The following is a 71,832-nucleotide window of genomic DNA, read 5'->3' as shown; positions in this document are numbered from 1 at the left end:
CTGTCTCCATTCCTTTCCCCACTCCCATTGCATATGCAGTTGCTGGAGAGTCAGCAATGCAGCATTTTCTCAGTTTGATGGTTGAGAAAAATTAATTTTTTGGAGAGAAGGTTTGATTTTTGGCTCATAAATGTCCTTCAATGAGAAATGCAAAGTAAACCTTCTCCCCTGTGCCTCGCTGTTGCTTAGCCTGTGTGTAGCATCTGTTGCACCTCTGTGTTTCTAGCTATATAATCTCTGTACACTCAAACACAGAAACTAGCTTTAGGATATGCTAACTTGTGAACAAACCCAAGAAAAGCTAGGAAATTCAAAGTTAATGACACTGTTCCAGATAAGCTGTGAGCCAAATTTTCAATGGGCCTTCTTACCTGCATTTGTGGTATTTGCAACCATATCTGTTTGGGCATACAGCAGCTGTGTGTGTGTCCACATGCATGCATAAGAAAAAGAAATGTCCTTAAAACAAAACCCAGAATTTGAATCCCAGGAAACTTTGGAAGTTTTCAAAATCTGGTCCCAGATCTTGTTTTGAATGTTGCAAATGTCCCCCATCTTTGTAATGGGCCAGCTCAAAAACTGGGTATGAAACCATACTGAATTTGAGGGTGTTCAAAGTCCATGTTGGAATGCAAATTTTGCAGTTTGTGCACATCTGACAAAGAACTGAGGTTGCAGACGTCACAAACTCAGTCCAGAGAAGGCCTTTGGAGACTATGGCGCTGAGATGGAAGAGTGGAGCACCAGCCCAAAGTTGAATTTCCCAATAATTGGGAAAGGACTTTAACGTTATTTAAATGTAGATTTTGTATGTGAATTTCCTTGCTGGCTCATTTTCTTAACATTAATTTCTAAACAAACAAAAAATGTCAAGGAAATTAATGAAAAACATATTGTTTAACCCAGAGAGCCATTGCAGGTACTTAGGCAAATCATGTAATGAATCAGGTACATAAAAAATATTTTTAAAGCAGCTTCATGGATTCAGGTATCTTCAGCAGGGTCATTTCTATTTGCAGGGTAAATAGGGATATTTATACATTTAAAAAAAATGATTTTTACCCTACCAGTCAATTAGAAACAAAAAAAATACATCAAAATATTTAAATAGCATTAAAATTTCTAGCATAATTGGAACAAATGGGGAAATCTAAAGTCAGGGCTGAAACATCAGCTTTACATCCTGCTGGAATGACTCGGTGGCAGCAAGACTCTTGTCTACAGCAAGAATTTGCTCTGATTTTAGCCATGCTTCAAGCAAAGGGAAGCCGTGCCAGTGCAAATCATGGCTCTTCATGTCTACACTTCAGGTTCAGTGGCTGGGATCAGGGTAAATTCCCAGTGCAGTCAAGACTGGTGAGCCATAGTCTGCCCTGAGATGTATACCAGGCAAAGTCAGTGACAAATAGACACACACTTCGAAGATAGAATTTGGCCCTACGATTTTGAATGACTTGGCTTTCAGTTTGGTCAGAAACCTAATGTCGTTTAAACAAAGCTTTTAACTTGAGCATGTTGTTGTGTTTAGTTGGAAATTTGATGGAAAAAGGTCAACAGAATTTCTTAAGAGTCATACTACTTAAACTATTTAAATATGCTAATTAAAATGTAAGAAGTGTAATATTTACCCAAGAGAGAAGAGAGTTGCTCCACATCTTTCTTACATCCCTGAATGAAGATTTTTGAATTATTTGTGGTGTTTACACTCACTACTCCATGATCCCTGTGTTTTCAGCTGTCCAAACAGCATTAGTGCTCTTCCTGAACCAAGCAGAGACGGTGCTTTTCAGAAATGTCAGCTATTTCCAACACCCCACAAAGAGGTTGAGTGCCCTACCCTGCAGAGATACTGTTGTCCCAGAGAAGACCATAACTAAGGATTAGAAGGGACCTCCAGGGTAATGGAGTCCAGTCCCCATCACTGCAGACAACCACATAATATAATCCCTTTCATAAACATATCAAGCTCCAGTTTAAAACCAATTAGGCTTCTTGCCCTCACTACTTCCTGGTGACTGGAGACAAGGTCTAGGAGTAGAAGCAGGTTATCAGATGGAGCTCCAAGGAGCTAATATATGAAAGATCGAGTGGTGAGGTGGGGATCGCTATCTCAAAGAGTTTGTTCCTCTCTAGATATGATTATACCCAATCCTACCAGCAGTGACTTTTGCCTCGGCTTCGTCAAGGTATTTCTTGAGGGAAAAAAGTAGTGTGTCTTTGGAATTTATCAAACATCAGGCACATCCAAAAAAAGTTATTGGGGTAGAATGCACACATTCCCCCCCACAAAGGCTCCAACCTGTTCTCCATCAACCACTCCATTCCAACACTGGCGACTGGGGTTGTTGTACTTATGAAGCATGCGGCAGCCCAAAGCCTGCTCCAGTTGAGCACGGAAATGACACGTGTGGGACTGTATAATGTGCCTGGCAGACCAGGAATGCTCCTACTGCATATTTAAAATAAATAATAGCAATGCATTGTACAATGTAAAGTCAAGCCCTTATGTATATATGTAATTATAGAGAGAGTTAATACAATGGCCTCATCTTATTCTAGTGAGATCATGGTTTGACAGGTACCATATGCAGAGCCTACATGCTAATAATACAACTACTGTTTAATTCTATTCTTCACAAAGGCCTGGAACAGATCCTTAAGGCACATTATGCTCAGTAACTGCAAAACTCCAGATCTATACGTATAATTCTCATTTGTCAGCTATAAAATAAATGTTCTTCAAAAAAACCCAAAAAACCTACCTAAGGGTTTGCAAAAACAGTACCAGGCTTCTATTCTCTGCAAGCTGCTGATTTATCCAAGCTTCTGCAGTCTCATGCAGTTTTGAAAGTTGGATTTTCCCTTTCCCATAGAGGCTGAAGTATGCTTTATATAGGAACAGCTCAATTCCGTGCTCTTGGAGGCAGGCCTGTAAACTGTGGGCCCTGCACAGTTGGAGTTATTGTACCCTAAATGGGACTTTCATTCTTAGGGAAAAGCAGGCACTATTTGCAAAGAAGGGCAGCTTTAGCTTTCAGCCGGGACTTCCCTTTGGACAAAGTCCTATAAAATGTAACACAGAATTCTGTCTTTCCTATAGGTTCCTTTGTTTTGTTTTTTAACCATCCTATAAAGTTCCAAGGATACAAATTCTCTACTATGTTCTGACACAGGTCTAAAACCCTATGGCTAGGCTAGCTTGTTCTATTAAACCCTGTAGGACTTCTGCATAAGTGTTCCCATCAGCCTTGCCTGCGGAGTAGCCCAAGGAATGCATTGAGTGAGCACATCTCCTCCGAGTGTGCTGGCCACACTACCTGCTCCATCCAGCACCTCCCACTTTTAAGCACAACCTCACTCCCTCTGTAATCCTCCCCGAATTGACTTTCCACTGCACCTGGGTTGTAGTGGCAGCCAGTTAAAGCCAGAGCCATATTACTCTCCCTTTGCCTTCTCTCTCGGGTCAATAGCTTTCATTTTATACACTTCATTTAACAAAAATGAAACACGGAAATCAGATACAAAACCTCTTGCACAAGGCAGAGACATAACGGTAACGTGATGGACGTTCAAATGGAAACCAACTCCTCTACATCTTGGTCCCGTTCTTGTGGGGCTAATTTTATTACTCAATGGTGAGAAAGGAGAACTTTTGCCTTTACAGTCAACCTCCCTGACTTCTCCACTTCATATCACAACCTGAACATTATTTAAAATGTCAGGGGGTGGGTTGGTGATTGTTTTTTTTTTTAAAAGAATATAAATACATAGGAATCTTTACTGTATCTAGTGTTTGATTCTCCACTGGCACTATATTGCTTGCCTTATATTATGGTTAGAGGGAAAGGACATATGCAATACTTTGATACAATAGTAACCAAGCTCAGATTTTAGATATCAGCCAGAGTCACTTGCGGCCTCCCTCCTATCAGATGAACCAAGGAGGGGCAGAGAGTTCATTTTCAACATATGAATGTGCTTTCCAGACGATGTCATATACCGTACTCTCGATTTTGCCTGCTAGTGCATGCTGTCTGAGATGAGTAGAAATCGATACCCTCATGTCTGTATCTGAAATAGAATTTAAAACAGTAATTGCAAAACATTTCTTTTAAAAACCAAACATGCTGTCAGTTATACATTGTATAGGGTGTCAAAAGTTCATTAACAACCCAATGGGTTTTTTAGGTAACACTAATATACCAAGTGTCTTTGATACCGTGATCAGTGTATTTATGTCTGGTATGACATGCATAAATTCTGGTTCTACTACATGTGACTCTGAGGGGTGCATACATGTGACATGTGCAGCCGCTGGTGAAGAGGTCTGTAGAAATATGCCTATGGAAAAAAGAATGGTGGTTGGCTGTGCATGAAATCTTGTGGATTTCATGCAGGCAGTGATAACAGGAGCATGCTAAAGAGGGAATAGGGGAATACCCCATCTGGAGGGCTGTGGAAAGCTTAGAGGAGGAGGGATACTGGGGTACATATGTTAAAGAGCTGAGGCCTCCACTTTAGTGGATGCAACTTGAAACCACTGAACTGGCAGCTGCATATTTTTTGCCTGTCCAATTCACTGTGGGAGGAGATGAGAGCGCTCTAATGTCACCACTAGCTCATTGGGTAATGGGGACCACAGGTATTTATACCCTTGTGCCTACAGTTCAATTGTGGGTGCAAAAACGAGAGTACAAACTTTTTGAATGAAAATTGGGCCAATGGGAAGAGAGGCCACCCTTGAAAAGTTGTTTCTACCATGCAGTTGATCCTTTTTCTACCTGGTCTTGCAAGGTGCTGAACGCCCTCAACGCCCACTAAATGGCTGGATGCTATTTCCCGCAGAGCATCACAGTACCCCTTCCAGAGAGTGTCCTTAACATTTTACCAGGCTCCTTAATGCTCAGTCCCTGCTGCATTATTTCTTCGCTAGTGTGATTCTAGTCCCTGTTTGTGCCCACCGGGCCCCTTGCCGTCAGTGTTCCTAGTCCAGACCATGTACAAAGGAAGCTACTGCCTTAGCAGGGCTGCAACCCTATTCTTGAGTTTTGTCACGTGACTACACCCCACAGTAACCCTTGCAATCTCGTATAGATCAGTTCGTGGATCGGTGTTTGCTTTTCGTCAGCTGTTGCTTTTTCACCCCATGGAGCCATCTGGGGGTCCAAAATGTCCCTCGTTTGTTTAGATGGAGCCATTTTGCCCATCTCTTCAGCACCCAACATGCTGCAGATCATGATCAAACAATGTGAGAACTGGTCTCCTGAGCTCAGAGAAAGAGCCTGTGGTCCCTAGCAGTGTGGCTGCTTCTGCTCCCCGAGTGCAAGTGGAGGCTTTTTAGTGCACCCAGTATTGCTCAATCTCCCAGAAGTTGCACGTCCGTGGCCATGCGCACCAGGAACCAGCTTGATAGCCAGGCTGGGTGGATAGCACAAGCTATGCTATTTTCAAAAGAGGCTAGCAAGCATGCTCCAGCTGCACAGGGAAGCATTTTGCCTGCTCCTAAGTCTCCATAGTCATAGCACCAGATTCATCCTTGCAGTCGCAACTTCTCCCCTCATTCCCGGTGAAACCGGGGCTAGCCGCGACATGATTCAGTGCAAAGCTCAGGCAGAGTTTCGTTCCAAGCTGGGCCTGTTTTTCAGGTGCTGGGGCAGGGCTGATGGTTTCGGGTAGGAACCATGCTGGTCTCTACAGTCTGGATGGTTCTGATCTGAAACCAGGTGAAAACGTGGTGGCAGCGGTTGAGTTTCACTTGGAAATTCAGGTACATTTGAAATTAAGTTGAAACTTGGGGAACAATCTCCCCTTCTGTCCACCGAACAAGTCTGAACCCAGCCTGGCTAATTTCTCACTGCTCTAGCATGCAGTGGACACTGTCTATTACAGGATAAGTAGTTTTTTTACTGTAGTGTTTTAAAACTGACAAATACCCTGACTAACCCGCCCTTTGGTGTGTGTAACGCATCTCCGTCTGTGCCTGATCCACACAGGGGACCAATCTGCTATAGCTGCCAGCTGGAAGGCTTTGTCCTTTAGTTCAAGCTGTAGCTCTGGATGTTCCAGTTCAATCCCTGGTGATGACGGTCATTACAACTCCTCCTGGTGTTTGGGCTCTTCTGAGCCAGCCAATGAGCAAGCACCGTCCCTTTCACTGGCTTAGCATCTGTTCTGGAGATTGAGATCCTCTGTTCTAGGACCAGAATGTGGAATATTCCATGATGGTTACTCTAACAACTACCTTACCCTCTTCCCCAAGATTTAAGCAGAACATTCTCTGCTGGTTACACAGCTTCCAAAGTGATGCACTGGGTGGAGAATCTGAAGTTTTCAGAAATAAAAAATATAACTGATCATTTACAGGGGGGGTTATGATGTCCCTTGTTTTGATCTAACAGCAGGTTTTTAAATAGTTGCCATTACTGAGGTGTGTATAAAATTGTTTGGGAGATTAAATAAATTATTCTTATAAATGTTTCATTCTTTTCCCAGTAATTCAAATATGCGGACTTCACTATACAGTACTTCAACAGTAATGCCCCATATACTAAAACGATACTCCTGTGTCATCAGTAAAGGCATTGTATTTATGAGATTTCTGGTTAGTATCACTTTGGCACAGTAGCTCTCTGAAGCACACAAGAACTGCACATTACATGCCAATTGCTGATAGATATTGTTATATGTAATTAGCCTGTATGTGTTCAATAGACACCAAATATAAAGTGTTACCTGCCTATTTTGTGATGTTACTCAAAGTACCAGGAGGGAGGAAAAATCCTCATTTGTTAAGAGATACACTGCATTTGAATGCTTCTAAACATATTTTACCAGAAAGCAAAGATAAGTGAAACTGTTTCTGGAGTGTTAATTTTTTTGAAATACCCAAAATACTGTATTTCTATATATTCTTCATTGTTATTCATCTGAGCTGTAAATACTGTACAGATCAAATGATGTATTAAGTATCTCGGTCATGAACTGCAAGATAAAAGGACAACATAGCTTTGGCTGCAAAAGGTGGGGTGTGTGTGCTTGTACACACATGTAGATACATACATGTATCTATATTTATGTGTGTGTATACATATACACTGCATGCTTTGAAGCAGAAAAATGCATATAAGATTAAAAGAAAGCATGTTATTTTCTCATCTGAGGATGGAGAGTAACTATGTCAAACCAAAAGGAAACACTATTTTGATAAAATTTATATCAAAATGGAAAACTACTCTGATTTGTAACAGGACTGACACAGATTCACATCCCAACTAGGAAGTCTAATTCGAAAGGAATCACATCCCATTTAGAAATTAAAAACCCACCATAATATATTTGATTTGGTTTGGGTTTTTTTAAAGCAAATCTATTAGATCGACCTGTGCCAATTCTGCATCCAAAACTTGCCACAACCAAGGTCAATAGCCAACCTCCCATTGACGCCAATGGGAATAGAAGATCCCTTAGAGGGGGCCAGTTTCAGACATAGCTGTCTACATGGGCAAAACTTCTTGATATGGGCTCAATCTTTACTAAAACAAAGTGTCAATTTCCGAGATTCATGAGAAAAAATGTCTTATGTCCCCATGGATCTCAGCAGTTGACTCCCATTGACTTCAATGGGTCATGAATCTTGCCCTTAACTTTGGTTTCTACATATGAACTTCAGTGCCTAAATTTAAGCACCCATTTTTTAAAACCTTGGTCTAGTAACTGCACAAACACCAATCTCTGAAGGCTGAGATGAATAGAGCAATGAATTTTGAGCAGTTAAGGACCTAATTTTCCAGGTGGCTCGGTACCCTGGCCTCCAGTCTGAATCCATAGAAGCCATCATGTCTCAGTACATAGGATAATCAGCCCCTGTGGTTTTATTAATCTTTTAAAGTGTTGCCAACACTCTTGGCCCTTGTAGTATTTGTCTTTCTTCCAAAGACTTAAAGTAAAAATAAAATACCTGAAGAAGAAGAATTAAGATTTCCAACCTAAGACATAGCTGAATGAATTGTAATTGCATTTCTTCTTTGGCAGGAAATCTGTCTCTCAGCAGATGGTTTGCAGCAGACTTAGGTACTACTGAAGTCCCACATAAGTCCTCAACGTAGGGGCAGATGACTTTGCTCATGTAGATTGCCATAGTTCCATTGTAAAGCTCTGACAGTTTGTACCTGCAGAGGGTCTGTCCGAATAGGGTTTAACTGGATGATCGACAGCACATAGACTTTGTGCTGGTTCTCTGCAAAGAGATGAATTTCACCTTGCCCCAGGGTTTTGACTGGGTGATAGTCAGTGTATTCCCTCTCAAGCATGGTTATAAAATTTCACAGACACTCAACTAAGCATTAAAGTCTGGTTGTCCTTTAGAAAGCAAAGACAGCTGCTTTGCTTCCTTTCATTTGCTCTGTTGCCTTGGCTTTTTTGCACTTTTGTTCCAGCTCCAAAGAATATTTCATAATGCCTTTCGTACGTTTTAAACATTTTGTATGTATTGAATGGTAAACACTTCTCTTGTAATATAGCAAATTGACTTTTTTTTGTGAATGTGTAATTTCCTCTGTACATTTTGATCATGGATTTTGTGCACGGTACATTTTATAGGGATAGATTCCAAGGGAATGACCTATAGTTTTCTATTAGAATAGCTACGATATAAAATTACACAATCACTGATCATTTTACACTATTACCACTGAAGAGCGATGTAGCACAGACTTTTACATGGAAACACTGAGCATGAAACAATGTGTACCTTCATGTGGACGAGAGACAGCTAAGAAGATGTATATGTGTGAAATTTTTTTTAAAAAGAAATAGTTGCAATCTTAAGGGAAACGGAGGAAAGCTTTTTTTTTTTCTATTGTCTCAAAGCATCACAATGGACAACTTGCATCCAGTAAAAATGCCAGAGACTTAACCTTTGTGAGATGAAATACACATTTATTTTTCTTTGCACTTCTCCTGCAGTTCACTTTGTTTCTTTTATTTAAAACTGCTATGTGGGCAAACGTGTATTATTAACAAGAAACGCAGAAGAGAGGCCAGTTACTGGGGTGGTGAGAGACCAAACACCAAGCTAGACAAAGGCTTCTCTTTCTGATGGGCAAAATCAAGCTCAGGAGATTTCCAAGTTCATGGGTTCTTGAACTCTAAAGAGATTGCTCCATTGGAGCCCTTTCAAAACAATGATTTCCTTCTGTGAGAAGGCACAGAGCATCAATCATTTCCTGACAGATAAGGGATTTGACTGAGAGACAAAGGAACAATGTATAAGGGCCATATCGCTCTTATAAATAGTGGAGGCGAGTAACATCTGAAAAAGGGAGGATCACAGCCAGTTTACAGAACTGGGAAAAAGTCATATGAGTTATAATCTTAAGAGTTATAATCTTTACCAAGCATAAGCCCTAAACAAAAATGTATCCTGGTTTTCAACAACTTTGTTATGCTGTTGGGTTCTGTCCTAGAGTGACAGGCTTTTCCACAGCCAGATTGGTTGAAATAACATTGACATCATTTTGCAAAACCAAAAAATCTTTTATATTGTACCTTTTAAAGAGATGTGTGTTAGAACCCAAGGGTTCTCTCCCCCCTGGAAAAGAAAAACAGCAAAATGTGCTAATGAGATGATTTTATACCTCATAGAGACCACCCCCACTGAGAACAACCGAGGTGCTGGTTGCTGAATGGGTTGGGAAATCTGGCTGGTTTTAATGTTGTGAAGTTAAAAACCAGTTCCTGACACAAGTTTGGATCTCAGAGGGGAGCATTTTCAAAACACCTAAGTGACTTGGGACTCTGAAGTGACTCAGGCACATAAGAGCATAAGTCTCATTAAAAATCAACATGATTTAGGTTCCTAAATTCCGTGTTTTTGAAAATGATGCCCCTCGCCTGAGAAATACTTAGACTCCTAAATTGCTTAACTGACTTTGGTAACATTACCCTAGGGGATAGAAACTGAAGTGTCAATAGTTTTTCTGAAGCACTTTTATTTCAGAGCAGGCAAACTTAACTCTTGATCTGCAAAAGGACTGCAAAGCATTTTTCAGGCCTTAATAACAGATCCAAGGGCCTGCTCCGGGCAGAATATTTCCGTGTACTATTTTTAGCAGCTTTTAATTTTAAGACTAAAGACTACCTTGAACAACACAACAGGCTATCCTTCTCGAGCACCATCCATCACAGGATCTCGTAGAGCTTTGCACACACGATCTAGTAGGTAAAGATTATGTCCATTTACATGGCAGCAATGTCATGCCCTGGGTCTATTCCATCCAGAACTTTATAACAACAAAATACACTGTCCCCAATGAATTCTTTCCAAATTGACCCCAGTGCATTCTGGGACAGTATTGTGGAAGCTTAACGCTGTGTGTAAACTCAAGCAGTACAGACATGAAATTCAGAGCTCTTAGTTATGTTTCTTACTACAGTGTCTGTAATAGAAAAAACCATTGGCATGGGCTAGGGTGACTCAGGACCAGGAGAAAGTGGGTGGGGGCTCCATTGAAGTCAGTGGCAAAGCTGTTGATTACAATGGGGTCAGGAATTCACCCAGTAGGTTCAGAGTGCAATACACCATGGGGATTCCAGCTGGTGGAGCTGTATCGAGGGGACTATTATCCATTGGTGCAAGTTAGAGCAGTCTTCAAGCTCTAACTTGCAATAGGGCACAGTGGTAGAAAGTCACCTGGACTGGCCTCCCCCTTCTGGTCTACTGAGCCCTGCTCTGACATGCCCTGAGATCCAATTCTCTGTGCACATAAATACAGACATCCGGGCAGCTCTGTACACTGGAGATTCAAGCTGAGGGGCCAGAAGCACAGGATTCTGCCCCGAAAGCTGAAGAACTGTTATCCAGGTTACTGTACATACCAGCAGAGGGCAGCAAAGCATATTCATACTTCCAGTACATGGAGGGGAAGTTATGGTTCAACCAGTTCTACTTACACCCTTCTGCAGGCTTTTCCAGGGTAACTTACATTGCAGGACATGAGAATTTATTTTTTAAAAGGCAGATTCCTGGAAATCACCACACCTGGCAACTTTGCTGAAGCTCGCATGGTCAGAAAGCCAAAGGTGAGACTAGGCATGGCTGACTAATGTAAATATTGCAATTTCTGGTCAGTTTCCTCAAGAGACTCAATGCTCTCCCACCGAGGACAAGGCAGAAAGACAGACCACTCCCCATCGGTGTGTGGAACTGCACGTAATGCTAACTGAAAATAAGGTGCTGGCTTCTGAAAATAAGATAGTGTTAAGGTGAGATTTTCAAACTAGTTAGGTCTGCACTTACGCACACAAAATGCCCAGCTATCTTATGCATATATTTAATGTGGTTGCACACACAGAGCAGGTAACTGTAGGCAAAAATAGGTAACTAGCCACATTTGCAGTTCCTCAGTTCCCATACACAGCCACAACAATCCCAAGTGCAAATGACCTGTGCACAAAATCAGTTTCTGAAGGTTCAAATCAGGTTCACAGACCAAAAACTGTTGAAATAACAGACTTTACCATCTGATTTGGGAAAACATATTTCTATTCAGAGAAGCAGAGGCTTAAATCAATTGGGATTTAAGCGTGATCTTAAAGCATAGCACGTGCTTAAGTGCTTTCCTGAATTACAGTTTATTCTATGTACAGTTTTGAGATTAGGAATGTGCATATGAATGATAGTGCATGAATTTCTCCTAGATATGGTGAAGGTTATTGCCAAAGTCAGAGGCTATTCAAAGGACAATTTAGAGACTTACGCAACCTTGCAAAAATAAAAGATTCAGTGAGTCATAGAACATGAAATTACCACACTCCCTGCCATACATGGAAGTCATCCACAAGCTCCTTGAATCACTTGCCCTTGATACATTGCTCTTATAGTACAAAGCAGTGAATGCATTCAGAAGATTTTTTTTAAATATAAGCAACATACTAACTGGGTTATGCTGTGAACCACTGATTTGGTGCCAAGGAAATTTAAGAAGAAACAAAACAAAACTTTTTGGGAGCATCTTTTGAAAATCAGGAATTTTTCAGCTTCAATTCAGTTAGTCCCAGTCCCAGCAGAACCAACAGCAATTCCCCGTTGTCTACATCAGTTAATTATACATTCGCTGATTAATTTATTTAACGGATCTTTTTAGATGCATTGACACAGTTTACTCCTCCAAGTAAGTGCCACAGTAATACACATAATAATAAAAATGGCTCCTTTTGCTTCACACTCTCTCTCTCCTTCCTCCGCAGATAATCAAAGGCCAAAGTAGCTCAGCCGTTCCTAAACAAACCCTTCACCATTCCGTTGTTTACCCAGTGAGGAAATCAGACACATTCTCAAGCTGCAAGAGTCAGCCACCAAGAATGCCCCCTAGATGGCAGAGCTAACTCGTGGCAAAGGGAACGCTGGTGCAAGAGACAGAAGTCTCTTGTGCTGCTAGACAGATCCATGCTTTTGGGCTTGCACCGTTTACAGGAGCTGGGGCTTCAAAAGCCGATTGATTAAATAATAAAAAAATATATATCCTGTTTTATTTGTTTTAACATAGTTAGCCGGCAACAAAATCAAGCCATTCCTATGCCATTAAATGGTTGTTTGAGCTATCTCCAGGGGCTTTCCTTACCCTGTTTGGGGATGGGAAGCATTATTCACGGCAAAGTCAGAACCCCACCAGCATGCAAACTCAGGATCTGAAAGCATTTGCTTCCTCTTCTGATTTTTATTTTTATCAGCTCAGAAGAATCCAGAAAGCCACCTGGCCCTGCTCAATAATTTAAATTAAATGACCAAATTGCCAAACTCAAATGGATTTCCTTGGGAATTACACAGCCCACTCGTACCTTAGAATTAATGTTTGCGTGGGAGATAATGACAAGATCATAAAGAGAGGATTACTTGTGAATTCGGATTGCACATAAATTGCAGGAACAGATGAATCCTTAAGGAGCCAAGAACCTGAATTTCACAAATGCATCATTTTTAATAAAGGAGGAAACAAAAGATAGTCTCTGATGCTGATTTCTCATTTACATCAAGGGGCTGGAGTTAAACGGGAGGTTTTTCAAAGAGATATCAGCTTCATGCAGAGTAAGCAGTGGTTTATACTATGATTTTTTGCCTTGATATAAATGCTGCGAGGGAAGTCACTATATTCTTGCTTTAAATTACCGGTAAACATCAAAAACATCTGCAGTATGTAACTACACCCTGTTACTCTTTTGCTACTTACACATTCAGAAAAACAGCCTGAACCTGGCAAAAAGGCACAAATAGAGAAAAAAACCTGATTCCCTAAAAGGAATGCAGTTTTTGCATTAAAAACAATCAATATTCCCTCAAGGATGTGAGGTTGCTCCCAGGTTTAAATCATGGGCCTTGCCTTTCCAGAGATTGGGGTTCCAATCCTGATGAGGTCATGCCTGGCTGTCTCCGTGTGGTTGCTTGTGGGCATTTGTCCTCTTAAAACCCACCCCAGGCGATGGAAGGGAAGCAAACCTGAGCTCGGGACGGCTAGACGGACAGGAGTCTTGTAGGCTAGGCTTGTGTGGAGCCCCAGATTATAACGACAAGGCAGGGTCACGAGCTAGTCAGTGCCACATGTAAAACAGTGTCCTGTGGCCTGCCGAGGGGGTTGCAGAGTTTATACACACAGGCCACGTTACAGACAAATGCTTTGCATCGGCCAAGTTGTCACTCCAGTTGGGCCCATCTTTGTTTATTTTTTTACAGTGCACTTTCGAGGTGGGGTTATTTCCATGGCATGAGGTCAGTGGTTGAAGTCAAGTGGCATTTCTTCCTGTGTCCTGGTTGGCCGAGCCCACCCTTTGTGGCCAGGAGGCTCAGCAGAAGCCAGGTGCGTTCAGTTACTCAGGGTCAAGGAGAGGCTGAGTTTTGTGGGAGCCTGTCGGAAAAGAAGGGCAGTGTCTCTGTTCATTTCCCATAGGCCTGGGGTTTCCTATCACCCTCCTGATGACTCCCCTTGCCTGGGAGGACGGCGAGTAATGGCTCTAAGTCTTTTACTTTCATTCGATTACCAGCTCTTTGGGGCAGGGACCAACTTTGCATTGATGAGTGTCCGTACAGCACCTAGCACTATGGAGCCATGACCCCTGCCTGCAGCCTCTAGGTGCGATGGCAAATGTGGTGGGGCTCCCATCTCTGGCAGCTAGTCCCAAATTCCCACCCTTTGCCTTGCCCTACAGCCTTTGGGGAGGCAGGAATTCACCTAGAAATTTGCATGGAAACAGTCCAAGTGCCCCCTTAACCAGGGCCAGTGCAACCCATTAGGCGACCTAGACAGTCACCTAGGGCACTAGCATTTGGGGGGCAGCATTTCGGGTCCTTCGGCGGCGACCACGGCGGATGGATATTTGGCCACCCCGGTCGTTGTCGGCATTTAGGCGGAGGGAGCTGGAGCAGGGGGACGCAGGGAGGGCCACCTGCAGCAAATATGGAGGGGCGCGGCACGCAGGGGAACTGTTCCCCGCCCCAGCTCACCTCTGCTCTGCCTCCTCCCCTAAGCACGCCGCCCCGCTCTGCTTCTCTCCCTCCCAGGTGCCAAACAGCTGATTGGCGCCGCAAGCCTGGGAGGCGGGAGAAGTGGAGTGGCGATGGCGTGCTCAGAGAGGAGGCAGAGCAGAGGTGAGCTGCTGCACGGCTCCCCGGGCCGGGGGAAGCTGTCGCGGGGCGGGGCGCCTCAGGACAGGGGTGGGTGGGGAGCTGCCGCGGGGAGGGGCACCTTAGGGCGGAGGGGGGGCAGAAAGCTGCCACAGGGCTCGGGGTGGGGCAAGGTGGAAGTTTCGCCTAGGGCACAAAACATCCTTGCACCCGCCCTGCCCCCAACATCTGTGCCTGAGTTACCCATCAGGGCACCTCCTTCCCTTTGGGCGCTGGCTGATCCTTGCGTGCAGCATGGTGCATGCTCATACATAGCAGCCATGCAGGCAGGCTGTTCCCTGGGCCTGACACCCCCTCCCCCCAGCCCTGAGCGCAATAGCAGCAGGGACCTTCTGCAGCCTGCATGCTCCCTTCTTTAATTGCATCCCCATCCTGCAACGGGAGGAGAGCCGGCGGGAGGAAGAAAGGGTGGGACGTCCTACTGGCTTTAGCCACCCATGACCCTCTCAGACAGTTGGCAGGTGAAATGTGGGGGCTCCACACAAAGGATGATAATATTTATCAGCTTTATAACAACATACCTGTGCACAATGCAGCTCCTGCACTAGGGTGTTCAGCTAACTAGGTGCAGGCTTGTCAGACTGCCAGGAATTAAGAGACACACATACACATACTCCCCAACTCCCTAAAAGTGCTGGCCAAACTAACTAGCTTAACCTGTTTTCTGCCAGTTCTCTGCAGTGGAAAAAAGGCCTCTCCCTCTTTCCAGCTCCTCCAGCACTGCCTGCCTGACCTCTCTCCCTTCAAACCAAGGGCAGCGGTGGGAGACAAACACCATTTTGCTTTTATTCGATGATTTATTTATAGCACATGCTGTATTATTTAAAGCCTCCTCCTGAACCGCGGCGACCTGCTTTCCAGTTCCACACAGATGGAGAAAGGGGGTGGGAACCGAACCTGATTTTACTCTAAATGCCTTTATACCTCTGTCACTTTCGGACACACTTCACCCTTGAACATCTCTTAAAGGAAGGAGCAATTCTCTGCAGGTTTGTGTTAGTGGCTAGCTCTCATTCACTAGGGGGCGACGTGAGCTTCAGGCTGCTATAACTCCATTGCTATCCATCCCTTTACTCCAGTCAAAACCACAAGTGGCACAATGTGAATTCGGCATGTTGCCTGGAAAGAGCCCTCCTGTAGGAAAGTAACAGCAGCAAGACAGGCAATGTGGCCTAGTGGAGAACGTACTGGCCTGAATTCTAGTGCTGCCTCTGCCACCTGGGCAAGTCACCAGCCTGCTCTGTGCCTCAGTTTCCCCATCTGCTCACTGGGAATAACAACGCTGACCCTCTTTGTAAGGCATTTTGAAATCTACAGATTAAAAGCAAAATGATTATTATTATTATTGTGCATTGGGCCCACTCGCCTCTGCCCCTTTCCTCCAACTTTGAGAACTTTCTGAAAGCCTGGCTCACCTCTTAATGGGCAACTGTGCGTGGCCCCACTTGCCTTCCCATTCATAGCATATAGGGCACCGTCCCTCCCATGGGTGATTCAGTGCTTTCCCCGTGGCAGCTGTTACGATTGCTTACATGATGGGAGCAATGTTCTTAGCACATAACCCATACATCTTGAGCGAGGCGCATTCTGATGGGTCATGGCAAGACCTATTCCCCTAGGCGGGGGGGGGGGAGGGGGGGAATGGAATGAAAGTTGCTACCTGATTTTTTCATTTGCTCCCATCGGGCTGCTTGGTCACAGGTATCACACTGCAGAGAGGAACTCGGAGCTCCACTGGTTTAGGACAGAATCAGTCTGAGCCTTTGGAAGTTATGAGCATGTCAGACCTCTCCCCGCTGACAGTCTGCTCCCCAGCCCAATTTTTAAATCTCCAGAGGATTGTTTTTTGTGGCTGCTGACTCATGAGATAGAAGCACAATAGGGCTTCAGGGCACAGTTAATCAGAGAAGTGTATCTTTATTTAACTAGATCATCAGGAATTAAGCTTGCAATAGATCCTTTTCTGATACAGGCTTTAGAAGCTGCTTTCTTATTCTCAGGGTACCATGCAGAGCCTTCCAAGATTTTTCATTAAGAGTGTGGCGAGACTTTTAATGAAGGGGTTTGGTTTTAATTGTGTTTAGGGCCTGATTTTCAGTGACGGCACAACCAGACTGTTTCTGCTTGGATAATTTTACACACACACACACACACACACACACACACGCATGGCTGAGTGACCCCAGCACATGTGTATGTGGCTGTCAGCATTTGCAAGCACAATAGCCAAATCTTTGATTTGCTGTTTCACCACGCTGGTTCCAACCTTTGCTTTTATTTTAGAGTGCATCTACCTTAAAAACAAAATGTAATTGGACCCTTGTTGCTTTTAACAGAGGGTGAGGGTTTTTTTTAGGGTATCCTGTATATTTCTCTAAGGTGCCATTTAAAGTGGATCTCTTGAAGCATTTAATTTAAAACCATATTTGAATGCTGTCTTCTTGGAGCAAAACTGTCAAGGGGAGTTTTCCCAAATTCATGTCAAATATGTAATGGTACATGGTACTTTATCTCTCCATGATATCTTGCATCCAGAGATCACAAAGAACTTTATTAACATGAACAGTCAAAGCCTCACCACATCCCTCCAAGTGTAACAATTATCCCCCCTTTACACATATAAGGTAAGAATATATCACAGATAATGGATGTGTACAAATCCCTCCACCAGGAGGGGGAGCTGTCACTTAATTTTAGGGTTTCAGTAGAGTCTCACTTGGCATGGTAATGTTATTTAGTAGGGTTACAGTTAACCAAACCCTATTTCCGCTACAGCTGCTTGCCTCTGGTCCTGAAAAACAAACTCAGGACAGTCCCAATTTCCTTGTTTGCGTTCCAAGACTTGCAACCCTGTTTTGCAGGATATGAAATAAATTTCTAGACCAACTCAACTTTGCTACTGGCTGGCAATCTGTAGCACGCACAACAAAGATCTCTCCCCTTGCCTGTAATAAACAGTGCCATTTAGCTAATGGACAAAGAGATCTTCGAGGTGGCAAAGCACTTCTTAAGTTATTAGTATGATTAGTCTGCATTTCAACCACATGACACAACATTCCAACACAATATCACAGCATGTTGTCCAACTGACATAGGACTTAGTGACCTATAGAGCATGCTGAAAGGTTCATCTGTTTTCTTGGTCTCTGGCTAATGGAAAGGGGTTCGGTGGCTTTGAGAGGGTCTGTAGGGGAGAGCTTATTATTTTATGAGGATTGCATTAAACTGATGATTTATCTTTGGAGAAAGGAGGTGGTTTGGGTGAGGATGAGTAGGTTTGTGTACATCAACAATGTGCAATTATTTAGGACAAGATGTGCAGGAGGATGTTTTGTCCAGCTGAAACTCCAGGAGAACGTAAGTGATGCAGGAATATGGGGGCTGACACCCTTGCTCCTGCAAAAAGCAGCTGTGGATCTTTAGTGATCACTCGTGGAGAGAGCCTGTCTTATGTTGCATCCAGAATGGACACTTCCAACAACACAGAGCCCCATGATGGCCTCAGTGCAGAGCACCATTTGCTAAAATAGCAGCCTCACTTCCTGTAACACCTTGGGCTTCCCTTGGAGATCCCAGGCCATCTTGTGAAATTGGATATGATCACACAGTCCAGAGTGAAATGGCTGCGGAAGGATGAGCCATGACACCATAGGTAGAGCCCTACCAAATTCATGTCCATGAAAAATGCGTCACGGACCGTGAAATCTGGTCTCCCCCCCCATGAAATCTCATCTTTTGTGGGTTTTACCCTATACTATACAGATTTCACGGGGGAGACCAGCGTTTCTCAAATTGGGGGTCCTGACCCAAAAGGGAGTTGCAGGGGGTTCACAAGGTTATTTTAGGGGGGTCATGGTATTACCACCCTTACTTCTGTGATGACTTCAGTGTTGGGTAGCTGGAGAGCGGCGGGTGGCCCAGCACCCAATTTTGAAGGCAGCGCCCCGCCAGCAGCAGTGCAGAAGTAAGGGTGGCGATACCATACCATGCCATCCTTACTTCTGTGCTGCTGCTGGCGGCGGCTCTGCCTTCAGAGCTGGGTTCCCGGCCAGCAGCCACCACTCTCCAGCTGCTCAGCTCTGAAGAAAGTGCCACCGCCAGCAGCAGCAGCAGCACAGAAGTAAGGGTAGCAGTACCAGAACTCCCCTACAATAACCTTGTGACACCCCCACAACTCCTTTTTGGGTCAGGAGCCCTACAGTTACAACAAGGTGAAATTTCAGATTTACATAGCTGAAATCATGAAATTTATATTTTAAAAATCCTATAACCATGAAGTTGACCAAACTGGACAATGAATTTAGTAGGGCCCTAATCATAGGAAATAAATGGATGCACCTGTGCGCAATAACTGGTCGGTGAGTCAGCAATGAAATCCCAGCAGTTTGTCACAGCATTTGTTTTCTTTACCCAGAAAGAAAGGTAATTTAAGGAGCTAGTCCATAAAAACAGATACCCTCAAGGGAAACCTGAGTACCTTGCTGAGTCAGCACTTCAGATGTGGCAGCATGTCATTCTCTTTCCCAAGCTAAAGAGGAACAAGACATGCTGAAGTCAAGATTTATCAATATCAGCTGAGTAGTGGGAAAGATGCCAACCATCAGATCTCAGACATGGCATCATAGGACCATTTTGTGATTTTATTTTCCAGCAAATCATGAATGGGCTTTTTACAAACCCTGTGAATGGCTGATATAGTTACAAGGAAAAAACCCAGAAAGTTTCCAACAATTTCAAAGGGGTAAATTTATCATTGGCACAAAGGACCTCAGTAAAATGCAGCAGAACCATGGAAATACGTGCGTCTCTGTGTCCAATTCTGTCACCCTCTAGGAAAATAATCCATTACGATCTTTATTGTATTACCATAGCGCCTAGGAGCTCTAGTCATGGAGCGGGATCCCAATGTGCTAGGTGCTGTACAAACACAGAACAAAAGGATGGTCCCTGCCCCAAAGACTTTACAATCTAAGTTTAACACAAGAGGCGGCAAATAGCTACAGAGAGGCTGACAATACAAGGAAACCATGAGACAGTTTAAAATAACATGCAGTAGAAAAGGGAATCAAAGTAACAGGTGCTGTACTTATGACCCTCAGGACTCCTCAGTGCCATCTCGCAAAGGGTTCACTATTCTGCAACAGCCACTCCTATCAGGCCTGACAAACCCACTACACCTAATACACCATGTTCATGGGGCATGCTTCTGGTCGAGCACTTTCATTTAAATGAATAGATTCCTAAGTGTTACTCACGCCCCTGCCTGTAAACACAAGTCCTGCACGTTCTCCAGTACATGGAATGTGTCAGAGGTTGTGTATATGGGAGGGAGAACTCGAGTAAACCACTGGACATGGTAGAACCTCCGATCAAGGAGCCTGATCCATCCGGAGTCCACTGAAGTCAATGTAAAGACTCCTATTCAACTGGTTTTGGATCAGGTCTTAAAAGCATGAAGCTAGTCGTGTAAGTGCTTGTGGTGCAGTCAAAGAGATTCCCATGTGTGTCAAATATAGAGCCAGGCCATGATGTTTGATGTGATTCCTATTAGAGCACAGAGAATTCACAGTTGCATGAGCTTCAATTTCTGTGCAATGCTTCATTCTGGCAAAGCAAAACAAAAAAGGCAATTTCTAGGGAGGGGAAAAATGTTCCGTTCTCTTGCCTTTGGCCAAAATGTGCTAAATAACAATGGCCAAAAAAAAAAAAGGGGGCAGCTCAATCTTTGTTTTTTATGGGGAGATCTGTTCAGAAAGCCATAGTGTTTTTGAAAAAGCTAAAAATCCACTTGTTTCCCCTTCTGTATAAAATGTTGGGTTTTTTTGTTCTAGCAGTTATAAAATGCTGCTTACATTAAGGGGGTTGTTAAAAGCATTTAATTAATTTTCTATGCAGAAATCTACAGCAAACAAAGAAAAGAAAAGAAAAGAAAAGAAAAGAAAAGAAAAAAGAAAAAAGGCATCATACTGGCTTGGCTTGGCTTGATTGTGTTTCTTAGGGTTAAAGCAAAAAAAAAAAAAAAGGGCAGAGTGGACAATATCCGGTGCGAGGGCTGGTTGGACTGCAAACTTGAATAAGATTTTTGAAACTTCCCCACTTTGAGAAATTCACCAAACTCCCAGCTCTATTGTGCTTGTCTGTGCCAGTTTTCATTTTTATCCAGTGACTCTTTCATTCATTTGATTCAATCCTTCTCTCCTTCCCCAGAGTCTTCCAGGATTTCATAACAGACGACCAGTTCTCCCAGGAGTTTGAAGCATCGTTCTTGACTCAGCCTGATAGGGTGTCACAGCCTGAGATGTCCCCTGGGCAGCCACATCTATCACAATAGTAGACCCAAAGGTACTAAGACACCCAGAGGCCGTCCTGTTGCTATAATCCTATGATGAGGGGACTTGGTGACTGACTTCATTTCTTGGTTTTTCGTAGGGCTGATGCCCAAAGGACCAGCACTCGGGTATGGAGGGGGAAGATGTCAATAAGCTTGTGATAGCTTCTTACTTTCTTTCTCATTGGGAGCCGTCTCCCAGGTAATGCTGTCCCTTGCAGTCTCGTCATTTGACAGTCTTCTGGACCGCTCATCCAGGCCACTTTCGAGAGGTCTGAGAACATCCCAATTCTGGGCTCCCCAAGGCAAACAGGCTGAGCCCCTTTCTCCGATTGTTCCTGACCTATGGCCAACCTTTCTCTTTCCAGCACCGGGCTCCAGAAATAGCAACTCTGCCCACATTTGGACACGCTGCCCAAATGAGACAGATGCCGCTTATAGAACTCATTTGTTGACATTCAGCTGCTGCTGCTGATTTTCAGTTGTCTTGACATTTGCATTTGAAATGATTTCCATTAACTCCATCCTGTCTGCAATACACCAGATCTGGAATGCTTCAGGGACACCCTCAGAGCCGCGCTGTTGCTGGCCCTCTCATGGATGCACAGAGGGGAAAGAAAAACCTCCTAGACCTCATAACAAGTAGGGCCTACCACCAACAAGGCACTGGAAAACTGGCCTTTCTGGGGGCGGCCTGGTCAGGTTCCAGGGGAGGGGGGCCAGTCTGTGGGCAGGGCCAGGTCCCAGGCCTGGGGGGAACCATGAGGAGGGGCTCAGCTCTCAGAAAGTTATGCAAGACTAGGAGAGGTTTGGGGCAGGACTCGGGTGCCACTTTCCCATTGGCTGGTCTCTGCCCTGGCATGCTGCATGCATGCAGAGCGGGACCTGAGTGCTGACCAGGTGGTTGCAGCATGTAACCAGCCATGTGTGCGCGTCTGGTAGTTAAGACACTGCGTGTGCAGCAAAACCCTTGGCAAATCACTTCTTCTGACCGGCAGCCAGCAAGGCACTAGAAAAACTGGCCAGGTTGGTCAAAAACTGGCTAGGTGGCAACCCTAAAATAACAGCCAGCACCATTTGAGGTTTCTGAGCTGAGGGAAGCAAAGAGGAAGCTCCCCCATTGTCCTCCAGGGGGCAGAGCTTTCCAAAGAAGGCAGGACGCGGTAGAGCGCATATAGGACCAATGGACGGTAAAGTCTCGACACCACCACTGCATGCTGTAACTCAGGGAGGGATCGTGCTTCCTGAACTCCTTGAGGAAGAGGCAAGCTCTGTATTGCCCCATCAGGGAAGTGGCACCCTTTGAAGTGTTCTTTGCATCCCTTGTGCATCCGTCTGGTTCCACACCCCAAAGAGCCCCCACATCCAAGGGTATTTGGGCCTGGGGTTTGGGGGCAGGTTCATCCCTAGTTTTGTGGTTGTCTGAAGCACCCGAACACATGGCATCTGGTTTCTGTTCTCAAAGGAGTGTGCGCAATGAGGTTGGCCCAATTCCCATCCAGCATAGGCTGCTACTGGCAGGGCAGGGTGTGTCAGAACAGGTCCACCCCATCCAGTCTCCAGAGCTGTGAAATAAAATACAACAAGGATAAAAAAAGATTTTGTGTTTTCTCTGACTCAGGTTCATATTAAAAAAAGAATTCAAGATTATAATAAAATCCCAACTATTAGCTATGGAGGATGCTACTAACAGTCAATATTCCCCTAAATTTGCTTCTGCACGACAGCATGATTCCCACTGGGATTTTTTCCTCAAATCAAACCAGATAAAACAAAGAGACAGGATGCTCTGGGGCAGGTACGGCCTTTTGGTTTTGTCTTTGTATAGCACCACGCACAATGGGATTCTGGTCGCTGACTAGGTGCTATGGAAATACAAACAAACAATAATAATAAACACCATGTGACACAATAAGGAATAGGAAAACCCTTAGGGACAATTTTTTAAAGAGCAATCCAGCTCTAGATTTGTTCAGACCATCATTTGCTCACACAGGTAATATGATCTGCAAGGTAAAATGGGATGTGATTATGCAAAGTCTGTTTTTTTGGGTGGATAAAAGGTTTTGCACACAAGTTTGCAAGTACAAATTGGGAGGCACTTTGCAAAATGTGGCCCATTGTTATGCAAATCCAGGAGTCAAAATTCTAAGGAGTATTTTGTGGCTCCATTTTGTAAGGAAGTGTTCTTGCAGGATCTCATGTTTCCTGTGAAATTCCTGTGTCACTAGGGTGCTGCGGTAGGGATGGATGCCAACGTTTCATTTCACTCAGAGAAAAACAACTCTTGCATGTGGGTGTTTGGTGCTGATTGAAAAAGAAGAAAAAGGATGTCGGAGCAAGAGTGAACACGTTTCCCATGAAAATGAATCAGTTTGAATAATACTTAGGGTGAAGAAGGAATTTCACGCTTTAGTAACTTTCCTGACGCTGTAATTTACAAAGGCCCTTCTTTACAAAGTGGCCCATTCCAGTGCTGAAATGAACATTGGTCTGGAAGAACATCCTCCCCCACCACTTTCTTCTCTCAACACAGAACATAACATCCAGGGACAGTATGCAACTGAGATATATACTGATTGTCTCAAAGTTGAGCTAGCCATTCAGCCACACAATGGCTGTTCTCATCAGACCAAGAGGCCTCAGGTAAATTGTCAGACAGTTCAGTTCCTTTGATTTTGGTACACTGGACCAAATTCAGGCCAGGTGTCATCCGCAGTTATGATTAGCATAACAAGTCAAAGCTTTCACCTATTTCCTCCTCTCTGTCTACTCTAAAGGACAAGAGATATTTGATCCAAAATTCCCCAGCCTTGTAAGTGTAATGTTGAAAATAATTGCTAGCCTGTTTACAGAAACATGGGCGATAGATATTCTGAGTACAGTAAAGAGCACTTGTGTATGCTTAGTGCAAGGATTTCTGGTAAGGAGCAGTGCAATCTGACACAGTATGAGAGCAACCTGGCCACAAGTCATATAATGTAACCAGACAGCTAGTGGAAAAATAATTCTAACTGTCCCCAGCAACATAATGTGGTGTGACTTCAAACTCTGATGATGTGTGCAGTTATTTTGTCACACCCTAAGTGACAGGAGCCAAAGCTTTCTGGTGCGCTGTCTCTGACAGATATGGTCTCTGTGGGAATCCCAGGAGAAGACGTGCAAACACCATGCGTGATCTGGGAAGCAAGTTTGACAGACTAGAAGCTTAGCTTGAAAAGTCTTTTCCTAAAAGTTCCTAGGGTCACCAGTGTGTTAGAGTCACAGGCTTGCCTGCACTGGCTGCTGGGATCGATGAGGCTTCCTGTGAGGAACTAACTGAGTGTTCAGAAAGCCACAGCTAATGAAACCTGTCAGTCCCTTCCTTGTCCTTCCATGCAGCTGGAAATCACATGGACAAGCGAGATCTGCTGGTCCGGAACAATGAGCCAAAAAATTTGTCTGGAACATCTAAGGAGCATGGAGCCATCAGTGGCTGTCCATCATGCTTCCCAGCATCCCACAAGCCAGCAAGTCCTTCACAAAACCAGGTCTTGTATACTCATCCCAAATGCCACTTGGAGCAAAACTTCTGTAAATGATTCAGTCAAAATGGACTTTAATCCTAAAATCTCCACCTGCATTAGCATGCTGCTAGCAAGTGCTGGCTTAAACCTCCTGTAAAGGAAAACTGCGTCTGATCATAACATATTTTCTAATCAGAAATGAAAACAGAAAATAAATGTGACCACTAAAACCTGGGTTGAGTTAAAGTGTTTGTCAAGCCTTTGTTTTTAAGAAATAGATGCGCTGATCAATATTGTCTCATGGCTTCCTTGTGCTCCCCTGTCTGTCTGTTGGTATCCATGTGTTGTCTCTTGTGTTATGCTTAGATTATAAGATGTCTGTGGCAGGGACCATCTTTTTGCTCTCTGTGTGTACAGTACTGTAGCATGATCGGTCCATCCATGACTAGTGCTTCTTGGGGCTACGACAATACAAATTATCGTTATTAATAAGAATAATAATAGATAAAAGTCAGAAAAACCATTATATTCAAAAAAAACAGGAGTACTTGTGGCACCTTAAAGACTAACAAATTTATTTTAGCATGAGCTTTCGTGAGCTGCAGCTCACTTCTTCGGATGCATAGAATGGATGCATAGAATGTTCCAGTCTATGCATCCGAAGAAGTGAGCTGCAGCTCACGAAAGCTCATGCTAAAATAAATTTGTTAGTCTTTAAGGTGCCACAAGTACTCCTGTTTTTTTTGCGATACAGACTAACATGGCTGCTACTCTGAAACCTGTCATTATATTCAAAGAACACTTACAAATGTCAGTGGCTTAATGCAGTAAAACTGGCATGCACTAACATCCCCAGTAACCAGATCTGATTGTTCAGCCCCTCAGCCTAGCCCTCCCCATTCCCTCCCTTTGTTATCATCTCCTTTAGGTATTAGTTTTATTACAATAGTGCCTAGAGATCCAAACCAGTATCAGGCCCCATTGTGCTAGAGGCTGCACCTACACATAAGACACAATCCCTGATCTGAACACTGCCCAAATAGGCAAGATAGACATAGGATTGGAGAAAGAAAGCAGCATTATTCCCATTTTACAGATGGATAAACTGAAGCACAGAGCAATAAATGACTTGTCCAAGGTCAGACTGGGGCTGAGTGACAAAACCAGGACTTGAAACTAGATCTCCTGATTCCCAGAGAGGTGCCTTCACCACAAGACTGTCCTTTCACTCCTAAGCTATTAGAGGAAAGGCTATTGTTCTCATGCTAATTTAGGGCTTACTCCTAGAACCACATACTATCCAGCACTCCACTCACTGCATTTCAGTGGAGCTATGACAACTGATACCAGCTAAGGGTCTGCCCCACTGCGTGTACCATTGAATGCACACAGTAGCAAGTGGCTGCAGGATGAGGTCCTTACTCCATGCACTATTCTGTCTTCCTTTGTTCTGTAAACCACTATGTACATCCAAGTGTTCCATAACTAATAACCCACACCAGGTTTAATTAAAATATAGACATGGGTCCTGATTCAACCTTCATTCAAGTCAAGGGGAATTGTTCCATTGGCTTTAAAGGTCTTAAATCACTAAACTATTCAAAGTGTCTTAATTCAAGTAAAATAAAGAACAGTTAGCAATCAAATAGCTGCTTTCTTGACAGACTGTTGGTCCAGATATATAAGAGGGCATAGGGAATGTGGATCCCATTTTAATGTAACAAAAACAAGAAGCGCTCAAAACTGCCTGGAGAGCATGACTATTACAGTCTCTATATTATTTTTAGTTCATTTGCCACTAAAGTCAATGGAGCAGTGTCAATTTCCCCTATCTGAGGACCTGGCCCACAATGCTTAGTTTGTTGCAGTCTGACCTATCTGTTCTTTATTGGCTTTTTGAGGGGTGATTGTTTCTTTTAATTATCAGTTGAACGAGTTCATACCAAACCCCAGATCCAAACTCTCTCCAACTATGGGAAATTCAAATCAGGATCCAAAACTGGAAGCAAAACCGCAGATCCTATGCAGAACTATGCAGAAGTAGAATATACTAAAGGGCTTAATGCTGTATTGAACATGAATTAATGTGGTTTATAGACCCAAGGCGACATTAAGATGAAGGATGGTGAAGTGGTCAGGTTGCTAGCTTGGAACCCTGGACACCTGACTTGAAGTCCCCACTCTCTCAAAGACTTCCTGCGTGTTCTCTGGCAAATCACATAGCTTTTCTGCACCTACTACAGTAACAGGGGCAATGTAAGTACCTTAGCTAGATTGTCTGTGCAGGGACCAGTTACTTTCTGTAGCAAGAAATAGAATCTTCTCCCTTCTGCACCAGCACCACCATTTTATTTTGCTAAAGAAAAAAACCCACAACCCCATGCTGAAATGTCTGCAGTGCAAACTCAGAGAAAGTCACGGGTTGGCATCACTGCTACCTCTGCTTCCAAAAGTGCATTAAGTTACATGAATACGGAGCCTCTACATTTATCCTTTAAGCTGTGGCTGGTCACGCAAAGCAATCTAGCAGAACAGTTATCTGTTGCAGGCAGGCTGCTCCTGATTAGGCCTGGGTCTTTGTGCCTATTTCTCCCTCTATTTGGAGTGAGAGATCTTGGTCTCTCTGATCGAGCCTCAGGCCATTGACAAATTATCATCAATAACGCCTCACCAAATGGGGTTCCATTATCTCAAGACTTCAGGCCCTGTCTACAGTCAGCCACTTCTGTGTCTCTATCCCCTCCCACCTCCACTCTTTCAGACACCTGCATGTTTGCACCCTTGTGCCGATGGAAACAGCTGATTTGAATTTACAATTGTTTTTTTCAGAACCCTTGGCACATCCAATGCCATTAAAGGAAAGAACAATTGGCTGAGCCCTGGGAAAAGGGCATTGCGGCAAGGTCTTTGCCTGGGCTGAGGCGCAGGGGCGTTTACTGCACAGGGACACACAGCTGACATCAGAGGATTTACCCTTTTCCTTTAAAGCCAAAACAGCCACTAAGGGCTGGCTTTTATTAGCTGCCTGAATCCTGCTGGGAGAAATACGGCAGCTTTCTTTTGCATTCGCTAAACTCCTGAGCGTCAGCTTGCCCAGTGCTCGGGATTGGAGCTGCTAACATCTCTTCAGAAAGGAACAGTCCACCCATCCTATAGCAGTCTCTTGTTCCTCATCACAGTGCTACTGTACCTTGGGCTGCACCCCATTACAGAGAGCCTCAGTTTAACCAGGTTAACGTCAGAAAGCCCAGGCTACCCTGCCCCCTCCCCCAAAAAAGACAGTGTTCTGAGGAAGGTATCATCCAAATCCCAAATTAGACAGTCAAGGTTTCTGCTTCCACCAGGGGAGCTACAAGCAATGGGGACAGAGAAGATGGAGATCCCCCCCAGTGGAACTTGAGGGGGGGGAGGGTGAGAGCATGACATTCTCGGGGGAGAGCCCTTTCACCTTCTCCAGAAACATCGGGTGCTGGCCACTGATGATGACAGAATGTTGAACTAGCGGGACCTTGGGTCTGATCCAGTCTGGAAATTCCCAGGCTCCTAGCTAATGAATTATAACCCCATCTCTTCCACAGATTGATTTTGGACAAGGCACTTTTAGACCCATTTATCTTACAAGCCCTCCATGCATGAAACTCCAATTCACCCAACCTGTCTACCTCAGTTTCCCCATCTATAAATCTAGGGAAAACAATGCCTATGTGCAACACCTCATTGGAGTGTTGTGAGCGTTAATTACATGAGATAATATTTGCATGGTGCTCTGAAAAACCCTGCAGTGTTATTCCCTCAATGAATGGGTAAAGTAGTTCTCCCTGCAAAGATCCAAACTTGGTCACTGAAAACACATAATGCAGGTGGGATTGATCCTAGAACTGAAAGATAAATGTATTATTCTTCCCCTCACGCCTCCCTCTTCCTGGGCTGAGTTTAAATGTTTGCCAACCCTTAGTTTAAAAGGAAGTAGATAAGAGTCTGGAAAAAACAAGATTAAATTCACAGGACACTTAAAAGGTAAGTGGCACTGGATTAGTGCTATCAAACTGGCTTTGCTGTTTCTGCACTCCAAGCCAGCACAGAGTGATTCAAATCCTATTTAAAGTGCAATGGAGATTCTGCCTTGACTGAAACAAACATCAAGGGCCAATTACAACCCTCGAGTAACTCTTGTGAAGTCAGCGAGGTTACACCAGGGATTCATTCAGCCTTATCCAGTACTTCTTTGTCCTGCCAAATCCTGAGCTACTGGACCTGCTTTTCCCCTGAAGACATGGTCCATCTACTAACCCTGCTCCCTCCTTTATGAATTTTAAATATGCTTTTCCACTTTCTTCTTGCCGTTTCATGTTCACCGTGGACGGCAGATTAAGAGTCCCAAACGCCCATTTAATTTGTATTACTGACCAACCTGTACAAAAAAACACAGGGGGAGGGAAGATTGCTAGATTGACTCAATGGATAGAGGTTTTCATGAGACAATTAGATTGAACTGGCTTGACTGGCATTTTAAAGACAAACAAGGCCCAGCTTCCCCGCCTCCAGAAAAACACCTTCTCATGGACTGTGAGAGGGGATGCAAAGAAAAATCACTGAAGAATGGTTTCCCATCATTTTCTTTTCTTCTAAAATAATAATAATAATGGTTCTTTCTATAATCAAACTGCTATTTCCACCTCCACGTATCCTGAGTCATCACAACACTGACAGTCTAAGGTGTCTCAATACCTTATTTGGTTCCAGCAAGACATACTGGGCCAGATGCTCCAGCTAGTGTAAATCAGCATTATTTCATCGTCTTTGCTGGAGCTATGTTGATTTATGCCACCTGGAAGATCCAGCCCCCTATTTTCCCCAGCATGGTAAGGAATGAATCTGAGTTCATGATGTGATCAAAACAACTGCTCAAGGAAATTGGAGAACCCAAAATACCAGAGAGGTGAGCTCATGCTGAAGTGAGAATTAGTGAGGTACAGAAAGGAGAGAGCGAGAGGCATGTTCTGATGGACTGCAAAGAGAACTGTTGAACTTCAGAGAGTCAGAAGCAGGAGTAGGCCAAAGGTGTGTTACTAGCTCAATATGCAGAAGAGTTACTGCATTAAGGTAAGAGGTACAAACCTGCTGGTCTTACTCCAGTGAGTAGCCCCATTGACTTCAACAGGACAAATTACATGACTCAGGTGAGCAGGATTCATTCAAGGAGGAGAACCATAGAATTTAGATAGACATGTATGATTTTGCTCAAATTCCGCAGTCCTTGGTCCATTCAGCCACCAGATTGCACTCCCTCTAGAATGACCTACCAGAAAAATCCCACAACCAGAAACCTTCTTTAAGTGGGAAACCAAACTGAAGGAAATCAGTATTTGTATTTCTTCCCCACCTATTTTCATGAATAATTTGCCTCCTCTTTTATCCCCTATAGCTGCCCCCTCCAAAACGGTTGGGAATTCTCTTGTCCCCTGTTTGCCCGACAGTTTGAGTTACAAAATTTTGCCTGTTGATGTGCACTGACGTGACAGTGCTGCATATGCCAACATGTCAATTTCAGAAGATGAAGTTCCTCTTTCTTGAGGCAACTCTTCAAGGATAAATATTTCCCTTTACCAATTATCTCCTTATTTCAAACCCAGAGATCTATCTGCCACTAAATTGTAGCTGTCAGCCCTGCTAACGGAATCTCCTCCCAATTTATTAATTTCTATATACAAATTCTCTTATGTCTCCATTAGAAAATCCCAAGAATTCCTTGTTCATTTTCTGTTTATAGCATGTTAAAAAATGTCTGTTGCTACTGGAGCTATTTTAAGTTTCCACACTCTCTAGCTACTTTCCCTGTCTATCTAGCCACATGCTAGGTCATATTAACCGGGAGTGAGTCAAATATTAGACTATTGTTGAAAGTGATCATTGATTCATGTAACATTGGCTTTTGGATGGTCAATAAAATCTCTTCATCATATGCAGTTTAATGATTCTTCAGGATGTCAAACATCTGAAATCTGGCCTAAGCTGTTGAATGAATATATTCAAATGATATTTTATTAATACATGGCTGATAATATGGCATCTGTCAGCCAGATATTGAAGGAATCAGAGGGGACTGAAGACACAAGTTGAGGTCTTCTAATGAAAACCCTTGCAAACATTCTAGCTTTTATACACGGCGCTAGGCAGATTTTGTCCTGAGCTGTTCTTAAGATGGTTTTCAAATATCACTTGCAAACCGAGCAGTCCTATAAATAGGACTCAATGAGCTCTTGGGAAAGAGTATGATGATCATGGGGATTTTACCATTGATTGCAGTGGAAGCAGGAGCAGGCCTAATGGCTTATTCCCTCACAAGATGACAGTTTGTATATAGGATTCTTCAGCCCAAGCGAAAATCTCCCACCTTCCTTTGTTCTGACCCATCCTTATTTGCCTTCCTTGGATGTCTTCTCTTGTTCCTCCTGCAGCTCCACTCTCAGGAGTCTCCATTTCAGTCGTCTTTGTGAAATTCCACCCTTGCTCATGTCACAGTAACTCAAAAATGCTGCTGACCTCCGCTGGCTTTGAAGTAGAAATGTTAGCCACTTACTTCACTTAAACACAGGCTTGAGGGCTTTGCTGGATAGGAGACTTAACTAGCTGGTTTAAACCTTTTTCTCTGGTTACATCACCACATGTGCTATGGCTTTTCTATCAGTTGATTGACAGAATCCTAGTCCCTCTGCAGAGTTCTGTTCCCTGTGTCACCTTTAAGTGGGGGAGGTTATGCCGGGATACTTTCATGCACAGATATTAAGGCATGACAGCAGAGTCATAGTGCCTTCAACCACACAGGAATTATGGGTATTCCTTTATCACGTCCCTCTTTGGTTGTTTTTATTATGTAGCACCTCATTAAGGCATAGACATTATAGGTCCATGCTCCTGGACTCACGTGGCTGCATCAGAATTTCAAGCTCTTTTTTTTTTTTAATTAAAAAAGGTGAGTTTCAAGCCCTCGTGGTTATGCAGAAAAGCTAGAAAAAGTGACCTGAATGTAACAGAGTCTGCAGAGACTCTGCTTGAGTCTGCAGAGAGCCTGAGACAATTGATTTGAGAGGAGTGACCTGCCCTACACATGCCTCCAGAGGTTAACTCCAAGGTTCACTGCTTTTGGGGGGGCTCTGCCAACTCCACCCCAGCAGAGGATGTGGACGAGACCGCAGAGGGCTCAGCCTACTAACTCAAGCAGACATACCCTGGCTGCTGGGGATATTGAGGGCCCCTGTTGCCAATCCTGCCTCTCTCGGTGAAGAGTAGATCATCTTTGCTGCTGCCTTTGCTATTCTCAAAGGGAAGGTGGCCCCCTACCGGTGCTCCTGTAGCAGGGAAAAGAGTCCTTTATGCTTCTGCCCCTGAATCTCTGGGATTGGAAACTGGGATCATGTTGCAGGGACAGAGTCATGGGGACAGAGTCAAGGGACTCCATATTGCAGTGTGGCCCGGGGCCCAGGCTTGCCTTCATCCAGCCCTGTTATGTGTTATTAATTTTATAACATTTTAAAAAATAAGCTACCAGTAATTCAGCTGGAGCACAGCTGGATATCCACAGTGACTTATTAGTCAACATCGTTCTTCTTTTATCCTGCCCAGTTTACAATTGTCATTCAGGTTTTAAATCTCAGCAGCAGACAGACTTTATTTTCATCAGGGATCAGGTTCTTTAGCAACGAACAACTGTTCAGCATTTGGCTGGCACATCCATGGCCAGATTTGTAATGCAGCCTCAACCCAGTCTCTGGTTTTGTGCCTGCAATTAGAGTTGAATAAATAAGTCACAATGAAGCACGTAGTCTTTTCCTGCCCACAGAGTGCGGGAACTATTCCTGATTTACTTGTTCTTCAAATGTACTGATGGTGGGATTTTTTGGCCAGTGTTTTCTCTCTGTGTGAATGGATCAGCAAGTATCCAGTGCGCACAATTCGAGCTGTGATGGTTAGTCATCACTGGTCATGTATGCCATTGTTATTGTTTCTGTTCCCTGATTGGGCGAGTGTAACTCCTCTGTTCAGAGGAGCTTTGACAGTCGGAGAAAGGTAGGAGATAAGCAGGACAGGGAAAGTTTTCTAAATGGTCAGACCTTTTTCTTTCCAGGACACACACAGGGTGAGATTTTCACAAACACTCTGCATTCGTCCAATTCATCTCCCATGCAAGTCAGTGCAAGTTTTAGCATGGAACAGGAGCAGAGCTAGGCCAATGCTGCTTTTGCAAATCCCACACATGGTCTTTTGCCAAGGCACTGTACCGAGAAAAATTAGGGGAGTAAATTTATTGATGAGGTGCAGAGTTTAAATTTAATCTTCTCTTGTGAGAGTCGAATGGAGAACCATAACTGGCTGCTTAGAATATGGAACACAAAGGGACACAAGAATCTAATACTCAGATGATTTTTTAAAAAAAGATCCATAAAACCTCAGATATAGGTCCATGTTTTCCTGACTGGAGAGAGAGGATTTGACATCCGACTGGAAAAGTAGTATTTTTAGTATTGAGTAATAACTTTGATAAAGGTTTCAGAGTACCAGCCTTTTTAGTCTGTATCCGCAAAAAGAACAGGAGTACTTGTGGCACCTTAGAGACTCTAAGAGGCTTAAATAGAGACTGGGAATGGCTGAGCCATTACACACATTGAATCTCTTTCCCCATGTTAAGTATCCTCACAGCTTTTTGTCAAACTGTCTGTACTGGGCTATCTTGATTATCACTAAAAAAGTTTTTCTCCTGCTGACAGTTCATCTTAATTAATTAGCCTCTTAGAGTTGGTTGGGCAACTCCCACCTTTTCATGTTCTCTGTTTGTATATATATCTCCTCACTATATGTTCCATTCTATGCATCCGATGACGTGGGCTGTAACCCACAAAAGCTTATGCTCAAATAAATTTGTTAGTCTCTAAGGTGCCACAAGTACTCCTGTTCTTTGAACTTTGTTAAAGCCTCTGTACTGAAAATTCCCTTTTTTTACTTTTACTCAATGGCAAAATTCCACTTCCACTGCAATGAGGTTCTGGCAGCTCAACAAATGCATTGTATTGACAGTGCTGGCTGGGAAAAAGAGGATGAAAGGAGTTAGCTGAACTGAAAGACTTTCTGTGAGTTTATTAATTTTTGATTGCTTGTGCCCAGAAAGAGGAGGTTAATAATGTATTATTGCCGAAGGCTATACCTGGTCTGGATAGGAGGACATCAGAATGACTAAAGCAGTGATGCATGAAACATGAACACCAAGAAACAGAAACACAAGCCTGTTAAATTTCCATCATACAAGAACAAAATACCATAGTTAGTGACTATGAAAATCTCCAGCATTGCTTACCTTGACGCAAAGCCGATGACCCTTTTGTTCCTAGCAATTCCCTTTGTGGAAAGTGACAACCTGATGGCACTAGAGAATGTGCAGTCTTCCCCCATGCTGGTTGGCCAATGCATGTATACTTCTGATTCAAACATAACCTGCTAGTAATGCCAGTGGAAGGTCATCCCATGCAAGTTGTACTATATGGTGGTTTTGTGATTGTGCTGTGGACAGACATTTACTAGAGACTAGGATGAGACCATCAAACTCAGCCCCACTTGTGATGTAAGCCATAAAGCCAGGCCATGAGAACATAAAAGCGGCCATAATGGGTCAGATCAAACATCCATCCAGCCCAGTATCCTGTCTTCCGACAGTGGCCAATGCCAGGTGCCCCAGAGGGAATGAACAGAACAGGTAATCACCAAGTGATCCATCCCCTGTCGCTCATTCCAGCTTCTGGAAAACAGAGGCTACGGACACCATCCCAGCCCATCCTGGCTAATAGCCATTGATGGACCTATCCTCCGTGACCTTATCTAGTTCTTTTTTGAACCCTGTGATAGTCTTGGCCTTCACAACATCCTCTGGCAAAGTCCACAGGTTGACTGCATTGTATGAAGAAATACTTCCTTTTGTTTGTTTTAAACCTGCTGCCTATTAATTTCATTTGGTGACCCCAAGTTCTTATATTACAAGAAGGAGTAAATAACACTTCCTTATTTACTTTCTCCCCACCAGTCATGATTTTATAGACCTCAATCATATCCCCTCTTAATTGTCTCTTTTCCAAGCTGAAAAGTCCCAGTCTTATTAATCTCTCCTCAGAGGGAAGCTGTTACATACCACTAATCATTTTTGTTGCCCTTTTCTGTACCTTTTCCAATCCCAATATATATTTTTTCAGATGGGGCGACAACATCTGCATGCAGTATTCAAGATGTGGGCATACCATGGATTTATATAGAGGCAATATGATATTTTCTGTCTTATTATATATCCCTTTCTTAATGATTCCCAACATTATTCATTCTGTCAGTTACTCCTCCAAAATGTGTGGGTTTGGAGGGAGAATTCATTCCCCATTCACAGGCTAAAATTGACGTGCTTATCCTGGGTGCATTTATTAAATAATGGCTATTTTTAAAAAAATCAATTATTCTATTAAAATGTATACAGATGACTGCCTTGTTAAACCTCATTTAAGAGTCTGCGAACCTTAAGTCTTCTACTGATTAAAAAGCTAAGCAATATTGCTGGGATGAAAGGCATTGTGGTATCCTGAATGGGAATCACCTAGAGAAAAGCTCATACAACCTCATTTGAAAATGGGCCTAATCAGTGCTAGCTGATTAAGAAGGGCATTATAGACTTTATGAACAACTGCCAATAACACCGCATTTTCTCCTCTCGAGTAAGACTGACAGTGTCTCTGGTCAATCCCATTAGACCAAGCATCCTGGAAGTCTTTGAATTGTTTTTTTTCCAGAATGAAAGGAAGCGAGTCAGATCAAAGATGAATAATGCAGGCTAAAAGCTCCTCTTCTCCTCTTCCAAATGCTAATTAAGATTAGCGCATAATCTCTGTGAAGACAGAGCTTTAGCAAAACTGAGAAAGGGCCACTCTGCGAATTCAGGGCCAGGACCTTTCTTTTATGATTAAGCAGCCCCCATAAACCATGAAACATACAATTACCCTCCAGGACCTCATATGTGGAAATGGGGGAGGGAAAACAAAAGTTGAAATAAAATAGGGAAAAGAAAATATTTTGAAGTTTGGTGGGAAATTTCCCATTGCCTTTATCAGCCTGTTCAAACTTTCTGGTTCCATTTGGCCAACGTTTTGTGACATTCGCTATATTCAACAACCCATGTTTCAAACCAAAGCATTTCTCTGGCACGTGGCTTTGTAACTCTGAAGATAATAGCTCTGACTGATATTTTGGGGCACTCAGGAGATTTGCATTTAAATATGATCTTTTGTTTTCCTAGTGTGCCCAGTGCTGTGAAAACCTTCCCAGCTACACTGTTAGACCTTGTTTGACACTGTTAGACCTTGTTTGCGGACTTCCGTTTGCATACAGAGTTAAGGTAATGCAGGAATTCTGGGCACTCAAAACATTACCTGTGAAGAAACACCTGAATGACCTTTATATCGTGTATTTGGAAAAATAGACAGAATGGCCCCTGGAAATTAATATGTAGGCATGAAATTCAGCTGACATGCCCAGCTACAGTATTAGTTTATGGAGGTAAAGCTTAGTTGTCTTTTGGAAGCAACTATTTTATATACATGTGCAATTAGACAGACATCTAGAGTTCACCATTAATTCCCTCAGTAAACTCAGTGGCACCTCTCTGCACCAGCAACCTCCCTTTGTTCTGTGGTGCTCACCCCTCCACCCCAAGTGCCCCAGCACAGAGGATGTTTCTGGGCAGGCTGAAGATGTGTGGGGGTGGAGCCTCCTCTGATTCTCAGGTTGGCAGAATGATCACTAATGGTCCAGCCAGTGTAACTTAGAGCAGCTCTAGGGCTGCCCTTAGTTATGTCAGGAGCTGGTTCAGCCTCTGAGGGCTGAGGGTCCTGGAAGTGGAAAGGTGGCTTAGAGCCAGTCAGCCCGACTCAGAGATCTGCCTCTATGTGCTTTTTTTTTTTTTTTTAAACTACTCCTGCTATTATTGTGCTGCTATGCCACATGGCATTCCACACGGGAATATCCTGCTTCCCCTGTGCCTTGCCCGATATCCAGCCTGTAGTAAAATCTAGAGAGGTGGCTTTGTGGAAGCAAGGTGAGCTTATGGGGTCCTGGGGGAGGGGAGAAGATAATCATCCTCAGACATGGAGGCAGAGTCTCGGGGGGAAATTATTTTAATCTCTATAGAAACTGAATCAAAATACCATAAGTAGAGATTATCCATTGCCAAAGCCATGCCCTGTACTATACATTAAATCCAAGCCCACAATATTAAAATGAAAGGGTCAGTGAGCTTGAGATAAACCCAGAAAACATGGAAATTTTGAGCTATGGCTTCCATAGCTCCCTTCACTCAAGTCTCATTTCAGTGCTGTTAGCATGACAACGGGCAAAATTACAGATTCAGTAGGATTCATTATGAATCTCTCCTACTAATCACCTCTACCACATACTTATCTTGTATAAGTGAAATCACTATTTTCACAGTAGTGTCCTCATGCTACGTTACTGGGAAATCCTAGCTTAGCCTTTCCACTTATACCACCAGGACAAAAAGGAATTAGGGCAAACCCATCTTCCAAAGGTACCAAGAGCAGAGAAGGTACCATAGGGATAAAATCAAACCAGACTGACGACAACGGGAGCTGGGCTAGGATCAATGTTAGCAGATGTAAAATAAGAAACCAACTGACAAAAGATGCCAGTGTAAACTCTCCCCTTTCCCCCGCACTACAGAGTGGATGACAACACAGCTAAATAATAAACAGTAACTGGGAATAGGAAGCTGGTAACTCATTAAAATTTCTCTCTTTGCTCTAGGTGGGACGTGAAAGGGACAATTTGGTGTCTTGTGGAAAAAATGTAATGATGAATTTTATTAGCTCATAGACTTTAAGGTCAGAAGGGACCATCATAATCGTCTAGTCCAGGGGTCGGCAACCTTTCAGAAGTGCTGTGCCAAGTCTTCATTTATTCACTCTAATTTAAGGTTTCGCGTGCCAGTGATACATTTTAATGTTTTTAGAAGGTCTCTTTTTATAAGTCTATAATATATAACTAAACTATTGTTGTATTTAAAGTGAATACGTTTTTTTAAAACGTTTAAGAAGCTTCATTTAAAATTAAATTAAAATGCAGAGCCCCCCCGGATTGGTGGCCAGGACTCGGGCAGTGTGAGTGCCGCTGAAAATCAGCTCATGTGCCATCTTTGGCACACATGCTATAGGTTGCCTACCCCTGATCTAGTCTGACCTCCTGCACAATGCAGGCCACAGAATCTCACCCACCCACTCCTGTAATAAACCCCTAACCTATGACTGAGCTACTGAAGTCCTCAGAGAATCCTCCAGCAAGTGACCTATGCAAAGAGGAAAAAAAGGATCTGCTGACATTTTCGTCTTTTGCTTAAGATGAGATGCTGTGAGTCAGAAAGAAATTGATGGTGGATTACAAAGCGGGTAATACTGAAATGCATAGACACAGTTAAGTGGCAGATATAGGCAGAATAAGAAAAAAAATATGTTGGCACATGCCATCAAGATGAACAGACCCACAAACGACACCAAAATTCCATGTGATTGACTTAACATTCCCACTTATTTGTATAGGGACAGGACCCTCCAGGCTACCTATCTAGGAATGGAACATTCCATAGTAACAGTTTTATCATGGGAGATGTAGCCTTTTCACCTGTTATTTATGGACACTTGCATATGTTCGTAACCTGGATCCACGTGCTGCAGAATCCAAAGGAGGGGGTCAAATGTGGCTGTAAGGGATCAGGGCTGCTCTAACTTGTACCCAGCAGCAACACCTCCCAAGATTGCTGTGGCACTCCATCCTGGTCATGCCCCTACATGAGAGCCAGGAGAGTGGGATGATGCACAGTAACTAGGCTGATGACACGTAGGGATCCCAATATTGTGGGAAGTCCCTGACTGGCCAGTTAAGCTGGGCTTCTGCCTGCTGTTCCTCCTGGATCAGAGGCTAGAGTCGGGCCCAATATCTTTAATGAAGGCACTGACCTCTGGTGTCAGAGTGACGGCCTCGTAAAGAATGAGGGACATTACAGGGGCCCCATTTTGATCTCTCACACACCAGTACAGCCCCATTGACTTCAATGGAGCCGTGGCTCATTTGCACCAGGGTGAGAGCCCAGGTCTCTCTGAGGTAGGGTGACCAGACGTCCCGATAAAATCAGGACTGTCCCGATTTATAGGCGTTTGTCCCGCATCCCGATCGATGTTTGGTTGGGACACAATTTGTCCCGATATTTCTCACTCCTGTTTTTTTTTTTGCTTCGTTTTGTTCCGCCAGTGGGACTTCGCTTTTTGTTTGTTTGTTTGTTTTGTTTTTTCCCCCCCTCTCCCAGCGGGACTCTGTGACTCCATTTTTTCTCTCTCTCTCTCTCTATATCTCTGCCTGCAGGACTCCATTTTTTTTCTCTCTATTTCCCCTGCCCCCCGCCAGTGGGATTCAGGGACTTCATTATTTTTTTTCCTCTCTGCTGGCGGGATTCCAGGACCACTCTGCACTTTTTTTTTGCTCCGCTGATGGGACACCCCCCATGTGTCCCAATATTCTCTTCATCCCATCTGGTCACCCTACTCTGAGGTACCCTACCCAATGGCACAATAAAAGCCCTTCTCCGACCCCAAAGTCATTCTGGGCCTGATTCTGGAGAACTGAGAAGTCCAAGGCCACACTCAGCCCCTCCTCAGGACAGTCTCTAAATAGTGCATTGGGGCTGGGGGAGACGTGTTCCTTACTGCACAGTAGAAGCAAAGCAAAATTCATTTTGCACTAAATGTTGGGTCCTTTTCCTTATCCCACTCCTATTCCCAGGGAAGCCGAATTGTAGTTTTCCTTGACTGGCATCAGCTAATTTCTACAAGAGGGAGTCATTCAAAAGCCAGTGCCACTCATCTGCCCTGGAAACCCGTACGCCGTCCCTCTGAATAAATCTGGTCCTTCTCCCCTGGCGGTGCTGACTCATTGTTGTGTCATAAAGGGCTGTCTGCTCTGCAAAAAGCAAACTGGTCTCAGCGGGGCATTTTTCTTGGGGTTAGCAGATGCGGAATTTGCATAGACATGAGTGTAAACAGAAAAGGTAGCGTAAAGTCCCAGCAGGGAAACAAAAGCTCAGACGTCAAAAAGGATTTACAAGGATCTGGAGGAGCAAGAAGTGGGAGGGGGAGAAAGAGGGGCAGAGAAAGGACTGAGGGGAGGGAGAGAGAGGAGGAGGGAAGGAAGTCAGGAAAAAGAGAAAAGGGAGGATGAAAAGAAGAAGGGAGCAGGAGGAAGGAGGAGAAAGAGAGTGAGAGAACAGAGGAAGGAAGAGAAGTGGGAGAGGATGAAGGGAGCAGAGGAAAGACAGACAGAAGACCAATCAGGCAGAGGAATGTGTCATACTGAGGTTGTTACAGAGATATGCTGGACCTAACAGTCACTGCACCAGAAGAGCTGCCACTGACTGTAGGCACGGGCCCCTTGAATTTAGTCAGGTTCTGGGCACACAGTTATGTGCTTTTTGCCCCACCTGCTCAAACAGGGAAATATTTTGCACTGGGCAGGGGGTGGAGCTATGGCTCCCCCAATTCATTCCCCGCCCACTGGCACTTCTTGAGTAGGCACAGTCCTGGGATTCACGTGATGTGGATTCTGTTCTTAAGACACATCATTTTGTAGAAGTGCCAAGTGACCCGTGAAGGGAAAATTACCCCCACCACCCTTTTTATGATTTCTTCTCTCTCATGAATAAACGTAACCTCAGCCTAAAAAAAAAAAAAAGCACACCCTTTTTCTACTTAAAAAAAATTAGAAATTATTTCCCCACCCATCTCTCTTTTTGCTGGAGGGCCTTGGGGCAAGATCTTTAGGGAGGTCAATAGTGATGTCATATGAAGCTGTAGCAGAAGCTATCTCTATCCATGCTGTCATGTGTGGGAGGCTACACTTGAAGATCAAAATGAGCATTAAAATCTATGATTGTCCCCTCAATTAAAATCTGTCAGACTATATCTCAGAATCAACATCTGCTTCCCAGCAGTTGGGTGACGGATTAGAAGACCTCGGTTTTTGATTAAATGAAACTTCTTCCTTTCAAAGATCAATGAGATGAGATTAGTTTGGACGGGAAATTCTTTTGGTCAGGGGCCATATTTTTCTGATCTGTTTGTACTGTTCTTGGCATAATGAGGCCCTGTCTTCTTGGTGCTGTCATGATACAAAGAAAAAAATTAGTCTCTCCTAGGGCTTCATTATGCATGTCTAACTACAGGCAGTAGAATTTATTTCTGCCCTGTAGTTTGTGTTACACTGTAATGCAAATTAGGGAAAATACCATGAAAAGTGTTGTTAGATACCTTTTCTCAGATCATCTAAGAAAATACATTTTAAAGGTCAGAATTGTTATTGTTAATAATTATTTTTCATTTGTTTATTAAGGGACAAGGGTCAGTGAAAGATCTGTGCTTCCCACAGGCGAATTCACTGGTCCCTAGGTGAGAATCAATTACCATCCAGGAGACTGAATAATCCAGTTTGCCTTTTTTCCCCTCCATCTCTGACCTAAATGCAGTCTCCAACATGGCTCCATGGTCACAAATCGGAGGCCTAATTCCCTTTGGCACCTGGACATTTCTCTTTTCAGCACATGGACAGCTCTTCTCTCAACAGTGGAGACAGCTTTAATAATCCATCATTACACTTACATGACCTTCCTGCCTGTCTGTCAGGTATTTCGACATTCACAGGGACTCAGACCTCACATTTAGCATCCTTAGGACTTTTCTTTCCAATCTCAAGACAGATTTGCCCTGAGGTCTTTATCCAGGCCCTTCTTTGATTGTCATCCCTGGCATGTTAGCCCCATAAATTAGTATTGCTCAGTGACGACTAGTAGCTGGATAGTAGCTCATGTTCCTTCTTCCACGGTTTACATTCAGTGCTTCACAAGTTCACATTAACTTTCATCTGACAACTAGAAAAGCCGTTCCTTCTTTTCTTACCTGCCAAGCCCAGAGTTCATATATTTGGGTTTGAAATGTGTTCCTCTAACATGTGTCTATGCACGTTTAATCCAACCTTGCAAGCCGTCCATGAGGAGAACTCCAGTTGAAATGATCTGCACTAACTGTGTATGAAAACGAGTCAAACATACATGATGGAAGCCCTATCCTCAAGTGTCTGAAGATCAGGCCAGGAATACCTCAGAGAATTTACAGAATAAATGTCCAAAATATATGGAGGTGATGAGATTCCCTCACATACTGTCATACAACTGCCATATAACTGCTCCTATGCTCACAGATTTATACCGTTAAATATGATTACTCATCTTCCCTGCATCCCACTTTCACTCTTCTCTCTTTCAAGTATTTTGCAGGATAGATGTTGAAATCAGTTATTTTAAGGGGCCATCTAACTCAGGAAAAGAAATCCTCAAAAGTTGTCAGAGCAAATGAGCTGCTTGACAAACGACACAGGCACACACTATTAATACCATTCGACGCCCAAGGTCAGAAAACAACCAATTTCCCTCATTCTGGGGACTCAGCTGCATTTTAACTTGGCATCCAACAATCATACAGGAATGAGATGACAACATACTGCAAGTGTTTCCTGTAATTAGAGTGACATGACTCCATGCTTGGTCTAGTAGGCATACTGCAGTCTGGCAGTTAGCTTTGCTTCCCACAGTGGTTTCATTCTGTCCAGAGGAAAGTAAATCTTGCTAACGTACTGACAACATGAACTATGAAAGAGCATACACAGGTCCAGAGGTCCAGATGAGATCAAACCAGAGTCACTCCATCAACGTAAATGCAGCAAGGCCGATGTACACCAGCTGAGCATCTAGTCCACTGACCTTTAGATAGATGAAAAGCAAATCTGTATTCTCTAGTAGAATAGCAGTTTGTCTAACTTGCTGTGCTGCTCTATTTTATTTGTCCTTGATCAAGGTCAAGATCTTGTTATGGCAAACCCTTGCTGGCCATTTAGACACCAATGCAGTAGAGTTATGAGAGTCTATATTTTCAAGATGAATAATGATAAATAATGAATATTTGACCAAAGGGGCAACTAATTTCATAGCATCAACTTTTAGCTGTCAGTAGAGAAGTATGTTTGCAGTGGGCTTAACAACAACAGTCTTCTGTCCCCCTTCATTAATGGAGAGGGTGCTTCCTTGCATGAGACCTAATTATGCTACGTATAAAGAATTATATAATAAAGATTACTCAACTAATCCCCATCAGACTGGTCCATCATAGGCAGCAAATTCAATGCCGTTCTGCTTGCATAATGAATCACATCTGCCAAGGACAGACAAGGCCATTTGAGCATAAAATGAGTTGGAAGGGGGAATCCATAGTAGCTTTGCAAGAAGCTTTACAGCTGGACTGGTATTGGGTCCCACAAACTGGCAGCTCGTTGATGGAGCTGTAGGTCCCTTGTAAATGAAAAAGGGACATTGTCTAGGGTTTTGAGACCCACAGTTTAAGGTGCCTTTTCATGTAAGTGATCATTAGGTGGGGAAATCTTGGCAAATTGTTAATACCCATGGGCATTTCACTGCTTTCTGTCTCCCAGAAAGGAAGAGTAAGAAAAACACAAGAACTGTAGAGAAATAGACTCAACCTACTTCCCCCATCTTACACAGCACAGATGTTTTATGGATGGGTTGGACTCCAAGAATGGGGAATGGCCAGGTAAATAGAGATCTAGACACATTCTGCACTCAGTTACACTAGGGTAAATTCAGAATAACTTCACTGATTGCATTGGTATTACACATTTTAGCTAAGGGCAGAATTTGGACCACAAATTGCTTCTTCACCCATCCATAGAACATATGGTCAACCTCTCTTTTATTTTCCCGCCCAGTTTTATTTTAAACTTTTTCTAGTAACTTGCCACTTATCCAAGTCATCTCAGGAAGGTTTAGCAATACATGACCCACTGTATTTCCACCCCATGCCTTCCTCCAAATCTTCCAAGAAAACGTGGCATAATTTGAAGTCATTTTGTATACAAAGGAGCAGATAGGCAGCCCGGGTGGATGTGAGCAACAGCAAATGACACCAATCATCTGATAAATGGTTGTCACACCATTTAAAAAATTAGTCCTGACAAGGAGTCATTATCCCTTAAGTAAACACAACCAAAATGTGGCGAGGACTGTCAGGGCAACCAGACATACTTGACTCTCTCCTTTTGATGATGCCACTCAACTGTGGGCTGGTATTTGTCACTTTGAAGAGATGTAACAACAATATTAATTTTCAGTTTATGCTAAGCAAGCCTTCCGCCCCCATCCAAGCACGGTGCTGCCTTGCAGACACAGGATTCTGAGGTTATTCTTCGCCTGCCTGGAAACGCATTGTTGAAATGTTACCTACTTTCCTTGTCGCATCTCATCCCTTTCTTGGACCCCCTGTGATGCCTAGACCACCTCTGTCCCTCTCTCCTACTCTTCCCTTCTTCGTCCCTTCTAACACTTTTCATCACCAGGCTCCAGTTGTAACAGGATGACTCCCTGCAATTCAACAAGGCCCCACCTATCATTTTCACAACTCGATCTGTCCTGTGCTCAAAAACAGTCTCACAGTTCTTCCAGGTCAGTGCAGAACTTCAAGAGAAGGGGAAACAGATTGCAGTGCCAGCTTGCCTTCTTTATCTTTTCCCCTACCAGTTAGTTGTTACTTCTGTGGACCTTACAAGAAAACATCCTCATACGGATAACACAATGGCACCAATAAGTTTGGAGTTCAAGAGGCCATGCTGTTTGTCCACCACCAGTTGTTACGTTCCCAACTTTTATGTTCACAGGATACCCACAGAGAAGTTAAAAAAAACCCCATACAATACCAGACTGACTCTGACAGCACACTTCCCTATAGAGTCCCCTAGCCTGCAATCAGGAAACCTTCCCCACCTTGTAATTCCAACACAGTCCTCAATACACCACACCAACCTCCTCCTCTAGGGGAAAATTTCAACTCCATACACAGGGCAAAGCTCACAGATGCCACTTAGGTGCTGGAGTGTGCACAACGGCATTTAAACCTCACTCCGGCATGTTCGGTTTGCAGAACCAGATGGATGAAGGCCTTTGAGTATGCACGTCAAAAAAGGTAAACAAAATGCACACTGGGTATAGAAAGCAAGATTTGTTATCTGCAAAGTCTTATTTTTGCTACAGAAATATAAATGTATAGGGAGAAGAGAACCTGGGGCACTGTTATATAGATGCAGATGAAAGCAGTGGGGATGGGGGTGGTTGTGAATAGTGAGGGGAGGGGGCAGAGAGACACAGAGTCGCAGAGAACCAGAAGGTAATCCAGGCCTTTAAGAGATCAGATAAGAGGTAGGCACACGAAATGGCGATAATGCAGGCTGCAGGAAAGGGTATAGAGGGTAGGGGCGGCTCCAGGCCCCAGCACGCCAAGCGCGTGCTTGGGGCGGCAAGCCGCAGGGGGCGCTCTGCCGGTGCTGCGAGGGTGGCAGGCAGGCTGCCTCCGGCGGCGTGCCTGCGGGAGGTCCACCGAAGCCACGGGACCAGTGGACCCTCCGCAGGCAAACCGCCGGAGGCAGCCTGCCTGCCGTGCTTGGGGCGGCAAAATCCCTAGAACTGCCCCTGATAGAGGGTACAGAGATAAACATGCCAATGGGAAAGGAAATGTGTCCAAGCCTGAGAGGTGAAAGGGAGCAGTGGAATAGAAACATGGTCAAAAAGGAAGGACAAAAAAAACTTATCAAAAAATCAGACAAGAGACGATAAATAGAATGAGGTTTTTCAATTAAACTGGCCCCTCAGGCAGTGATGTAGGAACACATTCAATTAGGGCCCGGATTTTAAAGTTGAGGTTCCCTCATGAGCAGTTAATTAAATTAGAAGATTCATTTAGCTTCTTGGGAAGGAAGCAACAAAATATGTACACTTTTGTACGTGATTTTTAGCTACCACAGGGCTCCTAGAGCTTTGGATTAGGTGCTGTCTCCTTTCAGAAATTGAAATTACTACACGAAGAGAAAGAAAAGGAGGAAGAGGAAACTAATGGTTTTGGATTTTTCGATTCCTATGTAAATCTCTGAAAATAAGGATTTATGATGGTGGATCTTAGGAGCACATCCTCTGCTGCCATAGCTCCATTCAATGATCATCTGCAGCCAATCCATCACCCGAGTGAGGACCTCTTAGACTCTACACAGCAGGGCTGTACCGATAATAATGTCTGGAGAGAGCACTAATGACATTCACAAGGATCACTTTCTTTTCCTTTCAAAAGCTGGGAGCGGTGTGCAATCCACACCATGAGGTTGCCTCACCTTCTGTGCGGGAAGCTTGGTTCTATCACTTGTACAACATCCTGTGGTACAGGGAATGGTTTATTTCAATAATCTTGTAAAAATTGTCTAATGGCTGCTGGCAAATACTCCTGGTGTCATGATGGGGAAACAGGGAAGAAAGGAGAGAAAAATGGAAAACAAGTGATTTGACCAGAGATTCATCTTGTTGGATCTCTTTGGTTTCATCTCTTTGGTATCCACTGGTTTTGATGGATGTTAGTGTTAAAATGTCCCAGCCCTGACAGTCGAGAGTCAAAGCAACAATGGGAATGGTCCTGACAATGGCAGAGTCTAGAAGGAGCCCATTCTACCTTTTCAAATCTCTGCAAGGTTTTACTAGCATGTTATTTGGTAGGACCCTGCTTCAGCCTCTGACTTTGGACTCTCTCTCCTCGTTCCAGAATCAGCACACAAGACATTTCCACACTGTATGGCAACAGGTGAGAAACAGCTGCTCTCTCTTTCGACTGTTGCTAGGTCTCAACTCACTTTCCCTCCTCCAGGCAACTCCCCCTTCTCAACTTTCCCTCCTTCACTGGCCTGTATCTCTGTGAGCTCTCTTCAGTTCATTTAAAGCAATGGATACTCTCAATTAACTGTATCCTACAGACCAAGAATCATTCGTAAGAGTTATCCAGGACATAATTTCAACGAACAGATAAAGTCTAGAATATCACATTCTGTTTGTGGACAAGGGGTAAACAGAAAAAGAGCTATAGTCTGAGTCAATGAATAAATCATTCGTTTTCAGTTGGCTACCCTGCTCTAATCTGTACTGATGCCACCGCTTATTTCTAGGGATCCCAGTTCAAGGTCAGACATATTCATTAATTCTGAAGAGCCACTGAGGCATGACCAGTGGGAGAGCCACTGTTCAGCTCACTGGGGTAGATGGATAATTGAGCTAATTCAGACTAGGACGTGTGTTAAGAGAGAGGAAGCAAAATTCGATAGTGGTTTGCATGAAGTAATGGTGATCTGATAATATGGTGCCCTGAGCACTATGATAATGTGGTGCCATTTGTGTATATCCCTGGGAATTTGCATGGAAATAATGGCTTGTAGCAATGCAGTCTCCTATGAGACTATCTCCTCGTGAGGGGTGCAGAATCCTTACTGATGGGCACTGTAGAAGCTGCAGGTTGCTTTGCTACCTGAGGTCACTGAGGTGGCACAGTGCCTCTAATGAATCCTCAGATCTCAACTAAGGAAAACACAAGCCAGTGAAAGCCATAATTCCTGCACTGCACGGATAGAGATTAGGTCCCTTTGCCATTGTTTATTATTGTTTCATCTGACCTGAACCAGGGAGTTGCAAACACGTTGATAAAGGAAAACTAGAAAGGTGGTCTGGTTTGACTGTAGCTCCTGCAAATATCTCCAGATAGTGCTGAAATTCTACATTGTAACCCGAGACATCAGTGCTCTTTAGCGAAACCACATCCGATTTCTACCCATCACTTCCTTGGAAAAAAGGGCCAGCTCAGAACATTTTCTTCAGGGGCAGAGGCCTACTTTTATTTCCGAAGGCTGTGGTATGTCAGGACTATCTCTCTATCTGGATTACTACCAACTATGCCTACAGTTTAGCATTGGCCCTAAACCAGTTATCTGTCTTGGGTTGATGGTTTTGATGACAGAAGCACAAATAATCCAGCACAAAACCCATTCCTTTTTCTAAACACTGTATGGATAGCCCCTAGGGAAACCTTGGTAACAAGACGAGCCCATGACCAGACAACTGTGGGGACCCAGAATACGCGAAGGGGAGTGTATCTGGAAATGTGGCTTCCTTGTTGAAAGGCTGTCTTGTTAACATTGGGCCCCTTTCAGTGGAACATTAACATTTAAAAAATAGGGAGCGGGCTAATAAGAGCTGGAGAGCTTTTAACCGGTTTGAGGTTCCTGTTCTTCCAGAGAGGCAGGTTTCAATGGATTCAGATTGATAAAGTACCATCTGTTCCTCTTTGGTGCAGAGAAGCCATCCAGGGAAGTTGTGAATCTTTGACATTTCTAAGGGGTCTGACGTCTTTAAGAAAAATACACCAGAACTAGTTTAGAAGACAGGACTGGAGGAATGAGGTCATGCCAGAAAGACAAAGGTGGGAGCCCTGTGACTAGATATTTGAGCTTAGCTTTATTATGATGAACCTGGCACTTGGAAATGTGGGTAGCTGAAGCGAGTGGAATCTGAGGTTTTGCAAACTCTTCTTTCTATCGGTTAAACTTTTAAAAAGATGTGCCTTAGTTCAAACCCACATTAGGGGATTTGAAGCAGGGACTAGGGGTGAAAAAGTCTATAACCTGTGTTACAAAGGAGGTCAGATTCGATGATCACTATGGTTCATTCCAGCCCCTATCTGTGTGTCTAAGCTCATCCTATTTATTTAGGGGGAATAAAATTAGTGTTTGAGCTCAAGGGGCTGTATAGTAGACAGAAAGGTTCCTCCTAAGCCAGGCTAGCACAAGCAGAGGGACAACATACAGAATGTTTACTGCTTTTTACACCCTCCCTTCCTGTTCTCAGCTATTCGTCTCTTTTAGGATCACAAGATTTTTTGTCTCCCTCCACTTTTGCTTTGCTCTCTTCTCTCCCAGCCACCCCCTATCTCATAATCAAAACAAAACAGCTTGGAAAGTTCTAAGCTCCTGATGTTCAGTAGAATTAGAATGTAGGAAAAGCAAGTGCACCCAGCCCTAAGATGCCTGTCTTTGACTTATAAGGTAGCAATACCCTAAAACACACAGAAGCAGCCCTTTGTGAATGCCTAGCCTATATTACTATACTCTGCTGCAAGGCTGCCTACTTATATAACCTTTTTTCCCAGCATGCCTCTCTGTGACTGGCCCTTTAAATTTAGCAGCTCTTAGGCTCCTTCAGCCCTAAAGTAGCCATTTTGCTGCTAGCTGCTATATCTTCCTCTTTTCCAGCTGGTAAGTGTCAGCTTCTACCATGTTCTTCCTTTACTGCTCCTGAGGAAAAGAGTCACACATTGTGCCACATCCCTTAAGAATTTAGCAGACACAACACCACACAGACAAGCACTAGAGGTTTGTGTATATCGGGCTGTTTGGGGAAATCTGCCTCCCACTCCTCTGTGAAGTTAGCAAGGTGCATTAGTGTAGACTGCTCACAAGGCTTTGATACAGCTGCCCTCTCTGAGCTACGCTGGATAACACGGCAGAAACCCGCCCTGAAACCAGGCTATGCTAGCACTTCTGCTGGTGGGACTGCACAGCTGTTACACAATAATGACCAACAGAGCTAAGTGGAGATATTGTCTAACTGATTTCCCCTCCCAGGCATATGTTAATATTTGCTTTAACAAAACACTGATTTGTTCCACTTCTAAACCCCACACCTGAAATAAAAAAATCCTCCCCTCCCATGTGTGTGTATCCTGTGCAAGAATATGACACTAGGCTTTTTCTCACCCTTTTCAAAGATCCCTACTGTTCACCCCTCCTGAGGAATCCTCTTGCTCTAAGGAAGTCTCCCGTGAACATTCAGGGAATCTCTGGGTGATTTTTCTGGGGCAGGCAATGCATCATATAAGTAAAATAACAAACTTGCTGATGCATTTCTTGTCACCATCCATCCCACCCACCCACAAGAAAAGACCTGCTGACCTTTCAGTGCTTCTTATTTAGAAAATCATTTCAACTCCAGACTGGAAGCCAATGAGGTCCTAGAGGAATCTGGCATAAGACTCCTCAAAATCGTTAAGCAGCAGCAAAACCCTGTCTGCATTGATGGGTAGGAGAGACTCTCTGAGAATTACAGGTGATTAACCAGAGAGACTGGTCCCAATTGCAGGTGACCGTGCTAAAGAAACATTGGCAAGCAGCTTTACTGAATGATCTCGAGCATTTTTTCCCTTCAAGTGAGATGTTTAACATGAGTCAGTTGTCAAGAAGGGAAAAATATGGGATTTTAAATGAAGAACAGATAAAAAACTCCTCAGTGCCATGCTATATTTGCAGACAGAGGGGTGACTGGCTGCTGAAGAGAATAAGGTATTCCTCCCCTTTCTCAAATGCCCCTAGCCACTTCTACCTTAAGGAGCAGGAGATGAAAAGGAATCAGACAGAGATCTCCCATGTGAGGCTGCCAAAGGCTAATCACTAGGCCCTGCTGCCAGTGAGATTTTTAAGACATGACACTGGGCAGTATAGAGATCCTTTTACATGCTTTCTGCTGAGTGTGGATGAATATTTCCCTGACTGAATCTGAACGCAGATTATTATTTTATTATTTCGATTGATAAAGAAACAGGTGGCTCTCTGAATGTGCCAGCTGACCAACAAACACAATAAATCAAAAGAGAAATCACAGCTCCATAACACACAATAATTTTAAATCAACTGGCAGCATGGAAAGGAAACCACAAATGCCTGTTTTCCACTGTACCTCATCCCTGGTAATATTTGCAACCCTTGTAAGAAGATGGGCCTTGCAGCTTGCCCGGAAGGTTGGCAGATGTAGGATGTTTGGGACCGATGGGGCAGAGGAGCACAGTCCAGAGGAAAGGGGCCCGTAGCCGAGAATGCCCTGCCAGCCTCCTCATCTGTTTGATACCAAAGGGGTCCTGGTGATTTCTGCTGTGGCAGTGGGTCACTGGGAGAGGTGATCTCAAGGTAGAAGAACCTACATCACTTAGAACTTTATGGTCAATACCAACACCTTAAACAGCAGTCCCTATTTCCATTTGGAGGTAGGATTCCCTTTGCTCAGGCTGCATCTGGCTTAGTCTGAATGCTGTACCAAGCATTTAAATTATTCATTCAGACACAGCCCGGGTTTGAGATTTACGTCATGCTGTGAAAATGAGTTGAGGTGGTTCACACAGCTATGACATTTGTAAACCCTCCCCTGCTGGTCCCCTTCTCTCTCTCTGAGTACGCCCACAGTGCAGCTGGGAGGTGTGGTTCCCAGCTCAGACAGACATACCAGCGCTAGCTTTGATTGAGCCAGCATGCTAAAAATAGCAGTGTAACTGTGGCTCAGCCTAGCTGCCAGAGTATAAACCTGCTCAGGAGGACCCTGGGTATGTAGTCAGGTGGCGAGCCCAAGCCGCTGCCTGATTCCCATCCTGAGCTGGGAATCTCACCTCCTAGCTGCTGTGTAGACGTAGCCTATATGTGTACAGGACCTGCAGCACTGCCACATCTGAGCACCTGTGGACCACAACCCACTCCGTGGCCTTAGAATTCTGAGAGGGCAGATGTCACCTGTTGAGAGCTGGGTCACGTTCCATTTAGAGTCCGTTGTTCGTCTCAGTATTGCACAGCTCTTAGTCCTCAAAAGAAGTCGTTTTTAATAAACATTTATTTTGCTGATTATGCACAAAAGCTCGAGACAATGTAATCGTGGTGGTGGAATTTCACCAGGAACATGAAGCCCATGTCCACCCAAACCTGGGTGGAGAAGGGTTCGAGCCTGTTTATATTATTTATTGCGTGGGAGGAGGTGTCCTGTCCATACTGCACTAACCCCCGGTGTTTCCAGTATTGGAAGTCCCCTTCAGAAAAGATCAACTGATCCACCTAAATCTTGCATTGGTCATTGACTGAAATTCAGGGGGGTAGAATTTCTGAGGAACTCAGGGTCAAATTTTCAGGTGCTTAGTACCAGCAACTGGGACCAGATTTTCCAAAGACTTCAGCACCTAATGTGCTGAGGTCTTTTGAGGCTATCACCCCTATTGTGGGTTCCTTCTGGCTGTACAGCCAATCTTATTGCTTCCTAATTCACAGCAAACAGCTAGACAACGGTAACACAGTTTAATGCCCAGACTGCAGCAACAATAGCTCTGAAGATCTCACAATAAGCATGCTGCTGATGGATGATGCCTTTGTACTCGCCTATGTATATTTCCCTGGGGGTGTTCCAAAATCTACCCTGGCACAGAAGGACAGTGCACATTACATGTTTTTATTTTATCTACATCATTTGTTGAGACTTTTTTGGGAGAAAAGGAGCGAAGCAAAAGATGGAGGTTATCTTCACTTTACACCTGCACCCGGGATGCTGGCTGACGAATGACATCCAACTGGCAACGGCAGCCCTCCCAGCTTTTCAGATAAACATCACACAGAGCCATCAAGAAGCCGTCAGACCTTTCACTTAAATCTATTGATTAAGCCCCGATCTTTGGAAAGGGGTTCAAACAACAGTATAGTCTCTCTCTTTTCTCCCTCCTCCTCCCCCCTCTTTTAACTTGTTTTGGGATCCATTTTTCAAATGAGATGTTAGACTGAAGTCTCTTCCAAGGCTCAGTTGAGAGTGACTGGAAGCCAGGAAGCCCTGAAGTCTTATCCTAACTCTGCTACTGATTCTCTTTGTGGCCTTGGGCAAGTTATTAACCACTCTGTGTCTGTTATTCCACCTGAAAAGTGGGGCTAATAATACTTACTTCACAGTCTGGGAGAACAGAAATGTGAGGGCTCTTCACTGTAGCTGACAAACGGTTTAAAAAGATCCAATTACTGTAAACTCAAGCTAGACAAATTCAGCCTGGAAATAAGGTGTACATTTTTAACAGCAAGGGTAATTAATCACTGGAACAATTTATCGAGGGTTGTGGTGGATTCTCCATCACTGACAATTTTTAATCCAAGACTGGATGTTTTTCTAAAAGATCTGCTCTAGTTCAAACATAATTAATTCAGGGAAGTCCTGTGGCAGCCCGTGTTCTGCAGAAGGTCAAACTAGATGATCACATTGGTCCCTTCTGGCTTTATAATCTATGACTCTAAACTGTTACTGTATGTACAGCACCTAGTGCCAAGTGGCTATGATTTCAGTTTGCCTGTAGGCGCCAACATAATGCAAAATAACCAATAATAAGTCAAAAAATAAACTCCTTAAAACATAAGATGGTGCGGTCAGTTGTCAGCCAAGCCTCTTCATAGCCTCTGCTCAGCATACACATGGTCTAACAATTGCACCTGCATCTTTAAATAATCTGACACCTGTGTGGATGCAAGTGCTTGTGGAACTGGTCTCCCGCTGTGCCTGTTCCACAGAGGATGTGTGTGTGTTACAGTTCCCAGCTAGAGCCTGGCTCTTCAGCTCAAGCTGTAGAGACTCATGATTTTAACTCTGGAGGGGACCCTAAGCCAATACCCAGTCACGCTAGCAGCTGCCAAATTCCCTGCAGCAAATGCAAGTATGAGAGTTTAAAGAATGTGTGCAATATTTTGTGCATACGTAAGTGCGGAGCTCTTGGATGAAAATGCTGCCATGTATTTTGAATGCTTTCTGCTGAATTCTTATGGCCTGTGTTTTACAGAAGGTCAGGCTAAATTATTATAATGGTCTCTTCTAGCTTTAGAATCTATTGGAGAAAAAAACCCCCTCTGTCTGAGCTATTTCTGAGCATATAATGATTGCTTGCTGTGTAATTAATACAGAATCAGTCTCTAACTTCCAATTACTAGCAAGCAGAAGTCTCAATTTAAGTTTGTTTTTTTTTAAATAAGGATTTATAGGCACAAGGCTTCGTAGGTCCAAAGGCAGTGAGTGCCCAACTCTGCTCAGTTACACCAGTGTCAATCCAAAGTAATGCCACCCATTTTAACAGAGTTACCAGACAGACACCAATGTGATTGAAAGCAGATTTTGGCCTTGAAGCTCCACTCCATTTCTACATGGCATTTCTTCTACATGGCTGCAAATAGAGAGGCAGAAGTATTGTTGCAGTAGGGGTCACCAGACGGCGCTTGTTCCACACATTCCTGAGCACTGTTCAGGCTTTGAAAAAATGCTTTATTGTCATTAGTTTTGGGGAAGTGGGGGAAAGTTGCCGCCAAGGCGGGAGAAACTTTGCTGCACTTTAACCTCCCTGACTAGTCAACTCCTGGAGTAGAGTTGCATCCTGGGGCCTCTGCATTAGGGCTGAAGTTATTGGAAGAGCTGTTTGTCAGCGCCTCTGGCCAATGACTGGTGTATGTGTGTACATAAAACAAGTTACACTAAGAAAATCCCCAATCTCCAGGTTATTGGTTTCTCCTCCACTGGAAAGCTGACATGCAAGGCCCCAAAATCTGCTTGGAGGAGGGGAGATATCATATAGCGGGGTAGACTTTGTTTTGATAATCCAACACTGGAGTAGTCCAGATCTGAATCCCGGTTAATTCAAATCCCTAAGGTGAGGCATTGCATTCAGAGAAATGGTGCTGGGTTTGGCCTATGATCTCACCAGCATGAATATCTAGACCTAAACTACAAACAGCCTTGTTTGGAAATGAATGTTATCTCAAAATACTAGACCCAAAAGACAGTCTGCTGCTTACTCTGAAGAACAAATAAAAAAGCAAAGCAAGCTATAAATTGTTATAGATCCAGATTGAGAAGCATCTCATTAACAAGCTACTGTGCCTTCCAACATCCAGATATTTAAAACACAGGCTGACTGTGCTACCAAATGTCAAACTGGTAGCCACAAACTGGTACTAGAAACCAGGAGATCAGGGAAATGATTTTTTTTAATCAATATGGCCGAGGGCAAACTGAACTTCAGAATCATTTTCTGCTTCACTTTGAGGAATATAAAAATACAAGAAAGATGTTACAAGGCCCCCGTTGGCACCTATCATAATCTAACTATTGAATTATTACAACGAGTAAGCCTTTGGCACTAATGTATCTGCACTCGTCTTATATAGTGAACTGCCAGTACACGTAGGGTGTATCTGTGGTATAGAAACTGCCTTGTTTGACTGAGTGTCATACACAACAGCCTCCCCGCAGAAACCTGCAGCCCACTTAATTTGCCCCTGGAAAGCAATTACTATGAACATGGGTGTAAACTGCACCTACTTAGTTCTTTACACACACATGGTACATGGCATCCACTCATGTGACAGAATGTCGAACTTGCTTAAAATTTTGGCCCCTGATTCTGAGTGAATTCACCATTTATCTCCACGTTCCCCTCCTCACGTAAAAAGTAACTCCTAAGCCCCTGAGGTTAGCATGGTTGAGATCATAACCAATTGGCTAAATCTGAGCGTCAGCCACCAGGATGTAGGATTACACTGTTAGATTTGGTGTGTCTCTTTGTCAGTATCCTGGATCAGCGGTCAGATTAATGAGGCCAAATTTAAAATCCCAATACAAATCAAGGTAGTGCATGTACAAATATCTTTCTGGGCGCACAGTTACCTGATCTGCATGAGCAAATGCAGGAGGCTTGTGAGTGCAGCTTGTTATTTTCATTGGATTTTGGAACTGTGGTTCCATAATTTCCTTCTCCTCTCCCATTCTGTTCCCTTTGAAGTTTCCTCTCGCTGTTCCCCATTGCATGGGCACTGCAAGTTCTACTAAATGAGTGAAAACAGCCTGTGTCATTTTTTAGAGACGTGCTTCAAAGATTTCCTACAGCCTGCTAGAAAACCTTGGGGAATGAAAGCATAATATTTCAGACTACACTAAGTTATGTTTATTTAACCTATTTCCTGTGCTAGCTTTCATGTCTCATCCTGGAGAAAATGTTATGCTGATGTGATTTTCATTTTTTCACAACTTGGACTTTTAAGAAAATGATCATCCTTGAGCTATTTTTCTATTTGCATTCTGAATAAACCATAAATTGCTTCCCCCGCTTTCACCACAGTAACAGTAAAGCACTGGCTGAGCAACTGTGGAAGTTACATAAAACTGAAACAACTTGTTGTTTTGTTCAAATGCTTATGCAGCCGTTATCACTGTAGGATCCGAGGATGTTCCAGAAGTGCTTTAAGTCACCTGACCTGTACCTGTCACATGTCATTCTTTCTTTCTCGCTTCTTCTCCCCAAGAGGAAATTGTAAAGGGATTTTTTTGTAATGAATATATTCCATGTATATCCTGTTCTGTGTTTATTTTACCCTCCTACATCACAAATGAACTCTGTTTTGTGATTTCTCATCCTTGTTCATTGAGGATATTTATCCATATCGCCAAAGGACCACACAGTTCTTCAAAATGTGACATTTTCTATTAGTCTGTCATTTGTAAGAGCATCCCACATTCTGCTAAAATGTTAAAGAAAAGGATGAAAAAAAAGACTAGGATGTCTTATTGATGAGATTTTGCAACAGTTTCTGATACTGAGGGGATGTAACTGTGGTAACTGGAAGTAAGGGGTTGTGGTGAAATACAATATTCTCATCATTTGATGTCATGATGCTGATAAACCAAAGCATGCAGCCAATGCCTGTCCATAGCTGAAGAATCTGGTGGCTCCTGGGGACATGGGCTTGCGAGCCTCTAATGTGAAGGACCGATGGAAAGAGAATTTGGGTTCCTTCAGCCTATGGTGCAAACATTGATCCGGAAAAGCTTCAGTTTAGCAGTTCTGTGCTGAAGCAGCGTAATGGATCACATGGTGATTGCTTCATCAGAGATGTCAGTTTTGCTTCTTTAGTCCATTCATTAGAGTGCAAGGCTAACAAGTCAGATCTCTAACCACCTCAGTTTTCCTGTCTGACTCTCCTATCTTGTCTACCCTGACATGTCTCCTACCTACAGGATGTCTCTGCCCTCCCTTTCTTCTTCCCAAAGCCTCTGCTCAAGTTTCATTCTCCTTAATTTCCCACGCCCCTGCCCCACATGCCCAACCTCAGATCTCTCTTGGGAGCTCATAAGCACCAGACCCTGAAAGGTATTTAGGTGCTTAACTCCCATTTAAAACAATGAGAGTTAGGGGCCTAAATACCTTTGAGGATCTGGACCATATTGCCTACTCTAGACGCCGGAAGGGGAAGGGGAGACGCTTTGACCTAGGACTTCTCCTTTCCAATGGTTTCACAGGGCAGGGAGACATTCCACATGCGAGATATGGTTTCACCACCTCATTTCTACCACATCTAGAACCAGCTGTTAATGTCCATTCTACGCCTTCACCTTGTGGACAACAGGCGGCAAAGACAGCTCTGGTTCCTCAATCAGCCCCTTCTCTCCACTTGGGTGAGCCCAGAAGGACTCTGAGGATGAAGCAAGGTATAATCTGAGCTGCACACAATGCACTTAACTACATACTTTTTTTCACCCACCAGAACCTGCAGGGGTAAATCTTACCAATTTCACATGCACCTGAACTCACTGGAGAAAACCCAGCAGGTAGCTGGGCGAGTATGTGAACATTTGTGCTTGCAGCCAGTTTAGCACAAATACAGGGCCATTTTGAAGAGGCCCAAAGGGCCAGATTTACAAAGGTCTGTAGTCACCTACCTGCTTCTTAGGCGCCTATGTACTATTGTAAATCTGGGCCAAATTGTGTCTACAGCCAAGGAGATTGAGTCTCAGACTGCTTGGAAATCTAGGCCAATGTTTTTGCAGGTGAGTGCTGAAATGTGGCCCCCCAGGGCAAGGTCACTGGAAGCCAAAGATGTTGGTAGGAGCTTCTGGTGCATTTCTCCACTTTAAAAAAAAATCACGTCCTTTTTATTCATCAGCCTTAAATCTGGATTTAGGAGCCTACCCCCAACTTTGAAAATGTTTATATTCCACTCTGGAAGAAAGATTTAAACCTATACAAGGGGAGGTTCATTGCACAGCAAGTGAAGAACCTAACTGACAAGTATGAATAGTTGTAATATGTTTTAATACATTTCATTACTCCCATTCTCTGAAGCTCTAGACACTCCTCAATTGATTCTCATAAGCGTTTCATTCCACCCCATTAAAATGTGTCAGTTTCAAGATTTAAGACTAATAGTACTAATAACAAACCCCGAGAAGGATTAAGATTAGTGCTTGGTAAATGAATGCTTAAGAAAAGGGCTTTTCATTTTGTCTCGACTAAATTCCCACCCCGCAAACCTTGCTATACATTATGCTTTGCCGTTCGAGCACTCAGAGTGAGGCCCCATGCTTGGTCAATGACCAGGGCATGCTTAACGTCAGCCAGGTTGAATGTGCTGATGAGGGGCAGAGGGCCACTGAGGGGTCCTTCGTGTCTGCCTCGGATTTCTCTCTGCTGGCTAAACTCTAATCTGTCTTTTGTTTAAAATTTCATTAGGGGAAGCTCCTGCTGGACGGAAAGCAGACCTTTTTGTGTGTGTTTGGAATGAGTTTGCAATTTTCTGTCCCTTAAGCTTCAGGCAGCAGTTCCCTATTGTTACAGGCCATTAGCGGTGATGTCAATGTCACACAGGCCCTTTTCTCTGTGTTGCTCCTCCTTCACAGATGCTTTACCTCCCTAAATGTGCTTTAGTGCAGAAAGGGTCTGATCCTGCGCATTGCTGAGCACCCTCCCGGGTCCAAGGAAGCCAGTGGGAGTTGAGCAGGCTTAGCACCTTTGCAGGATTGAGCCTCTAGTAAAGCATGGTGCTTATGAACTCTGATACATCCCCCCGGCCGACTGGGCTGAAATACACAATGCATGGCCATCCTTGCGGGGGAAGCAAGCTGCTTTGCTTTTCATCTGCTCGCACATAATGCATTGGTTTTTCAAGGGAAAAAAAAATCTCAACCATTTTCCAGGGGGAACCAAACAGCCCTGAAGCCAATACGTTCCCTCTTTGAGTCATAGGTTCCAAGTCCAGAAAGGACCATCGTGATCATCTACTCTGACCTTGTGTATAACACAGGCCAGAGAGCATCCCCCAAATAATTCCTTTTGAACTAGAGTAGATCTTTAAAAAATAAAATTCCAGTTTTTGCCCTGGGAGAATTCTATTTCCAGCCACAGTCAAGCAGGTCTCTTGATGCTGAGTGCTCACCTTTGCATATGCAAACGGAGTGCACCTGCAGAAGTAGCCAGGGATGTGCATATTGGGGAGATGAATGCCCAGCTGCTTTAGGTGCACAGGAGAGGGGCCATCAGTGTGGTGTGCGCCAAATGCATGTAGTCCCCAGTTTTGTAGACACAAGCAGTTGCATATGCATATCTGTCTAGGTACTTAGATGGCCCCATGTCACAGCACCTGAGCACCTTGCAAACATTAGTGAATCTGTGCTCACAACCCACTCTGCATTTGTAGAGAGGTAGTAGTATACCCATTTCACAGAGGTGGAACGGAGGCACAAAGATTATGTGACTTGCCTGAGATTTTACAGTGGGTCTGTGTCAGAGCTGAGAAGAGAATCCAGGTCTCCTGAGGCCCAGTCCAGTGCTTTATCCACATGCTGTTCTGATAACTGGGCCTACTGATCTAACTCAGGGACTGTGCTAACATCATATTTGATAAACCGGAGAAGGGTGGGTCTGGAAATCAATGAGCCAAAATCAGTGTGTCGGAAATTAGGCCTAATTGGTGAACAAAATATGAGGGGATGGACTATTCCACCCATCACTCCGTTTTGCAGGCCTTAAAAGAACAGACTCTGTGGGGAGAGTGGAGCTGTCTGAGAGCAACTCCTGCTGGGAGAAACTCCTGCTGGGAGACAGGTGGATCGGAAAGAGCGAGTGTCACCATCCTGGCTGCTGCTTCTCCCACCATCTCCTGGGACCCCAGGGTTCAGCAGGACACCACTGGGCCTTTGTCATCCTGAGCCCATGGGATGTCCTGACTGCTCCAGGCCAAAAAGAGGACCCCACCTCCACTAGCTCCGGTTAAATCCTGAACACCATCTGGGATGTGAGCCTTTGGTTCCTGCTGTCACCTGCCTCTGCCACCATGTGCCTTTTGCCTTCCATACCTTATTCCTTCTTTTTCCTACCCATTTCCTTTTGCCTTCTGTCTAATAAGAGTCTGGCCAGGACTGTATATTCTGCAAAACTGCCGTGAGCCTGTGACCAAAGAGGCAGCTAAAAGTAATGCCCTAAACAGTCCCATGCTGGCATATGCTTGCCGGGTCTTGGAGTGGCTGGTAAGACCATGTGCTGTGCCAGTGTTTCTCCGGCACTGAGGCTGCAGGTGAGGGTCAACCCCAGAGACAGAGGCTGCATTTTGTTCTTTTCGCTCCCCTCTTGCGTGTGTTTGTCATGTTTTGTCTTCTAGGAAATGGGATTGGACTTTAACAACAGCTGCAGCCAGTCTCAACTAACTACTTCTCTTTTTCTCAAAAGGCCAGTTATTATCATCTTTAATTCCATCTCCAAGACTGTCAGGCAGGGGCGTGGTTCTTCTATAGAATCTCTCCAGCTAAAGAGAGATTGTTAAAACGAAAGCCTTAGTTTTAAAACGAAACGCTCTAAGTGTATTTCCTTCTTTTTCTGAATCATTAATAAAAGGTTTTAAAGGATTTTTAATGGTGTGTTTGCTGTGGTATTAGCAGGCTGAATGGTATTTAACTGTACTTTTAAAACTGTTTAATATTGTACAGAGACAGCCATGTTAATACTTTGACTGTTTAGGCCCGTTAATTCCATCAAAATTAACACAGCAGTGCCCGTGCTTGCTGAAAAGTGAGCACATGCAATTAGAAGCCAATGCTGGAAATTTTATCTGCTCAGCTTCTTATTACCAATCAACCTTTGGCACCCCTGTTCATGGATTCGCAGCTTTTAAGCAAAGAAAGGACCCTTACCTCGTCTAGTCTGACCTCCCTCGTAACACGAGCCAGAGAAGTTCAACGTGCCCCAAGCAAAATCTGTTTGGGTTTTGTTTTATTTTATTCATGTGTATTTGTTTTACTTAGGGTCATTACCAATGGACCAGTCCATTATTGTCGCCACACAAGCCACGCTCTCCGTTAAACTGGCATTGGAATCTGGAGCTAAATGAGCATTTGGATTACTCGGCTGAACGTTCCTGGATGACCGATGAAACCAGCTCCAGGGTTTAACCTGGTATCTGTTATGTAAAATCATGCACACTCAGAATTTTCCCCTCCACCCCGAGGTCTGACAGAATGACCACATTATCTCTTTTGCTGCTTGTGACCACATGCCTTTCCTAGTAAAAGGTAGAAGACTGGTCATCTCATTGCATTGCCATATATCAAAAAATCAGATCCAATTCAAGCTGATTTTATATTAAACCCCCTTGCAGCAGGAACATCCGGAGAGATGCACAGAAGTCAGCTAATTAAACTTTCAGCAGTTCACCTTGCCAATAGTTTAATTAGCTGAGATGCTCTCTTCTCTATATTTATCTTATGCACATCTTCCAGAGAGTTTAATTTGCGTGTTATGAAATTCAGAGGGAGCAAAATCGTTTGTGCCCATGTATGCGGATGCATTCAAAGAACAGGGGTTTGTTGGTTTTCTTTTGCATAAGTGGTTAAATATGCTCAAAATCTGCATGGTTTTAGATGCCCAACCCCTGTTGATTTTAATGGGAATCACACAGCTAATGCACTGCATGCTTTAAAAACGTTAGGAGGGAAGGGTGTGACGTAACTGTTTGTGTCTCCTCTATTCTGCTTCTATGTCACTCATTTTTGCTGGATTTTAGCTCTGGAGTGTAAACAAGTGTGATAATTGCTCTCTATCTCAATCCTCATCAGCTGCATTAGAAAGGCAAAAGTAACTAGCACTCATCCCTCCACATACCACAAAATCAGCCACAAGTGCAGTTCTCTCATGGATTTGTCTGAAATGTTAATTTTTCTCTCTCATTTAGGAGTGTGGGTCACGGATTACAATGCAGATATGTGCAGGGTTGTGCCAGGGCCAGGCACGAATCATAGCTACGTTTCTATTTCACACCCCATCTTATTGCTGACTTCTTGGAGGTGGAAACACAAATCCTTGGAGTGAGCTTCTGTTCACAAGAACTCTGCTGAGCAAGTAATCAATAGCCCATTATTAGGCCGGTATCTTTGGTTGCAGTGGATATAATGTGCCATTTGAGATCAGCTTATAGTTTCATCTTTGTATCCATTGAGCTCGCTGAAGTTCAAAGTAGTGCAACTGGCAAAGGCATCCAGGCTGCACACCTGAAGACTTGCCCAGCTAGGAATAGCTTATGGTCAAGATTTTCAGAACTGCACGTGTTAAAACGTACACACACACAAGTGCAACTGGATGCCTGCACAGCTCAGAAGGACCTGGCCATTGGCTGCATTCCTGCATAGCTGGCAGTAGAATCAGTGTAGCTTGGTTGTGCAAGGGACCAGAATTTAAGTGAGGGGGACGGCAGATGGGGGGTGTGCGTGCAGCCACTGACATGGTGTGTACCACCACTCTGCAGCAGTGCACCAGGGATGGGCAGGAACTAGGCATTCAGTATTATGAAGACCTTCTGTTGTTAATTTCCAAGGCCCCCCATCATATAACTTAGGCTGGTACATTATTCCTCTTTGTTCTACCCCTCCTCCTCCTCCCCCCCAAAGGCACTGATCCTAGGCTCTAGGCATCTTTGCCATCAATTAAAACGAGTCCCATTAAAGAGCCCGAAGCTGCGGCCTGCTCCTTTCCCCAAACCAGAAAATATTAAACCAAAGCTAGAATCAAAACCCAATCAAGTCCCCCCGTTATCACAAACACCAACCCTTATTTCAAGCCCTCGCTCCCCAGAAACATGGGAAAAGAGAGAGGCCTGGGCAGAGCTCTGAAAGACAACAGCTTTCAGGTTAACTGGGCAGGGGAGTTGGTTCCAAAGTCGAGGGCCTCTTGCAGAGAATGCTTGGCAGGCAGTGCCCTCTTGATTATGAAATGGCGGGGTGCAGGCCCGGCTTCCCTGCTGAGCATGCCTGAGGCCGTCTTGCACGGGGGAGAGTCAGATTTTTAACAAAGTAGAACCTAATCCAATGAGGGCTCTATAGGTTAAACACTGATGTCTTAAAGTCCACTTGAGAATAAGAGGCAGCCAGTGCAGATCTCAGAGCACAGATGCCATGTGCTCTTGGCAAAGACCATCTGCCAAGCAGGCCAACTCATTGTGCTCTCCTCTCAAGTTGCAGGTTGACTTAAGCCCCATGTAGAGTTCCTCTGTTAGACAGCTCCAGACAAGCTCAGTAGCATAACAGAGAGGATTCCTTTCAACTCACCCGGCTGTGGAGATACTCAGCTACTCAGGCCGAACATTTGCCTAGGTGTTTGGACCGTAGTGAATAATGAGAACAAGACACTGGCAAATCCTTTTTCCTTTTGGCCCTGGTTTTAATTTATCTTGTCTCTTCTCCAGGCTCATTCTCTCTGGCTGGCACAGGAAGTCGTGTGTGAGTGAAATCTTGGGAACTGGCCTTAGGAGGTGGAAAAAAAAAAAAAGACAACCAGAAAGTCTGAATTAGTGAAGTGTGTACAAGGGAGCTTTGTAAGTCTAATTAGAGGTAATTAGAAATACTCAAAAGCAATCCATCAAAGCCTCGCTGGATATTCATCATCCTTCCAGGGCCATTCACAGGTATCCTCCAAAGATGAATTGTGGTTTATGTGGGCTTATTTTTGGATGTCCGGATATATTTATTTTTAAACTCCAACATTTTGCTGGGTTTGAATTTGAGCATGTTGTGCTATTTATAGATTTTTTTTAAACTGTTCTAGGACAAAAGGAAATAGCTTTCCTGAGGAGCTAAGTGAAAAATTGACAACAGATAATTTATTAGATGAATTGGGCCCTTTTTCTACGTGTGTAACATCTGCTCACTTACCACAATTTATTCCTGATGCAAATTGAGTGGACACAATTTGTTTTCATTTTATGGATCTCTAGGGAATAGCTCACTGCGCATATTCAATGCTCAGTTGAACTGGCATGGTCTAGTGTATAGGACACTTGCCTGGGAATTAGGAGACTTAGTTTTTTTCTCTGCCACTGACCCGCCATGTGACCTTGGGCAAGTTCACTTCACCTCTTTTGGACCTCTTGTTCCACTCCCATCCTATGTCTGGTTGGTTGTTTAGAATGTGAGCGTTCTGAGGTTGGAGTTGTTTCTTACTTTGTATATGTGCAGCTCCCAGCATGGTGGAGCCTCTAGGCACTTCTGAAATACAAATAACAATCAAAGAGGTATTCATAAACTAGGCTGTAGGGCTTAGCTGTGGTTCAGCACATTATGTGCTTCCGTTCCCTGATTTTATTGCAGTGGGCCTGGACGCACAAGACTGCCAGCCATAGCTATGGAATGTATTCATCCAGGCCCTATGTCTTCATTCTCAACAAAGCCAAGCGTTTCTCTGCACTGACTCTGCAGTAAAGTCGACTAGACCAACTCCAGTGACGCTGTACCAGCTCCTTGCACTTCTGGCTTTCACATTTCCCCACATCTCAGCACCCAAGCAAGTCTAGCAAGCTGTAATATTGGAAAGCGAGGGGCACTCTGCTATATTGATTATATTAGGTGAGAAAAAATTGCTACGTGCTATTTGCAGATAAGAGATTTATTATCTCTCTGCAATATGGCTCACCAGCTGGAGACAGCCAAAGCTTAAAGAGACAGGCCCAAGACTCCTGCTGGTTCTTATTCTGCTTCCATCTGTGACAGGGAACTGGGGGATAAGGCTTGTCTACACATTCACTGCTCACCCCCCACCCAGCTCTGTGCTAGCAGAGCCTGAGGCTATGTCTACACTACAGATATCTGCCGGGGTGGTGGTGGTGGTTTTATTATAGAGGTCCAAAATGCAGCTTTGCCCATGGCTGCATCTTTACTAGGCGTGATTTGCCAGTCTAGCATACCTACGCTGGTAGAACACTCCTAGTGTAGACGTGGCATGGGTGTGCCATGCAGGTGAATAGACACGGTGGACCAATCCCCAAATGCAGCGTGCAGCCCCATTATGACCTGTTCAAGGAATGTGCCTCTTTCTGATCCTTTGCTATACTTGTAGGGCTTATCATGCCAGTGACGCCATATTGATTGGATTCTGGCCTGGTCAACACCGAAAAGTGAAGGATGGGAGTTTTTACCAACATAGCTATGCCAGTAAAAGCCCTGCAGTGATACCTTATGCCAGGTAAAGGAACCGACAATAAGCACTTTTATACGCTACAACTTTGTCCACACTAGAGGGTTTTGCCAGTGTAACAATAACAGTATAACCGTACCAGCAAAACCCACCTAATGTAGACGAGGCCTCTGGGTTAAAGGAAATCCTAGGCTCCTTTGCTGAGGCTACTGGTTGCAGAAGTGTTTAAATCACTGTGGGCTTGTGTCTATTTGGAACTAGACATTCATTTAGCAAGAAGTCCCACCCAGCTGTCACTCAAGGTAGGTTTGAACCAATAGCCTATAAGCAAGAGCAGCTTCATATATTTTAAGTCTAGATGACTATCTACAGAGATTTGAAGGGTACAAATACCAAAGAGGGAAAGGAATTGACTAGGGTGTTACGTGGGGAGAATAATTGGAATTAATGGGATTAAATTAAGAAAAAGAAACAGTAGGCTGAATAGCAAGAAAAATATCCTGACCGTGACATCTATTAGAGTCTAGAAGAGTCTCCTAGTACTTGAGAGGAGTGTGGTCAGTGGACAGGGCCCTGGACTATGATCCAGTAAACCTGCGTTCGGTTCCCTTCTTTACCGCTGATCTGTTGTGTAGCCTTGTCAAGTCACTTCTCTCCGTGTCTCTATTTCCCCGTATACCCCTTGTCTATCTAGACTATAAACTCTGAGGTGGGAACCATGTTCGTACAGCCCCTAGCGTGGCAGGGCCTTGAGATGCTACCATAATATAAAGGAGAAGTAGGGGCAGCCCCGTGGCTTGGACTATTTAGAACTAGACATAGGGTAAAACTTTCAGAAATGCCTGAGTGACTTAGGAGCCTCAATCCTGTTGATTTGCAGTGAGACTTGGGGCTTGCCTACACGGTGGGGTAATGTGCTCTTGGGGGGGGGCGGGGTGTGATTTTTAAAGCACACGAATATGTTGCACATGAATTGGTCCTTGCAAACCCTGGGATGGTAACTGCAGGGAAAAAGGGTTGTGCTTCACCCCGGAACAGCCTTCAGATTGCTTCTGTGCCGACAATTCTAGGTGTCTCTCAGCTTTTATTAGCAGCCCAGGATGCTAGGAGACCCGGATGCTAACCGTACAGAGAAACAAGTGTTTTCTGTAATTGCCGTTAAATGGCAAATTTGTAAAACCTTCCACTCTTGACAAATCAAGGATGGTTTTCTTCGTGTAACATCATCACAGCTTAGGTTGTTCCTTATGCTGACAGCAATGATTGCTAATGCACCAGCCAGCATCACTGTGAAGGTTGGGGGAAGGGTGGGGAAACCTGGGGTTACACTGTCTTTTAGAAGGGAGAGCGAAAGCAAGCCAGGGAATGCCTGACTGATTACTAATCCATTATTCAGCTTCCTCCTCTAGCACAGTTCAGAGAGACTGAGCGAGCGAGCGACAGACGTTTTGCATTTCTTAGCTGGAGGGTTGACGTCCATGACATCGGACTTACTGGAGAGATGCTAGTGAGACAAGGCAGGGGAGGTAATAGCTTTCATTAGACCAACTTGTTTTCCCAGGTTGTGTGCTTGTTTATGAAGCAATGTAGGCATCCCTAGCCTCTTCATTTGTTGCCAGGGGAAGAATCTGAGTCAATTTTCTTGTTAAAGTAGAAAATGGGCTACCCTGCTTTTGGAAAAGGAATGATCTATTCCCTGCTCTGCTGCTAACTCACTGTGTGACCTTGATTGTTATTATGACGTATAAATGTCAACATGCAGAAAGGGGTGGATCACTTATTTGACCAGCATCAGATTATTAATGGTCAGGCTGAGATCTATGAGGGGACCGATTATCTCCTATCTGACTGTCGGTTGCAGGGTTCTTCTTCTGAATCCTGGTCTACAAGGACCTCAGGTCTGATCAAGTGTGGCAGTTCTCCTGTCCGTGTGACCACTAACCTCCTAGCTGAGTCAGGAATGTTGTACGAGGGTGGTGGCTACTCTGACTTGTTGAATTTCCCTCTCCTCACTACTGAGTTAGTCCTTCAAGACAGCTTTTGAAGTCAATGGCTGTCATTTCAAAGGAGTTTCAGAGTTCTACAGAGAACGTATGGACTGTGCTGATCCTCAAGGAGACTTCCTTAGCGAGCAATGTCTTTGAGAATGAAATAAACCTGTGAGAACTGCTATGTGCAAGCATATACTTGCCTCCCCGTATCCCATAGTGCTGATCCTGAAGAACACGGTCTATTCCAGCAGACAATGTTCAGGGGCGGTAGCTCAGCAACCTTTGTGACAAATTGGAAAGCACATTTCCATCACCCCCAGTGGACTCCTTACTCAATTGATTTCCTTTTGGGTTCCCGTTAGGTCAGTGCTGACTGTTTAAATACAGGTTCCTCAGCCATACTACACTCCTGGCAGATGCTTCCTCCTTTTGGCCTGTAGCAAAGATTGCAAAGGCCACAGCTGGGGCAATGAATGTCTTCCCTTGTTGATGGGGGAGAGGGGTGTGCATCTCTGTGGGTGCTGTTTGAAAACAGTAAGCTTTCAGGCAGTGAATAGGATTGGAGTGTGTTTCTTATTCCCTGAGCTCTCAGGAGCTCAAAGTCCTACCTAGCCCCACTGCCCTAAGGGGTGGGAGTGGGGAAGAGAGATTTAAATAATCTCCATGCTGAAGTCTAATCTGACCCACCAGCAAAATCCAAAGGCAGTTTCTGCTGCTACAGAATCCTGAGCCTGGAGCAGTATTGGCATTGAGCTGGAGGAAGCATCGAGGGCCTGCTTTGCAGTAGGGTGCACCAGGTGGAGGTGAGAGCAGTGTGTTACTCAATGTATTTAATCTGAATACATTCTGGAGTGAGATTCTTTGGGGGGGGGGGGAAGTGACCCACATAAAAGCAACAAACTGTCCTGCGGCACCTTATAGACTAACAGATGTATTGGAGCATAAGCTTTCGTGGATGAATACCCACTTCGTCAGACACATGTTAGTCTGTAAGGTGCCACAGGACTCGTTGCTTTTTACAGATCCAGACTAACATGGCTCCCCCTCTGATACGTGACCCACGTAATATCTGCCACTGGGCCCCCAGCAAACTCCACAGCTTCAGGATGGGATTGTGGCCCTTCTGTTCATTCTCAAACTGCTCTGGCACTTGGATAAAAAACCTTAACTCTGTGGCTGCAGCTCTATACTCTTAAAATAGATGGAGGACCACTCTATGAATGGCAAGCTGTGTCCAACCAAATCAACTGCTTCTCAGGGTAGGGGGCAGTGTTTGTACAGTAAATGCATTTATATCATATGGGGAAAAAACTACACTGACACCTTTAACACACTGCAGGTTCCCAGTAGCAGCATGCTACCCCGTGAGCCAGGGGCTTAGGTGAGCTTTTGCCTTCTCATACTCCAATAGGCATCAAAAGATTAAATGCAGCGATTTCTGCTGAATGCAAAGGTGGTTTGCCCTGTGGGTATTGTTTCTAGATGCGTGAATGGTTGGTTTGTTTGTTTTTCTCAATTGGCTTCCCTCAGAGAAACTCAGGTTCGTGCGAACCAGGCCAGGCCTCTCCTGCATTTAGGTCTCTTTGCATGGAGTTAAGCCGTGAGTTTTTAATAGTGTTTTGAGTTTGCATTTGGTGCACCTGAGAGTGACTCTCTCTCCCCCCGCACCCTGACTCTAAATAATTATGCAAAATGGTGCTTCATTGTTGGTCAGAAGCCCTGGAGTTGCCATCATGGACTGAAATGCTGGAGCCCCTCAAGAGAGGTGCTGTAACGGGGTGCACTCGCCTCTCGTGAGCACCCCCTCGGCCAAGCGTGTGTGCCTGCACACTCTCTCTCAGGTGGTCCCTACTCTGGGATAGAGCAGTGTCCCAGGGCTCCTCCCTGGAGACTACGTCTTTACCCTCTTGGGCTTTCTGGCTGCAGCTCTCCAGCTGGGGGCCTCACTGTCCAGGCCATTTCCTCCCAGTGGCTAATAGGGGAGGAGGTTGGGGGACCCAGGCCTGCTCACTACTCTGGGTCCCAGCCCAGGGACCCTGTAGATCACAGCTGTCTGCTGCGTCCCTTGAACTATGTCACACGGCTTCTCTAATTCCCTGGGCTGCAGCCCTGCACCATCTTCACCCTTACCCAGAGCCGGCCCATCCATAGGGCAGACTGGGGCAACCGGCCCAGGGCCCACGCTTTGTGGGGCCCCACGCTTCAGGAGGATGTAGGAGGGGCAGTGTAGCCCAGGGGGCTCGCAGGGGGCCTAGCACCAGCAGCAGGGGTCAGGCCTGCACCCCACACTCACCAGCCCAGGAGAGTATTTCTTTTTCTTGCCTGCAGCCCCCTGGGTTCAGGCTCAGGCTCAGCGAGCAACCTGGCCCCAGCTGGCTCCCAGCGTCCCCTGCTGCATCAGGGTCCCAGCGTCTCCCAACCACTAGTACTAGGGCAGGCGGACCCTGTCCTTCCACCACAGAGAGACTCTTCCCTTTTCTGGAAGGACCCTCCACCAGCACAGGTGAGGGCCAGCTCGTAGTCTCCATCATCCCTCACCCAGCCCTGGTGGCCCCCTCAGTGCCACACAGCTCCCCCTTACTCTGTCCTCTCCCAGCACTGGGTGGGGCCCTCCAATGCCACCTCCAGGCCAGGGCCAGCCCTTATCACCCCAGTCTCAGGGTCCTCCTTGCCTTTCAGCTCTCCACCTTGGGGTCTCCCACTGCATAGTAACAAGACCTGGGGTCCCACAATTCTGCTCTCTCCACCACCCACCAGGACTGGGGTCCTCCATCCATCTGCTTTTCCACCTCCCCTCCCTGCCCCCCAGAGAAAACAGATCTTAGAGCCTCCCCCCCCCATGCTGGATGGTCCTAGGGTCCCACAGCACTAGGGCACATATGGGCCCTCCAAGAGCCACCCGGTTCCTGAGACATGGGCACTGACTGCTGTGAATGTATAATTACAGTTAAAAAAATTCCACTGTAATGAGGGTAATGAGACCATATGCACCTGAGAAGTGAGTTTGCTGCAAGGAAGTCCAGGAAGGTGGATTTCAGAATGTAAGTGGCACGATACTGATCATGATTGGTGAGTTATTTTAATTATATGAACTTCATTATAATTATAATAAAGAATATTATATAACACTATAATTATACAGCTGAGTGCTATCAATATTTAACCTGCAGTTGCCCTTGAAGTTCACTGTAACCAGATTTCACCTGTATAAGAAATGTTAAGGGGGGGGCCATACAGGCTGATTTGCCCCAGGCCCCCTCAGGGACAGCCCTGCCCTTACCTCACCTCAGGGCCTTGTCCTAATGGAGTCCCAGCAACCAGCTCATGGCTCCTTCTCACTCTCCCCAGCTTCCAGCAGCACTGCCCTGTCCAGGGTTCTGTAATTCCATGAGCCAGCCACACACCACCTAAGCTCCTACAGCTCCAGCAAGGAACTGAACTCCCTCTAGCCCTGCAGCTCTTCTTATACTAGGCTGCTGGGCCCTGATTGGCTGTGTGCCACACAGCAGCTCTAGGCAACTTGGAGGATTCTCTCCACTGCTCTTTTGGGGGGCGGGGGGCAGGGTGTGGCAGGGCCACGAGGCCTCCAGCAGGGGGCCTCAGAGGGTCTGGGATACCCTGTCACAGGTGCGTTTGCTGATTTCTATCTGCAGTTGAATGGTCCCCACTGCAGCTGAGTTGCACTCAAGTGGTGAAAACAGCCCCTAGCTCAAAAATATCTGTTGTGCCAGTAAAGCCCTGCCTTGTGCTTCATATCAGGTGTTGTTCAGGTTTGTGTTTTGAGATTTGTCTCCAGAAAATAAGGATCTCCCTGTTTACAGATGCAATGCAGAAATAATGACGAGAGGAGATCAAAGAGGGATTTGACGACTAGGTTGGTTTGAACAAGTTTCTTACCCCAGGGCATTAAAGTGTGGAATTTCTGTGAAAATTCCCTCCATGTAAATGGCACTATGGGTCTGCAGTGTCCTCTCTGATTCCTGGTGAAATGTGTTCAGTTTACAAATGAAATGTGATTTATTTTTTACTACCTGCCAGCCCTGTAATCTCACTCTGGGCCCTGGCAGTTAAGCAGGGTTGTTTCATTATATATAGAGCATCATCATTAAGAAAGGTTTCAGAGTAGCAGCCGTGTTAGTTATCATTAAGAAAGGCTTTCTAGGCCACACCATGCCCCTACTTACATCTGTGTTAGCCCCCCTTTAGCTTACCCCATTTCCACCCAAGAACAGACTTGCCTTGTCTACATTCAAAGATACTGAGGTTTAACAAAAGGTGTGATTATAAACTGATTTAATGTTAAACCAGTTCAGTTTGGGGCTGATCCATACACCGAAATGGCACCAATTTAACTAAATGGGTTTTCCAGACCAAATTCATAAAATCAGTATCGATTTCTCGTGTAGAAACACATTGATTTAAGAGAAGCGAAAATCAATTTAGGCTGATCTACACAGCAGGTTGCACCAGTTTAACTTCAGGTGTTTTTTTTTTAAACCAATTTACTGTAAAGCACTCTCTGGGCACACTGATATCAGTTTAAACCTGCTTTATGTTGATTTAAATTGTATGAGTAAATTTCCAAGCACAAACCAAACCAATATAACCTGTCTTAAACTGATACAAGGGTTTCTGCACAATGGTTTGTACCAGTTTAACTAAACTGTTTTTTAAACTGATTTTGGTTCAACTGGTGCTACTTTTGTATGTGGATAGGGCCTTAGCTTACTTGGTTAAAATGTCAGAATTGCTGTATGAAAATCTACGAGGCCTCAGGGTAACATTCAAAGACAATGGTGTTACAGAAATGTTCATGAGGACTTCCTTAAGCTTGCAGTGCCCAGTTGATGCATGAGAAGAAAAAACCTCTATTTAGCTCTCAGATCCTCCCTTGTGTACATGCATAAACTGTGAAGCCCTTTGATCTAGAATGGATGAGACATACTAACTGTATATCTTCCTAGTACTTTTTTATTTTATTTTTTTTACAATCACCTGCTTTAACCAGTAAGTGGTTTCTCATAGTCGCCAGCTAGATTCCTAGGATAAAGATGGTTGGATTAGCACTGAAATGTCGAAGTGTTTATGCAGACTGAACACTGGAATGTTTTGGGATTTGCTCATCACTAGTTGTTGCTATGGTTCCAGGACAGATTTTCTTGTTTCCTAGCAATGATTGTCTTTGAGTTGAACCGTGGTTGGGCTCCTGATGGAAATATTCAGTCTG

General features: G+C 44.3%; 1 long non-coding RNA gene across 3 annotated transcripts; it reads right to left on the bottom strand.

Annotated features, from left to right (window-relative positions):
- Positions 1 to 59,088: 59,088 nt before the first annotated feature.
- Positions 59,089 to 70,029, bottom strand: LOC120380915. 3 transcript variants are annotated; one of them, XR_005587876.1, is made up of 4 exons: positions 69,891 to 70,029; positions 63,538 to 63,689; positions 62,754 to 62,948; positions 59,089 to 59,962 (listed from the first exon to the last, which is right to left on the bottom strand). It is a non-coding gene; the product is annotated as an uncharacterized LOC120380915 (long non-coding RNA). The 3 variants fall into 3 exon arrangements; XR_005587875.1 differs by lacking the exon at positions 59,089 to 59,962 and having other exon boundaries at positions 60,354 to 62,948; XR_005587877.1 differs by lacking the exon at positions 59,089 to 59,962 and having other exon boundaries at positions 60,354 to 62,948; positions 63,558 to 63,689.
- Positions 70,030 to 71,832: the final 1,803 nt, after the last annotated feature.

Source organism: Mauremys reevesii, linkage group 13, assembly GCF_016161935.1.
Source record: "Mauremys reevesii isolate NIE-2019 linkage group 13, ASM1616193v1, whole genome shotgun sequence".
NCBI lineage: Eukaryota > Metazoa > Chordata > Testudines > Geoemydidae > Mauremys > Mauremys reevesii.
This window is presented reverse-complemented; position numbering and strand designations above follow the sequence as displayed.